At 39.4% G+C, this 72,089-nt stretch overlaps 1 protein-coding gene and 1 long non-coding RNA gene across 7 annotated transcripts; both read right to left on the reverse strand.

Moving 5' to 3' along the window:
- Nucleotides 1-3,300: 3,300 nt before the first annotated feature.
- On the reverse strand, nucleotides 3,301-31,060 carry LOC125502103. 6 transcript variants are annotated; one of them, XR_007279954.1, is made up of 6 exons: nucleotides 26,037-31,060; nucleotides 17,529-17,577; nucleotides 12,328-17,469; nucleotides 5,283-12,257; nucleotides 4,487-4,722; nucleotides 3,301-4,313 (listed from the first exon to the last, which is right to left on the reverse strand). It is a non-coding gene; the product is annotated as an uncharacterized LOC125502103 (long non-coding RNA). The 6 variants fall into 6 exon arrangements; XR_007279953.1 differs by having other exon boundaries at nucleotides 5,283-11,951; nucleotides 12,042-17,469; XR_007279952.1 differs by having other exon boundaries at nucleotides 5,283-17,469.
- A 38,838-nt stretch (nucleotides 31,061-69,898) lies between these two features.
- On the reverse strand, nucleotides 69,899-70,234 carry LOC125502146. The gene has a single exon (XM_048659910.1). The coding sequence runs from the start codon at nucleotides 70,232-70,234 to the stop codon at nucleotides 69,899-69,901; it is 336 nt and encodes a 111-aa protein (XP_048515867.1).
- Nucleotides 70,235-72,089: the final 1,855 nt, after the last annotated feature.

Genomic DNA, 72,089 nt, shown 5'->3' on the forward strand with positions numbered 1-72,089 from the left:
TGCTACATCTTGGTGCAGCAGTGTATTTTATTTTGATGATACATTGAGGTTTTCCTATGTTAAAGATGCGTTTGTGTGCGCGTGTTTTAGTTTATTAATGTGGACTACTTTTGTTTTGCGTGGTGTTAGATATATTTCTGCGTTTATGTCGTTAATTATCCGGTTAATGATGTATGGACCCTTATAGTGATCGTCTAGTTTCGTACGAGCTTCGTTTAATAGAAATACGTGTTGTCCTGCTTCGAAATGTTGTGTATTCAGATGTCTATCGTGCAAGAGCTTCGACTTCTGTTTGGCTTTGTTCAGATTCTGTGCGGCGAGGTTGCATGCAGTAGTGATATTTTCCATTAAATCGATGACGAATGTGTCGTATGTCAATGCAGTCGCTGGGGATGGTGTTAAACTGGTCGGTAATTGTGCTTCTTTTCCGAAAATCAAACGGTGCGGAGTAAAGTTTATGCCTTCGTGTTTGGCGGTGTTGTAACTGAATATCGCGAATCTGATATATTCGTCCACTTTGCCCCGGTCTCCCCATACTTTTTCTTTTCTACTCGTTCTTACATTACCTTCACTTTTTCGTGACCAAGCATGAGCGACCGTATCGGTGCCAAATGTTGTAGAGTTCAGCCTGCTGAAAAAAATATCGATGAAACTGTCATTGAAGAAACTTACCAAGAATCAACCGGACTAGAAGACACATATGGCCCATCACAAGACGCGTCATACGATGTAGATCAAGAATATCAAGTTCAACCAACTAATATCGAGTTTCCAGTAGTAGATCAACCCGGACCAGCGCAAAGTTCACCGACTGACAACGAATCAATCGACAATCTACACAAGCTAAAAGTTGACAATACTCCGAATGCGTATACCGTGGATGAGCATCGTTTGGAAGGTCGATGTATAACAGATCTCGCATATTTTTTCGATCAGCTACATCAAAAATTTGATAATCATTGTCTGGCGTTAGATTGCCCATTAAGAGAGGTAGTGAATTCTTGTAAACACGGCCTGAGAATGCAAATTTTCCTGCAGTGTAGGTTGTGTAATTACACAGACAGTATATGGACAGATAAGCAATCCGATGATCACGTGAATATAAACTGTGCTGCTCTGATGGGCTCCTTAGCAATCGGAACAGGCCACTATCAGATGGAAGAGTTTTTCACGTGTATGAATATTCATTGTATGACATCGGCGACTTATCGAAAATACAATATGGAAACAGTCGAATCGATGGAAAAAGCAGCGATACTAGAAATGCAAGAGGCTGCAGCATTATCAAGGAGAGTAGCGATCGACAAGGATGATTTTATTATTTGGAATGACACACAATTGCCTTTCATTACAGTTGTCGCAGACGCGAGTTTGATGAAAAGAACCTATAATACTGGAAAATACGATTCCTTATCGGGTGTTGGTGTTATCATTGATAATTGCACTGGAAAAGCGATTTATATTGGTGTGCGTAACAAATTCTGTGCTGTATGTGAATGGGCTTTACGGCATAATGTTTCTTGTAAGGAAAATAAATGTTTCAAGAACTGGGGAAAAAATCAAGCTTCCACGGCGATGGAAAGTGCGATCATGGTTGAAGGATTTAATAGCAGCGCTCAAATGCACGGTCTGATTTATAAAACTCTAATTGCTGACGGCGACAGCAGTGTTTTCAAATCACTTCGTGACAGCGACCCTCATAGGGAATATAATATAGTTGTTGAAAAGAAAGAATGTGTGAATCATTTATTTCGTAATTTGACTCGCAAACTGCGGGATGTTTCAAAAACTCCGGGACGACGGATCTCTCAACAAAAAAAACTGATCGGCAGAAGTGTGCTGAAAATCAGGAATGCGATCGAAAAGGCCGCAGTATTTCGACGGGATCAAGTTAATAATGATGCAATGGATGCAAAAGCAACCATCAAACTATTAGCACAAGATGTGTTGAATGTACCATTTTGTGTGTTTGGCGATCACAGAAAATGCAGCGTTTCAGGCAGTTGCCGTCAAGTACAAGCTCTTAATAATGAAGAGAATGTAATTGATGACATACAACGGGCTGGCTTATTTAAACCTGTCGAAGACGCCGTCATATATCTGAGTTTTCACGCTGATAGTTTGTTTCATAACGCGACTAACAACGCTGCCGAGTTGTTTAACTGCATAGTATGCAAATTGATTGGCGGAAAGCGAATTAATTTTGGCATGAGGGGGTCATATAGTGAAAGATGTGCTGGCGCAGTATTGCAACACAACACACAGCAAATGCTTAGCAAAGTTCACGCGAGCGAGAGTAAAATCATCCCAGACGCGGTATAAAAATTAGAGATCCGTCGAAAGAATAAAGTTCAAAACAACGCAGCAATTAAATTCAAGCAAAAATCGATGCGTGAAATACTGCCCAAGGATAGAACGATCAAACAACGACCGGATAAAAATTATGGACCCAACGCTGAAAAACCTGACGTACCTGAGTACATCTACAATGACCTTCTTAAAATCCACCAGAATAGATTGTTGGTCAATTAAAAAATCGCATTCAAATTGAAGCGGATACAAGAGATCAATCGGAAAGTTCCATGTGGCATTCGATTAGAAAATCTATGTTGACTGCGTCACATTTTGGCAAAGTCTGTAAAATGCTAAGTACTACATCATGTTCGTCAACTGTACAAGGTATCTTATATCCAACCGTAAGAAATCAGCCAGCTTTACTATGAGGTTCTACAAACGAAGCCATTGCCATCAAAGCATTACAGAAAAAATTAGCTCCAGATGGGATTCACGTTATCATAAAACCATATGGTTGGGCGAGACGTTTGGACTGAGGTCCGGACGTAACAATACTATCAAGAAAAAAAAATATTTTTTTTTTTTTTTTTTAAACACCCTAATCTATATCCTTCAATGCCGAATCTTTCAGCTCAAAATCAATAGCACATTACAACTTGTTGTACCAATATTAGCGAGGTGATGTCCATGGAGAAATTCAAAAACAAATAATGTATGTAAGGATGGATATCGAACGACTCTCTTGCGCAAAATTTATTGGTAAAAACTGTTGTTCAGTGCGAAAGCCGATTTAAAACTATCAGATAGAGAAAAACGTCTGCAAGTACAATCAATCAAACTTCTGTGGCAAAAGGAGTGAAGGTGAACACGAAGATAAGCTGGAAAAATATCATCGAGAGATGATAGCATAGAGCCAGAAATATCACAAGGTCTAGACAAAATGCAGGAGCGAAGCCCCGCCGGGGCAGGGAGGGGGGGGCCTCTCGACCAAAAAAAACAAACGAATTTTGAAGGTCTTTGGAGTATCTTCCAAATATGAATTTATTTCAGAAAAATCTTTTTTTTTTTCTTCCAAGAAGGTTTAAGTTTTGAAAATAATTGTTGCAGTAAAACATTTAGTCATATTTATGGTTATCGGAGTTTTGTGTACATTCATTGATGAGTCGAACATAGTTGCTTTTTCAATGACGTTGGATGTTGACGCTGCTGTGTTTATTTTTGTGATTATCTTGCTCCAATTTCTGACAATTAAAAGGTTGTTGGTATGATGAAGATTCGAATGACGTTGACGCCATTGTGATAGCATTTAAAATTTATTTTTCCATCTCTCTTTTATATCCAATGGTCTTCGATTTATACTTCGGCCACTGTAGTCGACTTCCATTCTACGAGTCTTTTCATTACTGTTATATCTGCACCCAAAAAATTAATAATTCAGTGGATTACGTAGATGAAGATTCTTCTCGATGACTCCAGTCGACTTCCAGTCTCTGAGTATTTTCATTGCTGTTATATTAGCACCCGAAAAAATAATAATTCAGAGGATGTCGTAGATAAAGATACTTTTTGATGACATACATTCCAATCTTATAGATCATATATTTTATCATATTTTAGTTTATTGTTTCAAGCTTCGTACCTTTGTTAGCGCAAAGGGCGGCTGGGGTACGTCGGAATGAGTGGCCTGTATATTGTTTCACATCGGGTAGATTAAGAAATATTGCAATTTTTTTTCGAATTGTTGACAGTTTATTTTTTCCAATTACCTGGTCTAAGCATATTCTTTCTCGACAACATTAGAAAAAGCGATTGGATGTTATTTTATGAAAACGCAAATCTTGATAAGTGCAAATTTTTTCCAAAAGTTCACCTTCAATTGTGGAATTTCTCTCCGTCTTATTCTTTGTATTTTTCAGTTTGACGAGTCCATTACTTCTTCATTGCTGGCATGTTTTGTGGATTCTTCGATACCAAATCGCCCAGCTACATCTCTCGGCACAGCCTTGTTTTTACTGTACCTGAAACATGAATAATAAAAATACCAATTGAACATGGTTATATCGAAGTGATTGTAACAATTTCTGTTCAACTAAAACAAAAAAAAACACAATTCGCATCTGCCGATAACACATTTTTCGGCGAACACAATTTCTCGAATAAATTGCAGATTTGTTTGATTGTTCTACTTTACCTCTTCATCATCGTATACGCTGACAACATCTGTATAAGATTCGGCTTGTGGTCTATCTATTCCCACACGAGAATTGAATATGTGCAAAATTTCGTCATCACTACTACTGTTTGTAGTCTCCATAGTTTTGAAGAAGGACATTAAAACATTCAAATTCCGCGCCATTTTCCAATATTCAGATATTCAAAACTCACAGTCAGTTGATGATAAACCTTGACTCAATAATCAGACTGGACCTGCAAAAATATTTCTACTGTGTAATAATATGTATTATCAGTTTTTCTTGAGTATATCATTCAATTTAATACAAGCACACGGTAATAAAAATTCTAACCATTGCCTGATTCTGTTTGTGTTACCAATATTTGAGTATTTTCAGGCACAACGATACTCCCTAATGTGGAAGGTAGATTAAGGTCTGTTAGCAGTAGAATGGGGAATGATTCCGAGGATTCGTCATGTTGGTTATTGTTCTATTTGTGAAAAAGCACAGTGTATTTTTCCTATTTATAGGGTTCTATGCGTAGCGGAAAACATTAACGTCGAGGTTCAACAATCCCACTTAGGAAAGACAAAGATTCTAAGTGGATCCAGGATTTGTTTTTGAGTGCTGCTTGACCACTCGTAGCCTCAGACTTCTTCAATTCTTTAAAATATCTGTCTCGAAGACTCATCCATCTTGTTTTCAAAAATAGCTCGGGACAAATTATGAGGTGTTGATGAAAATTTATTCATTGTTAAAACTCTAATAAAGATTATCTGTATACGTATATGAACTTATTGAACGTATATTCACCATCCATTTGTAATGCGTAGGCATCCTCAGCCCAAATTTCCTTCTTGTGGAGATTGTCGTGGTACAATTCATTTTTTATATTCCACAATACTTTGCGGAGTTTCGCCGCATTTATGACTTTTTCATCAACGGGAACTTCTCTTTTTGAGTTTCTACCAGGTCATTCGAGATCGAGCATTTTTCACTGATTGTAAATCTGCTACAAGTGTTGAAATTACCATTGTTGTTATACGCCGTTGGCGGGAACCAGCACCGCCAGTACTCGTGTCATCCCGCTTCACGGCTCAAGGAGCTACGAAACTGATCGAACACTCGGTTTGGGCCTGGACGCTGGTGCATCACGAAATACTTGACAAAGCGGAATTCACATAAAAATACGAAGTTGAAAAAAAATTGGGACAGGCGGCAACTCAGCTAGCGTAGATGTGGTACTGAACGGTTGAGGGGCTGGATTTTACAATACAATAAGTTCCTTCACTGGGCTGTGATCCTTATTATACAACTAACAATGTAAAACGTTCGGTATTATATGAAACCTCAATCAGTCAGGTTATTACAATACAAAAAACGATAATTACAATATCGGTTGTTAGGTCGAAATCGGCGGTCTAATCGGAGGATCCCTAGTTCCACGGATCTTTCTGCGCTACGGCTTCTCACCGGCCGACTTCCCAAGATATATTTCCTCAAGCGTTCCTTCAGGTAACGGTCATGAAATTAGGCAGTCAGCTGTAGCTGACGCTAATACCCTGAATGCTGTACCAGTATGGACCAGTCAAAAATGTGTCACTGCGGACAAGCGAAAATATTTCACTTGGACAGGCGTAAAGATCGGAAGGCAATTGCCCCGATAGACAATACGAAGGCGACAATTCTTACGCTGCGTAAGGCGCGTGCCGAACTCACTTCACCCGTTTTTAGCACTAATTCCATCTCATAATCACAAGTATAAATAATTGCGGTAAAGTTCCGGGAGGTAGTACTTTTCTCAAGGAAACTTCTTGTTCTTTAGGGATCCTTTTTCAGATTTTATATATTTGTAATAGTTTTTGAGATATTAGCAAATAACCAACCCTTTTTTTTTGCACTGAATCGTCAATAACTTTTGCAATTCGGCTGTCCGCCACTTCAAATTTTTTGGAAGTTTCTCTATCTATTTCGAATTTTGAATTGGAAAAACTGGAATTCACCAAAATAGTTCATATTGGCCAGACTCATATTCGGAAATGAGATTCTTGTTTTCGTAGTTATAAACTTTCAAGTTGAGAGGTCTGACAGTTAAATTCAAACGCCGACAGCAGTCGTCGCTGTTGGAGTCCGACGCCATCTTCCGCGGTCACGTTGAAAATTATAACGAAGTCTGGCGATCAATATCCGTGTGTGCAATTGCCTGTATTTCGAGTTTTTAGAATCGTTGGGGCATCTAATTGTGATTCTGGTACTACTTTGTGTAGCGATTGTGCAGCTTTACTGTGTGTGTCTTTATCCAAAAGTAAGTTTATACGTATCGTTTTTTTACTAGTTACTTATGTAGCGAGTTTTTTCATTTTCTTGAACTACGGGTCTTCCGAATATTACATCTGTAAAAGAGGGTCGTTTAAGAGCTGACCGAAGGATATTTGCGAGTTCAAGGACATCCACGTGAAGAATACTTTATTGCCTTTTCAGAGTGGAAGGTTTTCTCGAGTTTCAGAGAATTGAATTGTTCCTTGTTCTGGTTCGAAATCAACATATGGTTTTTGTAAAGGGTCGCTTGGGCTTGACTAGAAGTAATTCCGGCTTCTAAGTCAGTTATGGATACGTCCCTTTTATGGTCGCTGTTGTTTGCATGCGTTCCTTTTATGGTCGCTGTCTCTGGTATCGTCAGGGGTAGATTTTTGTGAATTTTCATTGATCTCAAAATATAGGTGGTCCTTACGGTGTTTCAGGAAGAACTTTTGTTTTTTTTTTTTTTTGGAAACAGGCTCAAAAGTTTTGTTTGGACTCAAAAAGATGCCAGTTGAAATTTCAGCTCTTAATATTAATATTTACGTATCTCTCATCACACTTTTTTATTTTTCATAACATTAACTCAGGAAAAATGATATTTCTTACGCTTCTGAATTTTATAACTCGCTAACAAGTCAATATACAGAGTTGACGAAGACATATTTTTGTAGAGAATTGAACGTTCTACAAAAAAAGTTTCTCATGATTTTTCATTAGATTCGCTGGTTTAGAGGTTCGTTTCATATAAATGGAACTTTGACTTCGAATTTGAACAAAAGTTTTTTCTAAAATACCCTAGTTGGGGTATCTTGGTCCATGTTATGAGGTTTTGAGTCATTATAGCTATCGTCGTCTGATTCATGATGCTCAAGAAAGCTTGGGTAGTCACCGTCGTCGTTGGTCGAGTCGTCGAAATTTTCAGAAGCTTTGTTTTCATTTGAATCAGTACAGTGATCCGGTTCACAAATTCGATCTTGATTATGCAGCGTAGGGTGTGGAGTTACATAAGGCTCTAAATCAGCTTAGCTGAGTGTCGTTGTTGACAAGGCGTCTGAATTATCGCTTTTACTCGGTGGAACGTGACCGCTAAGGTTTCTAGCTTGGTTTGTTACGGGTATACTGGTTGATATGTCAGTACCGTTTATTTTATAGTCGTATATCCAGATGTCAAGTGGCTCTCGAAATATAATTATTATTTCTTTCTTTATCAACATTCGGCCCGTTCAGTTTCTCAAGACCTTCATCTTTATTTTTTAAACAAAGGCGCAGAAATCATTTATTGAATTTACTGTACTGTAATATCAGTTCATTGAATAATTTGTCGCATAATTCTATTAATGTCTCAGTAGTTATTTAGCAGTGGGGTCCACGCTATTTTTGCCTATTGAAAATCGATAAAAATTCAGATATTTGGGATTTTTTTTAAATTGTTTATCTTAATGGCAGATCAATGGAAAAAATACTACAATCTGAAGAATTGGATATTTGAACGAGTTATTTCAATTTTTGAATCCCAAAAAACATATTTCTGGTCAAAATTTTTATTCAAAAGAGTGTAGGTATTTTTTATCTCTAAGTACATGAAAAATGAATCAATTTAAAAAAAAAAACTCAGAAATTAAAAATTTCCCAATTTTCGAATGCGGTCCACGCTATTTTTAGGCATAAAAAATCGAAAGAGTAACATTCCTAGATTTTTTCTCCAAATTGTCCATCTTCATGGCAAATTGATTACACAAATACTTGAATTTTGAAAATTGAACATTTGACTTGACCTGGGAGCGACCAAGGGTTAAATAGGTGGTCTCGCACGTAAGTGCGCCGAGCTATACTTATGACACCTATAGGTCTTTGCTACCTGACCACCACCTAATTGTTAATTTCACTCTTCCATTACTAATAAGGCACTCAGAAATGACCCTATATGCCGGATATATTTTTTAGAGAAAATTTTCATTAGATTTGGCATAATTACCGAACTTGAAGATGATTATTTTTTCATACTTTAAAATTACAAAAAATGATTGGAATATTAAGTCTTTGTTGACGCTTTCTTTACATCAATCCGCCGTGAAAGAATTATTTGAAAAAAAAATAAACTTGGAAAATGTTCAATTTTCGATTTTTCATGGCCAAAAATAGCGTGAACTCCACTTGTGAATATTTACAGAGGCTTCGTCTTATCATTTTTTCCATTGAAACAGTACTTCATTCTTTGATAAATTCAAGAGTGATTTATCTTTTTTCGAATAATCAGAAATAAATCTTTTGCAGTAGCCGTCCCAGCCAAGGAATTCTTTAATGTCTGGTCCATACGCGCACTTTGTGATCAATCCATTCACAGATTTCTTAAATTTACTCAATTTTAAAATGCGTGTGTACACCAGGTTTAATACCTTGAGCGTTCTTTGGTCTTCGAAATTCTTCCACTATCGGTAGTTTCTTGGAATTAGTCTTGTCAACAAGTGCCTTTCTGGTCAACTTCTCAAGCAGTCTCGGAAAAATATGAACAAGGTGTCATTCGATTCGGAACGGCACGTAGATGATTTTCATAAAAAATCGAGTTCCGCTCGCAAGAATTTTAAAAGTTATAAACAATTAAGTGTAAAGTAAGGGGCTTCGCTCTTTGCAAATATCTTGAAAACTGAATCAATTTTCATTAACAATTAACGTAATAAAAAAATTGATAACTGAAATTAATGAATCGAATGAATGAATTTTACCATATCAAGAAAATATTTTTGTCTAAATATTTTAATTTATTCGTTTTTTTATGATCGAAAACTTCATGAAAATGATGATCTTGAATTTTCATGTCCAATTGTTTGAAAAATTGTTATGAACAAATGTATTGTTGATAAGATGACAAAATTTTTGGTGGAAACCAAATCAGTGATGTAAATGATGATTAAAAAAAAAAAATCGTTCCTTAGAAAAACTTTTTCTTGCTTCAAAACGGATTTGTTGATCAGTATTCATTTTTTTTTACCACTTAGAATCAATATTAAGGAACTTTTCTTCTTTAAAAAACAACGCACAGTAGCATATGTCAAGTTTATTTGAATGATAAAATTATATACGTTTGTCCCGGTGGAATCAAATTGTTCGTCAAATAAACAATGAAAGATTGAATGAACCAAAAAATTTTCCTCGAATATTGAAGACCAAGGTAAATCATGATTTCAGTGGGAAACGGTTCCCTATTATCGAGTAGTAAAAAAAATGGTCATTGACAGATATGTTGTCAAGCAATAAAATTTTTTTTCCAAGGAACGATTTTTTCAGAAAACCATTTGCATCAAACATTCAGTTCTAAAAAAAAATTCCAATCATCTCATTTACAAAGCATTTGCTTATAAAAATTTTTCAAAATTATTTGCATGTTGTTTTTGATAGTAGAAAACGGATTAATCAAAATATCCGGAAAATTTTTTTTTTTACAGATGGTCAATTTGGGTCTCAAATTTTCTATTTACGTAAATTGTTCATAGAAAAATTGAAAATTGAAATCTCTACACATTTTAACGGGGATTTATTCTGAAGCTCCTCAAAAATAACCCCGATTGAAGAAAAAAATCGCAGGTGTATTGTTCAACAATTATTGCACTTGCAATGTTCATGTCCAGGCGTTGAAAAATTGTTAATCATATAATAGAAAACTAATTGAAAAATCGCGATTTGAATTTTTGGCCAGTGGATTATTGTTTGCTTATCTATTCGGTCAGTGCCTTGTAGGATTCTGTATACTATGTAATAAGATTAGTAAAAAAGAGAAAGAAAATCGGGAAGAAAGAGAAGAACGATGAGGTTAGAAGCAATTAAGAAGAATGGAAGGAGTCAGTCGGCACCTAACCTTGCTAGCAAAGTGGTGACTAGGGAGGCAGTGGTGTCATATGGGGCTAAATCAAGTGTACGTGGTCAGCATCATACATAGTAATATACGTAGACAAGACAGTGCAGCAATTGCATTAGGCTAGATCGATGTGCAAGCAAACGACACAGACCCACCGATTGTGAGACGAGACAAGAACAAGCACACCTCACGAGTGCTTGCCGTTTAAAAAACGAAATTCATCACGGACGCCGTATCGTTACGCAATTTGAATTAAACTGAAATACCTGAACAACGATATAACGACTACTACTCCTGCCGCCGACACCTTTATATCTTCTCACCGAAAGGACGCTCATCTACACCATCATTTAACAGAACAGACCTAATCCGAATATACGTGCACCTAATCAAACACCCACAAAATAGACCTCTTTCTCTTAGTAATTAAGTATGAAATGATTTTTTATTTTTATTTCCTAAATGTTATGTTTCGCAAGTTATTATATTGCTTTTTTTTCTATTGATATTTCCTTGTTAGCAATCTTGTTCATCTTTCATTTGTAAAAGAGAGAATAAATAACTTAATGAAGGAAAAAGAAAGTAGGAAAGATGTAATAAATAGATTCGCTTAATTTCTAACACATGAAATCGGACAAACACAGAACATTCACGCAGAATCGAATTAGGTATAATTTAAAATAAATTTATCGTCAAAAATTTAGCATGTCCATGAAATTTAAAAGTGGCAGTTATTTTACCATCGTATCTTCGTCACAAAATATATCTCTCAGTTCGAATCAGATTCTTTAAAATATATATATATAGACAAAGAAAATTTTAGTCCAAGTCAAAAAGAAAATATAACAAACATTACAGATGTATAAATAAATAAAGTGTATGAATAAAATCAATTTTCTATGACACAGACATTGAAAATAAATCGGACGTGATGAGAATAAATTATAGAAATTGATATACAGACGAATAAATAATATATAGAATTATAACAAACGTCGATGTTCGTGAAATGAGAAAGAGAAGGAATGTGCGCGACTTATCTTTTGTCTCTTATCGGTAATTTTTGATGTACCGGTTTGTCCTGAGTTCCAGTAATTGACTTGTCCTGAATATTTTTGCGGGTATCGGTCGACTCTATTGCCCCAAGATTTCAATTCCTCGGTCCCAGTACATCAAATGGTTCAAGTGCGTCCCGCTCTCACGATGTCCATGTTGGCCATGTTTGGCTCATGTGTCGATGAGCTGGTAATCCGTTTTTATGTCTTAATTCGTTTGTTTATTTTCTCTCTCTCTTCTCTTTTTCTCTCTTTTTCTCTCTTTATATATACCTATATATCGTTACAAGAAGAATATTTTAGTTTTAAGTTCATATACGTATATTGACCAGGGAACGAACGCAACAAAACCATAACTCTTACAGCCTGAATTCTTGTATTCCCTAATATTCATATTTAGTAACTTCGAAAATTTTATATTGTTGAAGTGTTCAGTGTGAGCACGACGTGCAGAAACCAGAATACCCGTTCTCGGCCGTATTTCCACCCCTGTGAGGAATTGAAAATAATTGTCACGATTCCGTCCAATCGGACTTGTCTTGGGAAATTCCCGTCTCTTTTCGAACCCTTTCTGAAATTCTAAAACTATCGATTAGTTTTTGCGATATTTAAAAAAATGCCCCTTACTTTATCCTCAATTGTTTATTACTTGATTGCTTTCGAGAATCATCATAATGCTGTTCCGAATCGAAAGACACTCGTTCATATTCTTCCGAGACTGCTGAAAAAGGTTAACTAAACAGGCACTTGTTGTCTAGACCATCTGGTTTGGATGCATCTTCACTGATTATCTAACGTAAATGCTGAAGGATAAATGTAAAGCTAATCTCCAATGTAAGTGTATTATAAGTGTATGTCGAGGATTGCTAATCCTGAACGGGTAATCTGATGGTCAGTTGACTGCTGAACGACGTGATATTCATACTTGTCCATGTTGGCAAATAGAATAACATAAATCTTGAGAACATCACCTAGACAAGCTAATTATTCAACAAAAGAAAAAACACGCCATAATACATGACTTGTTTTCTATAACTTTTTACTGCCCCGTTATAATTTTGCTTCTCTGAATCTTTTCATTATGTAATGATTTTTATAACATTTCCTTATTACGGCAACAACGATTCAATATAAATAAACGAGAATACAAAACATTCACACATCCCTCTCACATATGTACATAAATAACGTAAAATCGTTGCAAGTAAATATTACGCACTGTATATATATATATATGAATGAATTAAGAGTCGGTGTATAATTGTATAAATAAAATAGTTATAGTAAAATTGTCCTCTGGGGAGATTCACTGGACTTGAATGGTAGGAACAATTTTCCCTAATCGTTTCCTTGGTGAAATTCCACTTATCTTTATACTGATTTCTTCTTTGCAGGTGAGCCCAAAGTTAGCCGTGAAATGAGGAAAAACCACGTCCTCAGCAGGTACGATCGAGATATTTTGGAATTTCCATTTATTTGATTTGTCGGTTCTTTATTTGCAGGTACATCAAGTGATTTATGATGGAGGCCGTGGTGTCGATGCTCGTGCTCAGTACAGGCGGTGTGTCGAGTTCTCTTTTTAAAATTGTCGTAAGTCCTTGTTCAATTCACGAAATATTATCTGATTAATTACAGCTGATCGTCACTGATGATGGTTTTTAGATTTTTTTCTTTTATTTCAGCTGCTGTTTAATGAATGGCACTGGATTCACTGCCTCGTGTTGTATATTTCAGTAAAACTAGCAAACGAACGCACTTACGTCCTGACTTATCAATTGTTTTCCCCAGAGTCCCTTACACCTTCCGCCGCGGGGACATCCTCATACTCAAATTTTGAACATCGTTACTACCTCCCGACTCCCTGTCGTTAGGCGCGTATATTCGAACCTCACAACGTCTGTGAGGGTTTCCATTGAACTCTTTTCAGATAATCAGTTTATTATCATATATTGTATCCTTTTTAAATTGTCCATCCTCTAATTACTAATTGCTCTCATTTTATAATCGCAAATGTGTCGTCGTTACTAAATTTTATTTTCTTAATTCTAATCACATACACGTGCATATGTATAAACAGTCTTTCATCCAATATTATCTGTTATCCATCGTCTATTGTTTCCAGAATTGTCTACGTAATTAGAAATGTTGATTCTGTAAAAGTCGTCATTGGTCACATGCTTATAAAATTCAATTATTGATTAGTAGGCTGCTTGTACTTTCTTGGATGGTATCGGTTATAAATTTCTGTTTGTTTCTTTTTATTACCATTGCCACCAAGCCGATATGAATTGTTGCAGTATACTTCATCGATTACGAACGGGCGTAATAAATGTCGAACAATTTCTTTATGACCTTTTTCATCGCATTTGATTGGTGAGGTATACGAGCTAATACTACATTTGAAATAATCTTTGACACGCCTTTTTGTCGTTTCTGTTTTTGTGAAAAAGTCTTAGATAGCGTTTTTCGTGCTCTTTCAATCTTATAATCATGATTCAACTTCGTTCTCGGGAAATCTAATTAGTTTTACAATTTTATCTTCATGACTATGACCAAATTGTGGTTCATAAAGGCTGAACTCCGTTGATCTGTGGATAGTTGCATTTAAAATCTGCTTATCATATTTTATAAAGTTTGCCCATTTGATCTGCTTATCCGAACCAGTGCACGAAAAAAACGCCCCGATTCTAGCATTGTCCGTTCCGTAGGATTCCATTGAGGATCGTACGGATGCATAAATTACATTCAGCCCTAGATTTTCTAATGTCACTTTCCATTTGGCGGATGCAAATTGCGTTCCATTATCCGATAAAATCCGTTCGGGCTCTCCCACGGTGAAAAAAACTACAGCGCAAAGTCAAAAAAAAATAAGCCATATCACATTTTTTTTTTTTAATAAAAAAAAACAAATAGAATGGAAAGTCGGCACAAAATGAGAATAGCGGGGTTAAATACTGTCTCAATTGAATTCTTTCTTGAGACAAAAAACTTGAGAATCGAAGGGGTCAAAGTTCGAAAAAATGATGGTTTTATTGAAAAAACTGAAATTTTCATATATGGTGACTTCCGAAAAAATTTTTGTATTTTTTTCTGAAACCTATGTTACGTCTAACGCCTCCTCCTCTTCTTCTTCTTCACTTTCTCCTTCTCTTACAATCAAACTATACCACGATCAACCCGACCCTCTACATCCTCTTCTCCTATTTCTCCACCGCATCACTCTGCAGACTGTTGCTAGCTGCAACGGCATGCAAACTCAGCTAAAAACCCCACCTAATTTCGAGCCTTCCTTCTTCTCGCTATTCCTTCAAAACTTAGACTCTCCACTAACATCCGGCTGAGCAAAAATATCTCCAAAGTCTCTCCACTACCATCCGGCTGAGCAACATCAATCCTCTTCATCAAATAGGGCTTCTTACGTATTAATAAATAAGTAATCACGAGAACACCAATCGTCGAACCTTTATCATATCAAAACTTCCAGCAAGGGGCGAACCCTTTATAATTGTTGACGCGCCCAAAGTCGCACGTTACACCTACATTCAAAAACAGAAATTTAATAATCAAAAAGAGCCGAAAGTTCAATTTGTGGAAAAGTTATCGCAATTTAAGAAAAAAGGAGCGGTTTTTTCTCCAAAATTCGTAACTTTTTTTGGGTTGGGTAAGAAAATCTGAAAAAATTCAGAAAAATGTATTTGGTAGGATAGAAAATGTTCAAAAAGTTTCAAACGTGGATCTAGACAAAGGACCAAAGTAATCGACCATGATTAAATCGTCCGGTTTCAACGATTCTCCCCCTCAATACTCACCTTCCATTGCGTATGTTATGTTTATTATCCTTTGGCATAGATCACACGCCAGAACATTTTGTTTAATCTGAGTAATCTGAGTGTTCATGTGTTTCCAATAATAATAGTGACCTAAATATTTCATTGTTTAGTAATACCCTACATGCTCTAATTTACAATGTACCCTATTTGTTATTTTTTGTATCATTGTTTTTGTTATAACAATACGCCAATTCTCATCGCCACGCAATTCCTTGTGAAACAGTATCTTCTCAAATATCTTATACCTCGCCTCGTCTCTACCTTGTGTTGTCTCAATTATTTCATGGATATCGGGGTCTTGCTGTTGTAATTCTTCTAAGTTTTCGAATTGTTCACGTATCTCGCTGTCTAAGGTATTAATCTCCAACGGATTTTTTTTTTGTGAATTGATCTGTGGTTTTGTTTAATTTTGCAATTATGTATTTTCGTTTACTCGTTCATCACTAAGTTTGGATTGCGACTGAAGAAGTCAGCAACAACGTTCTGTGTTTCCTTTGGAAAACTGAATGTCAAATTCGTACTGCTGTATGAGTTAGCCCCACTGTACGATTCTGCCGTTACGAAATGGCGTTTTAGAGGGGAAAGTCATACTGTAATGATCGGTTAATAATCCGAATGTTTTTCCGTAGACATAGATTCGAAATTGTTCAAGCGCATAAACAATTACCACGAGTTCTCTTTCCATTGTTGTGTAATTCCTCTCACACCACAATAAACAACGGCTCACGACTAAAATCAAATTTTTATTTCATTGATCATCCTCTTGATATAATTGATCCCTTTGTCACTAGCGTCCGTCTGTATTGTGAATAGTTTGTTCGAAATCACATGGTATAATGTTGTTGTCTCTAAAAAGTTTTCTTTCAGGTTTTTAAATGCGATTGTGTATTTTTCTGTTTAATACCATTTTCCTTCGCTAGATAATAGGTCTCTGAATGCATCAATAGCATTTGAGTATCTGTAATTAAACTGGCGATAATAATTACAGACACCAATGAACCGCTGTAACTGTTTTTTGTTCGTTGGCTGTTTAAATTCCCAAATCGTTTGGACTCTTTTCGGGTGGGCACGGATACCTTTTGTACACAGCGCAAATCCTAGAAATAAAACGAATTCCCGAAAAAACAGCGACTTCTTCAGTTTCATTGTAAAATTGTGGCTTTGTGGGGTCCCAAATACTATATCTAATGCTTGAAATGGTCTTCGATTGACTTTGATGTGAAAAGCAGGTCATCTATATAATCGGTCAAAAGGGATATAAACTCCGGTCTCAAAACTCCTCTTGAAGCTCTTGATAAAGCGTATTAGTAGAATAGTACAGCTTTTCCGCGTCAAAACATACCCCCCTTTCCCCTCCCCCCTCCCTTGGGTCACTGGCGCCAAAACATACCCCCCTCTCTCCCTTCACCGGGTCATTGACCTTCGGGAGGGTACCTGGTCAGGTATGCTTGTCTCGGCCTTTGCCCCTGCCGGGGCCCAAGGTCATTGACTGTCGGGAGGGTAGCAGGGGTCAGGTGTATCAAGTCGGGGTCTCTCATTATCGGCAAGATCATTAACCTGTAGAAGGAAGGTTGTGAGGTTCGAATATACGCGCCTAACGACAAGGAGTCGGGAGGTGGTAACGACGTTCAAAATTTGAGTATGAGGATGTCCCCGCGGCGGAAGGTGTAAGGGACTCTGGGGAAGACAATTGATAAGTCAGGACGTAAGTGCGTTCGTTTGCTAGTTTTACTGAAATATACAACACGAGGCAGTGAATCCAGTGCCATTCATTAAACAGCAGCTGATAAAAGAAAAAAATCTAAAAACCATCATCAGTGACGATCAGCTGTAATTAATCAGATAATATTTCGTGAATTGAACAAGGACTTACGACAATTTTAAAAAGAGAACTCGACACACCGCCTGTACTGAGCACGAGCATCGACACCACGGCCTCCATCATAAATCACTTGATGTACCTGCAAATAAAGAACCGACAAATCAAATAAATGGAAATTCCAAAATATCTCGATCGTACCTGCTGAGGACGTGGTTTTTCCTCATTTCACGGCTAACTTTGGGTTCACCTGCAAAGAAGAAATCAGTATAAAGATAAGTGGAATTTCACCAAGGAAACGATTAGGGAAAATTGTTCCTACCATTCAAGTCCAGTGAATCTCCCCAGAGGACAATTTTACTATAACTATTTTATTTATACAATTATACACCGACTCTTAATTCATTCATATATATATATATACAGTGCGTAATACTTACTTGCAACGATTTTACGTTATTCATGTACATATGTGAGAGGGATGTGTGAATGTTTTGTATTCTCGTTTATTTATATTGAATCGTTGTTGCCGTAATGAAAAAATTTTATAAAGATCATCACAACGTATCCCATTAAAAGGGGGGTAATGTAGACTTGGGTATATTATAGAGTTGTATTAAAAAGAAAGAGAAAGATCAGAAAAAGAGGAGGATTAGAAAAAAAGAGAAAGAGAATTGGGAAGAAAGAAAAGAACGATAAGGTGCAAAGAAATCAGGAAGAATGGAAGAAGTCAGTCGGCGCCCAACCTGGCTAGCGAAGAAGTGACCAGGGAGGCAGTACTAAAGACAGAACTTTTATTTTTATGAACGCAACCAGCGCTATACACAGAGAATACACAAGACCGTGGGCATTGCATTGGGCTAGAAGGATGTGCGAGTAAACTTCCGACCATCAAAGCATTGGACAAACACATAACATTACACTGGATACCACATTACAACTGCCTGTTTAATTGATTTTAGAGAAGTTCTTGAGAGGTTCTAGTTTTAAGTTATATAATCTCCTGGTTCTAATTTTAAGTTCAAATCATTCGATATCATTGTGAACGAAAGTAATGAAATCCATAACTCTTACAATAATTATCAGTGTGACGATGAAATTGACAGGAAAAAAAAAGTTCAAGTTTTCAAAACCTAGGGATTGTCTCGTATCGCCTATCCAGAAACCTATCACCATCCCAAAGAATGTTTCAAAAATTTCGAGCGTGGCAAAGTTTCGGCAAATCATAATCTTCGAATGACCGTCACTTCTGAACTGATCGTCAAACCATCTTCGGTTCGCCGCAACATTTTTTTCCGTTTTTAAAATACTTCTGTGATTTTTCTGAAATCACTCAAGAGCGGTCTACATGTAGAAACACGGGTATTCAATGTTTCTTCGAGTGAAAAATGGTTTCAGAATGAGTAAGATATTCTGAAAAAAAAAAACTATTAAAAAGGTTTCTTCAATGTCAATAAATTTTGTTTTTCATTCTTTGACGATGAGACCGATAGTTTTTGAAATATTGTTGCAAACGGAAAAGTGAGAATTTCAAATTATTGTAAAAATATAATAATTGTTCGGGAGGCATCATTTTGATAAATAATAATTATAACAGCGGTTATGATTTAATGATGCAGAAAACGGCAATTTATTGCAATATATTTGAAAGCGACAATATTGAGTCAACTCTAAACATTCACGCCTCATTCACACATGTACATATATAACGTAAAATCGTTGCAGGTAAGTATAACACAAGTTATATATATATATATATATAAATAATCTAAAAATCGGTGTATAATTGTATAAATAAAATAGTTATAGTAAAATTGTTTTCTGGGTAGATTCACTGGACTAACATGGTAGGATCAATTTTAGTTAATCGTTTCTTTGGTAAAATTTTACTTATCTTATCAATGATTTTTTCTTTGCAGGTGAGACCAAAGTTAGCCGTGAAATGAGAAAAAACCACGTCTTCGGCAGGTACGATTGCGATATCTTGGAATTTCCATTTATTCGATTGGCTTATTCTTTAGTTGCAGGTACGTCAAGTGATCTATGATGGAGGCTGTGGCGTCGATGCTCGTTCTCAGTACAAGCGATGTGGTGAGTTTTCTTTTTAAAAATTGTTGTGAGTCCGTGTTTAATTTATAAAATATTACGTGATTAATTACAGCTGATCGTCACTGATGGTTATTTTCATATTGTTTTTTTATATTTCAGCTGCCGTTTAATGGATAACACTGAATTTACTGCCTCGTTGTATATTTCAATGAAATGGAGAACGAGCGCACTTACGTCCTTACTGATCAATGTCTTCCCCAGAGTGTCTTTATTTGTCCTTATCCGGTCAAGGATTACCTTGAACCGCCAGAGTCATATCTGAATCTATAGCTCACAGTTGACCAACGTGACAACGCGCGTCTTATTTAAATACATTTCATACTTTTGTTACATTATGTATTCTTAAAATTAAAAGCAGAATCGAGAAAGTACGAGATGCACGTGAGTTTTTTCTGGTCGTATAACACATAAAAAAATAACGAGTTGGATTAAAAAGGTCAAAGTTCACGGGACTGTCGGTTTTGCGTGGAATACCTCATATTGAATGTCAGCAGGTTTATTGTTAGTGTCAAAAAACTGTGCATGTCTGTAGTATGGCTGAAGAGTTTATATTCTCTTTATAAATAATCGAACGGAAAATGTGCACATCATAAGAATGACTTATCTCGTGAGAAAACTCTCAGTTCGCAGAAAAACATCAAATTTGAAGTAATACGCTCTGCACTATGAGAAAAATTGATTATTTCTCTTGGATTGGATTTTCAAAGTCTACTATTGCGTATGACCAAAAATGAATATTCTCATTGAAAAACTGAGAATTTTTTCAATGAAGAGCTATATTTTTTTAATGTTCATAGAAATAAACTTCATTTGGTGAAATGCTCCGTATCTTGATTATTCCCGCTACTTAGAATGAGGATGATATACAAAGAGTGCAGAAAAAAAGGATTATATCCATTTAACTGCAGACCTGCATTCAACCCCAGGTATTTCAACACCTTAATACTAATTGTTAAAGATTGACTTGATTGATTTACAATTAGACAGTATTTCCCTTTGTGTCGATTTGGTTGCACTTCACCTTTCATACCTACACATAAGGAACTTTGGTATACAGAGATATGTACCATGCTAGTCCTGTGGACCATCTGAGGAAAATAGTCCCTCACATTGAACGTGCAGCTCTGGATGCACCAAGAGAGTGACGAAGAGCAGTGTATATACCATCCGGTACTGCCAGAATAACTTCTCGGTGAGCACAACGGACGACTTTTTCGTTGCTGCCATTTCCCCCTATTGTCTCGTACCAACCTCGTAGATGCCCTGATGTCAGTAAACAGAGCAAGCAGCCTTCCGTCATCACGACTTCTCGGTCAGGCGCCGAATCACCCCGATACCACCCACCTTCCAGACATCGTGTTGGTTTCGAGGTTGTCCCAGAAAGGCCCCGGGCAACCCATTTACCCGGAGTAGCGGAATTTCAGAAGAGGGGTTCGAGTGACCCTCGTACGACGTCACTGGTGTATCCCAGCAGATATCCCGGGTGAAGATCGTTGTGATACAGCCAGAACCCTCCGGTTAGCGAGGTCACGCGTGGGCCCAGGGTCGAAGTGTTACTCCGAAGCGGCAGTGATTCCGTGAGTGACATCCGGCGAGAGTAAGGAGAAGTACTTGGCGTACGGAAGTTGTATCATTCACCCTGCGCAGTTAGCGCAGCGAGCGTTTCAGGAGGCCAATCAGCACTTTTCTGGCATCCCACCATAAATCCATATTCATAAAGAAGATCCAAGGATCTTCCTCTTCTACGCCTGACCGTTGCTTCGACCAGACATCGATCTCTGATTACCGTTCCCTTCCTTTTTTTTCCTTATTTTCCTCGGTATTTCTTTGATTTAACTTCTTTTCTTCTGAGTGGTGCTTCTTTGCTCGTTTTTGAACCGCTATAAATCGCTTTATTTCAAATCTTTCTGTGCTTCTCTAAGGTAAGCCTCACTTTCTCATGTAAAACTACAAATTAACTCTGCCATGCAAAATATCGTATTAGAACTGGCTATATCAGTATGTGTTGCCACGCAGTTGTTGTCCCAGAAAGCCCTACCGTCGTGCACTTTTGTTATTTGCGTATTGAGTTGATTTTGCATATGACCAGGTTGCCTTGATTTTGAGTAACCAATAATTCGTGACCAGTTGACGACTTTCGTTCATCTGCTCTGTAGAGCCTTATTCTGAGCTAATTGCTTGAGTAATAATTTGACATTCGGTATAATAGCTATATGGTATTTTGAACATTGAGATCTTGTGCGTTTAATATTTGATGTTTTGCATGGTTGATATATGATACTAAGCGACACATGATTTCGGTATCTGTCACGTTTCCGAAAGTATTGCGGGGGTAGAAGCAGCCGTGAAGAATTCATATAATTTCAGAGTACTAAAATTTGTATTGGGAATTTGCATTTATAGGATAATTAGTTTTTGATCTTTACGTAAAATTATAGTAGGCGTCACACGTTAAGTGCGCAGTAAAACTCCGCATGAGGTGTTGACCTCGCTGTGATTGTAATTGACCTCTCTTGTATTATCTGATTCTTTCTATTATATTCGCTATTTTTCACTATTATATTTTCTTCCCTCTGTATGTACTATACTTTCTTGTCCCCTTTTTCTACCGTATCGTACCTTTTCGTTTGAGTCGTACATCTGGCGAAATTGATCATGACCCCCCTGGTGGCCATGCGCTTTGGGCTGACTCAGAGAACGCTCGGAGCAGTTTCGGTAGTCGGGGACAAGCTGCCTTGGAGGTCCAACGGTTTTTTTGTTTGAGTTTGTCTACTGGAGATCTTTCCTATTTTTGGATTCAAATAGTACACGGTAAAGAGCGTTGTAAGGTAACGTCGTGAATCGTTTTTTTTTTTTTTTTTCAGTGAAGCAGACAGCGCGCTATAATACATGTCTGTAATTCGAAAGGATCGAAGAAAGCGTCTGTATAAACCCTGTCTAAATCGTGAAGCCTACCATTGGTGTTTTTTCTTTTTCCATGGAAATTATTCTTGTAATTTCCCAACCCAATTATTGTTAAGTACCTCCCAAAATAGAAATAAGTTGCATATTTTCTATTAAAGCACTATTGATGAGCTGTTCGTTTATAAAATATATTATATCATTACATTTGTATATATAGAATAACAATAAGCAATAGAAGCATAGCCACAAAAGTTGTTACATGTTGTCTGCGCATCAATCTGTTCTTTATACTATTTCACTAATTACCTTTCTTGAAACTATTAACGATGCGCAGATTCTCCGTAGCTGACCTTTATTTCTCTCAAATACCTGACCCCCGCACCATAGTTCTTCTTCTTACGTCAAACATTTATTGTATAGACGTTTATATCTAAATTCATCGTCTCATAGTTTTCGTTCTTCGATTCATTCATCTTGTAACCTCTCAACTAAAAGCAACTAAATCTATATCAAATAAAAAGTGAATATTCATAGATATAATCATTTAAAATCATTATCCTGGTTACTTCCAACAGTAATGTAAGCATAAAGACGAATAAGAACCCGATTTTAACGATAAGTTTGGAATAGTTCCGCCCACCGAAACCTCTTCAAAAACCATTCGTAACACAGATGTTATTTACATCCTTTGATCGAACTTACGAAAGCATCGGTATCATAGCCTAGCAAAAGACAATACCTTTCACTTCCGTCTGATTCAACAGGACTGTTACCAGGGATTTGGGACTAATGTATAGATGGACTAATGCGAGTGACATCGTTGTTGACGTACATAAATTATTTATTCAATTCCAGAAAGGAACCAACATCATGATGTCAAACAAATATAAATAAAACAATACATATTTTGTCTATAACACTACTTCACCACATCGCGATTTCCATTGACGCTATTGCTTAATAAGAGAATGTCAAAAAAGTACGTCTAAAGGCCTCAAGTATCATCTCGGAGGTAGATATCCATAGTTGACGATGTATGAATAAGCAGATCTACAGTTTAGTATATCCATTTGCTAAAATATGGCAATGCCTGATTTTTCTTCTATTTTTACTTCCACTTCTGATAACCTGATAAACCTCATCTGATCCCTTTGCGATGGTATACTCATCCGCAAAAACGGCAGCTAGAGGATGCGCTATGCAAAAGCTACCAATGCAATTACAAAAGTTCAATTGAATAAGACCAAAATTCTGACGTTGACCTTCACAGAACATCTCTGGGTAAGAGTAATGCTTATCTATGAAAGTCGATGTGAGATCGTACCTTCTATGATTTTGTACCAAATGTAAGAAAGCGAACATACACCTTGTTGCCTCTTCATATTTATCAGCAATCGTCTTCATCACGATTTCACGAAAATCATTCATTTGACGTAAAGCTTTTTCAATTGCCCTAGTTCGCAACGCAATATCCGATACTTCGAAATGCACTATGAACTTGTCATCCATCAATAGAATATTCGCTTGTTCATTGGAGAATTCAACGGCTAACGTTGTAGCGTATTCGCAGAGCCACTGGGCATCTTTTTTCTGTTTTCTTAATTTTTGAACCTCTTCCTCCAATTTCGGCGCCATTCTTTTGCGGGCCTTCAGCCATCTGTCATACTTTTGTCTCGGTAGTGTTGTATTCAAATTAATAGATTTGATCAACTGAGCTGCCAACAGTTTATCAGTCGAGCTCCTAACTTGTGACGTAAACTCCTGAAATCTTGCAGCTTCACTGGAAACTTCTCGTAGAGCTCGTGCATTCTTCCACTCGCAATCTTGACTACCCATGTAAGTACGAAGAATTCTGTCCTCGTCGGTTATTAGATAACTCTCGGCCTGTTCGTAAAGAACTCTTTCGAGGTCAGTTAATGAGTCAGGGTTTCTATTTTGAAATAAAAGTTCGACGAGTTCGATAAAACTGATGAACTCACGGAATGGAAGTGCTTTTTGGGAAGCGCGATCCAATATTTTTTCGAACTTCGATTGATTATCAATCTCGTAAACAACGTGATGATAGAATAATTCATTCAAACAGTCTATATCGGCTTGATTCATAAGAGGGACGATATCGGGCACGAGATCTCGGAAGCATTGTTCAAGCCTTCTTGCCGGTGAAAAATCTTTCATCAGCCACTCTTCTTCCAATGTGTTGTACCTCGGATACGAAGAGTCTTCAACCTCCCACCGAAGTTTGTTGATGATCCCAACATCTGATGTTGGTATTTTTTTCAAGTCTGACAACCATTTTTTCTTCAATATTCGATCAAATCTTTTCAAACATTTTATCTCTGAATTATACTTGTCTCCGATTGTCACATGATCCGCGAAATTTGATGCTTTTGAATCTATTAAAAAGTGCTCTGCTGCTAACACGACGCACACAAGTAATTCACTTAGAACAGTCAAGAGAACTGGCAAAAGCATTGATTTCATAGTTGAATTGCGTTGCGCTGATCCGGACACTCTAACAGTCACGCGGATTATATGCCTATGTCGAATCGTTTCTCCAATCCCATACATCAGCCTAGGAAAGTTATACTACCATACACGAGCGCATACAAGCGACCGAGAACCGGAATAGTTGACGCTTGGACGAAGGCTATCTCCGGACGATATTTTTCCTCGTAAAACCAGTTTAGCGTTGTGAACTGTGATCGAATGACCTTTCGGTAGAATTCACCAGGTTTGTTGAATAAGTTATTGATGTCCTTCGTTCTTTACCTTTTAGGTGAATGGTGACGGAATTGGTGTTGAAATTAGCGATTCGAATATTTGTTCGTTTTGGTTGAGTTCTGTTCACATATTTCTCAAATAGTGTTGTACCAATGTGTAACTGACTTGCTTAGAAGCAACTATTTTTTAGTTATGATGAACCAGTTCTCAGTTTTTCTTGGTAGTTGTTCATAAATGGTTGTATTTACTAAAATATTATTCAACCCGGTGCGTGTATACTAAATTTTCGAGTGCACGGTGTGTATACTGGGTATTCAATGGGGTTCACGAAGTTTTTTAGGCTTCCGAAAAATCTAAAAAAATTCCGGGTTACTTATCAAAGTGTCTACTACATGGCCCAGCAGCTATCAAACTCACAAATCCGAAGCCGTTGTTAATAAAAGTTAAACAATCGTCTAATTGGTGAAAAAAAGAGAATTTTGTTAACAAACAACTCTACAATAAACAAGTATAAAGAAAAACGGTTCTAGGCTTTTGTAGTTTAGACTATAACCTTTCAAAAAAATATGGTGTTTTTAGCGTGGATTTCAAAAAGTTGAATCATGTATGCGACTGATAGTGGGGAATATTTTATGGATTCATGCACGTCCCAAAATAAACGAAAAGGTAACTTCACGGGACAAAATTACTTCTTATTATTTGGAATACGAATGAAATTACATATAATTGTTGATTATTTAGAAAAAGTACATTATTTTGCGGAATTATTTTTACGACGGCCCTCGCAAACTGGCGTTTCGCACAAGATGCAACCGTATAGTGTTTTTTGTGATACTTCCAGCTACGAAAAAAGTTTGTTAATCGAAAGCAAAGTTCGTGAAAATTAGCCGCAACAGCATCAAATACATGCAACATTTACTTGAGTATAAAAAAACTGGAAAACCATAAAAAATAAATATAACACCATCCACTTACCTCCGAAAATATTAACGCGCTGTGTATACTGACCCTTTTAGGGACCGGAAGCGAGTTGCTCTCACTGGCGTCTGTAGGTAAACTGCCAGACCCGGCGGTCCTTTGGGCTTTTAGTCCCCCTACTACCTGGAGTTTTTAGGGGGGGTAGCCGAAGCCTACCCTCTACCCATAAGAGAGATTTTCAAGTTTTAAATTCTAACTGTTTCTTCAAAGACCCAGTATACATATGCCGGGTTTATATTTTATTACTCCTTATTTCTGTGGGTTTATTTTTACATTGATCGGCTCCAACAAGTCATGGGTCGAGATGTTTAAATCTGTGTTGATCTCTGAGGCGAATTATTAGTCAGCGCAGGTTATTTGGTTATTGTTTGGAATTGGAGTTCACCCTATTTTTGGTCATGAAGAATCGAGGAATCGATGTTGCTAATCATTTAGAAAAATTTAAAATACAATTATAATGTACAAGCCATCGTTAATTCAGCTCCATCACAATGCGCATGCACTAACGCACACACATATCGAGTGTATGTTTACACACTTCACCTACAATTGTGTAGGACATCTGATCATCTCTCTATCATTTGATTCTGAGGCTTACGGAGTCAGTACAAAATTGGGTATGTATGTGTGTATACTCACCCGTCTAATTGCTAAAGTACGAGATAATGAATTGATTCCGTTATTCTCTAAATGCACTCTCAATACTTCAATAATATCGCTTATCCAGCTTCCTCAACAACAATTACATTTTTTGATTTTTTTTTCATTCAATTTGTTTATGTCCACAGCGGATTCATGGGGGGAGAAGATCGGATTATATGGCCACGCGCTGCTTTGCATAGTACATACTTAGGATTTTATTGTCAGTGTAGTTGTGTACTCTCTTCCGCTGGCTCGTCCCTCCACCACCACTACTCAATTCCGTCTCGAGCGCGCTTTCAAGTGTTTGGAGCCACTTTTGGGGCCATTTTTGAGACATTTCGCACCTTCACGAAATCTGAGATAGACGGATTGACGATCCTAATCTCTACTTTTCGGAGCCGTTTGCAGAATTTCAATGTCATTTTCCCTATAGTTATGCATCCAACAAGATGAGCCCTCTTATTATTTACAACGCAATTGTGCAAAACGTATGTATCGGACAAAAACCATCTTACGCATGGGAGAGAAGTGGGACATTTACTCTCGGGTATAAAATAGAAAAACGGTTCATTTTCTAGTGCGATTTCTCGTTACCCAACATATAGGTTCTCATCTACGCACTTTACTTCAAAAGATAGTACAAGTCGTTGTCTGAATAATTCAAGTAGAAAAATCGCATCTTTTTTTACTTTATTGACTGGTCTATCACCTTGATCACTTCAAAGTCTTCTCTACAATTGCATTCAATTGCGTGATACGAGAAACAAACCTAAAAAATATCGCCGAGGTGGTCTCACTGGCCCAAGGTTCGATGGAACACAGCACTATAGGCACAAGATAATGTGGCACACGGATCAATGATGCACAGAAATGTGGCACACAAAATCAAATCGCGCACATCGGATTTGGCGGGCTTTTTAGTGAAGTTCTTTGCATCTGAGAAGCTTCATCGGGATTTCACTACTTTTTGAATGTTATCCACAGGAAAACTTATGGACACTCGGGGGGGGGGGGCCCTTTTTTATTCATCCAGCTGTTCGTCCATTTCGTACGGTAGAACGAGGGACGGCGGAGCGAGGGATCTCGGCCTGGCAGGATGACCGATTCACCCCGAAGGACCACTCGAAGGAGAAACTCCTGGTGTGCTCGCTCTACCCAAACAAGAAACTTCCGAAGATCCCTGGTTGTGGCTGGGAAACCGCTCAGGGATTCGCTTCGGCAAGAACACCTGATCTACTCCAGTCGCCAGCTTTGTCGGCATATAAGGCTGCACGGCCGACGTGCAGATCCTCCCGATAAATGACCGGGAAGAAGTGGCTTCCGACAACCTATTGGATGCTGTGGTGGCGGCGTACAGGGTAATGCGGTTTTAGCAGCACTACCTCCCACCCCACAACTCCCCAGCCTGGCGCTGGACTTGAACCGAAAAACTCCTGACACTGGAGGCAACTCTCGAGGTCGATGTGCCTTACTAAAGGAGAAGGCAACAGGGAGTGAGGCAAGCAGGTGAGCCCAGCCCTAATACCAGGCCTTCTCGTGGTTGAGGGGGACTACTGTGGAGGTTCTAGCCTTTAGTCCGGACTCTCAAGAGAAAAGACGACAATCCCGTGATACCTGATAGGCGACCTAATTGCGGAAGAGGCACCACCAATCTGCATGAGCAAGGCCGGACGAGGAAGAATAAGAGGCTCCGCTCGTTCTATTCTGTGCTGCACAGTTACCGTAGTTACATAAATATCTCCCGTCAACCGTTTGTTTTTGGCATCTTCTCCCGACAAATAGTCCAGTCTATTGTATTTTTGCGTAACTTCCGTAAGGCGGTCTTGTTACCCGGTTGTGAAGTGTTGTGTAGGAGTACTGGGCTGGAGAAACCCAGGTAAGGTCCAAACTTTACTTGTAGCGATCCCGGAGGTACCACGCCATTTTGAAATCGTAGTGTTAGTTGTAGGTCTTTGAGGCCCCGCGCGCAGTGGATCTAAATCCCAAATCGCTTGCCAAAAATGGAAGGTATTATTATATCTATGGTATTATCCAATCACTGTCAGATTCATTACTCGGGGGTTTTTGAGGTCGCTAAAAACGAATCTGAAGTCAAATTCCTAAAAAACAAAATACCGGGGGGTTTTGAATAAAAATAATTTATTTTTACGTACATGTGTAGAATAAAGTAGATTGGGAAAGTATGGAAATGTAAATATGAATTTGAATACAAATACTTATTTATTAAGAAATTACATTTTTTAGACAATTCGACCTCCAAGATTTTGTACACATCATTTGCATTATCATTCAAATGATTAGCGAATAAATTAAACAACTCCTTTCTGCTATCACGGAAGCCTGGAAAATAAATTCAAAAGTTAGACAATAATAGAAAATTTCTAAGAATCAGTGATGATTTGTTAATGAAAATGATAGTCGAATCCGGTACAATAATAATTATATTTATGAGAAACAAATCACTTGAATTCGCACCCTACTGTGGTGCACTTCGCTCATTGTCAGTATAGTATACATGCCGCGCCAGCACGCGTCGTGCCTGAATTCCCGCATCCATTTATTAAAAAATTCACCATTACCAGAGGGGCAACTTGGTGCACCTAATTTTTTGTTGAGGTATTACTCAAGAGTGTATACAATAACGTGGCACTTAACCAGTATGAGAATTATTTAAAATTATTAACTTTTACTCAATGTGAACATAACTTATTTCCGCATCGAGCGCGACAATTTACGGTAGATGTTCACAATTTTTGTCGCTCGCCGTTTGATTAATGTAAAAAATCGCAATGATATAATAAGTGTACTTACATCCAGGAACAGACTCCATTTTGTAGAATTAAAATATCTCAATTCTACTTGAAGATATATCACTTTGAACACAACGATATTTTTCTAGCATAGCGCACGACCGACTATGACTGCTCGAGCGCTTCGTTACGAATGAGATTCCAATAGCTAAATGCAACACCTGCGACCCACCGACCCTCGAAGATGTAAAGAATTATCTTTTTTCCTTTATATTTGCTACGATCTATCTCACCGTAATATATTAATTAGTACACAGAAACAGATCACATGGACATATATAAGTACATAAATGTTCCGGACGGATCACCATAAAAATAAAACGGACACGGATGAATGAATATTTAATGATAACAAACAATAAATAAAGTACCGCACTTGCATTATGTTTTAATTATAGAAGCAACGAGAGCGGTGCCATTACAATAAAGTCTGAATTTCTTGGGTCCTCTTGATGAACAGTGCTTGATTAAAAGTTGACACGCTCACAAATGAATAATTCCAGTTGCATGAATAAAGACAAACGATCACGAGCATATATAAAATGGTACAGCTACAATGGCAATAAAAAGAACAATATATAGATACGAGTATCGGTGACTACGCTATAGATTTGGTGCTTTCTCCTAAATTATTAGAATAATCACTCATCGTTTACAAATTAGTGTGGCCACTTATCTTAGTTTATGCAGGCGGTATGGTGCGTCTAGTCAGTCCAACGAATTCGGGAGGAGAGAGAGATTTTTCGGGATACTTCGAGTCGACAATTATCGGTATTACCCGACAATTGACGACTCTTCACACCTTATCCCCGCTCTTACATAACGGGTACCTACAAAAGGTTCCCTGAAAAACCCCTCTACCTGACCCCACAGGTAAAATTCTTCTAATATAAACTTCATTTTTCGGTTTTTGGTCAGGAATTCGGGATTTGGAACCACTGAGCGGCGGTCGTTCCCAGGTCGCTCCTTCGGTTGTTCTTGGTTGGGTATTCAGCATACCTAGCTCGGTTATTGTAGGGCGTTAGTGACTTCGTCGTCGATCAACAGGCCTTTTTGTGGAAATTGAATGATTTGAACTTGGTCTCCCGTAATGGGATTTGGCGTAGTGCAGTGTTGAGCACGAGGCACTAGGTCCCCAGCCTTTTCCGATCTGACTCCCGTTGCCGTAGTACTGTAGGTTAAAAATGGTGACCCTTAGGAGTACTCCCGGGATTGTGAATTTAGCTATGCAATATAGTAAAGGTTTTAGGGTTGTAATCACTGCTGTGTATGTTGGATCAAGAACTGGCCCTTCATGTATGGTGTTACGCTCATGCCCGATGTAACCGTCGGTGATTTTCTCCCGCTTGTGCTTTGCCGGTGTTGATATCTTTTCGGCCGATCGCCTACCTTTAAGCTTTACGAAGTTAAAGAATGAGTTAGTAATTTTTGTAGAATATAGAACCCCCGGGGTGAACTGAATAGGTCGTGTGGAATAACGTGCATTGTGTAAACAGAGGATGGCCGTGAGGGCGCGATCCGCGGGCTTAGTTCTCCCATCCTCCAGTTACTCCTGCTTCTCCCGTTTTTCCCGTTTTTCCCGTTACTGATTTCAAGGTTTTCGAGCAGAAATTCCAAGACAACGCAATATTGGGCCAACGCTTCAAGCCGCTTGAGAAAGCGCAGCCCGCGATTGCTGTATAATTTTGACCCGTAAAATTGATATTCTAGTTACTACCCATTAATAGATTAGTGTTATTTATTTGCCGGTATCATCGCCTCCCTCCTGCTCCTGTCGTATTGTGTGAGATTCGAATATACGCGCCTAACGACAAGGAGTCGGGAGGTGGTAACCACGTTCAAAATTTGAGTATGAGGATGTCCCCGCGGCGGAAGGTGTGAGGGACTCTGGGGAAGACAATTGATAAGTCAGGACGTAAGTGCGTTCGTTTGCTAGTTTTACTGAAATATACAACACGAGGCAGTGAATCCAGTGCCATTCATTAAACAGCAGCTGATAAAAGAAAAAAATCTAAAAACCATCATCAGTGACGATCAGCTGTAATTAATCAGATAATATTTCGTGAATTGAACAAGGACTTACGACAATTTTAAAAAGAGAACTCGATACACCGCCTGTACTGAGCACGAGCATCGACACCACGGCCTCCATCATAAATCACTTGATGTACCTGCAAATAAAGAACCGACAAATCAAATAAATGGAAATTCCAAAATATCTCGATCGTACCTGCTGAGGATGTGGTTTTTCCTCATTTCACGGCTAACTTTGGGTTCACCTGCAAAGAAGAAATCAGTATAAAGATAAGTGGAATTTCACCAAGGAAACGATTAGGGAAAATTGTTCCTACCATTCAAGTCCAGTGAATCTCCCCAGAGGACAATTTTACTATAACTATTTTATTTATACAATTATACACCGACTCTTAATTCATTCATATATATATATACAGCGCGTAATACTTACCTGCAACGATTTTACTTTATTCATGTACATGTGTGAAAGGGATGTGTGAATGTTTTATATTCTCTTCGATTTATATTGAATCGTTGTTGCCGTAATAAAGAAATATTATAAAAATCATCACAATTGTCATTCGCCAACCGCATCATTTCAGTTACACATGAATAAATACTAGGATTTGTTTCTACTACGAGGGGATTTGAACCCAGGAACCACCGCGTCGCCTCCGATAAACGTTGAGAGCCCAATATTGGGCCGAGATGATGAACTGCAGTTTTACCATTGCATTGGCAAATGACTTGAGCCAGATCTCGGGTCGAGATACTGAGTTGTGGTTTGACCGCTGCATCGACTACGCATAGTTTAAAATGTGGATAGTTAATGCAATAAATATCCGAGTATGAGCGTGTTTTTATAGGTGACTATTCAGATGTAAAAAAGGGAAAGAAAAAGCCCGTTTATTGTAATATGTTTGAATGCAAAAATATTGAGTCAATCCTAAACATTCACACCTCATTCATACATGTACATAAATAACGTAAAATCGTTGCAGGTAAGTATAAAACACGTTGTATATACAAAAATGAACTAAAAGTCAGTGTATAATTGTATAAATAAAATAGCTATAGTAAAATTGTTCTCTGGGGAGATTCACTGGACTAAAATGGTATGATTAATTTTCCTTAATCGTTTCTTTGGTGAAATTTCACTTATCTTATTAATGTTTTCTTCTTTTCCGGTGAGACCAGAGTTAGCCGTGAAATGAAGAAAAACCACGTCCTCAGCAGGTACGATTGTGATATTTTGGAATTTCGATTTATTTTACTTGTTTATCCTTTAGTTGCAGGTACGTCAAGTGATCTATGATGGAGGCTGTGGTGTCGATGCTCGTAATCAGAACAGGCGATGCGGTGAGTTTTCTTTTTAAAATTGTTATAAGTCTTTGTCTATTTTATAAAATATTATCTGATTACTTCAAGCTGATGGTCACAGGTGATTATTTTTGTATCACTTTCTTTCATTTCAGCTGCCGCCCAATGGATCGCACTGGATTTAATGCTCTGTGTTGTATAATATTTCAATAAACTAGAGAACGAGTGCACTTACGTCCTGACTCATCAATTGTCTTCTCTAGAGTGTCACATCCTTTCATTCCTTCCGACTTTTTGGAAGGTAAGGCATTGTTTTGACTCAGCAATTATCTGACTCAGGTGTCACTATACTTATAGCGGTAAATTCAAATCTTATATCGTTACAAAGTCAGTAACGAGGAATTAGTGCAGCATAAAAATTCGTGGTCAATACATAGTACGGACAATATCAAAGCACGTAACAACTCATTATTTTTTCCTGTTTGAGATATCCAATTGTAATACTCTGCTGTCTATAATTGTAACGATAACATATTTATTGGGACGAATTTCATGTCTTACCAGAAAGGATAAAGGTAACAATAAGGGAAAAATGTGAAAAAAAAGAAAGATGGAAAATAACAAGAAATAAAATAACGAAAGAAATAATAGCAATGACACGGAAAGACAGGTGTCAATGAGTATGACAGAGAAAGGGGTTTCTGTTGTCATTTGGGTGAAAATAATCTTGAAGGGACGGACATGCGTGAAGCATGCGTGGAGCATAGTTGAAAAGGTAGAGAGAAACAAGGGAAAATTAGCATACACATAACACATAAGGTCAGGTCAATAGTAAATTTGTTCTAGAGAGTCGAGAAGTAATAGTCAAATCAGACTACAAAAAGAATTATTACTATTATTTATGTTGAAACATAATTACGTGTACAATTTTTTCTTTTTTATCCTACTCATTCCGAAATCCACATAATAGAATAAATCTTCGAATATAATTATTAATTGATTGAATGTGATCAACCTTACGTATTGCGCCGCAGTACGATCACATCACAATCAAAAGTGCTTATAATCGACCCAGTAGTACCCAATAGAATTTCTTCGTTTTGGTAAAGTCATTTGAACAAAACTAACGCATTGGGCTGCAGTAGCGTTTTATTACGATCATTCTATTTTTCTACCGTAAGTAGCCCGAGAAAGAGAAAGTTTCATGAAATTGCAAAAACGCAACTCAAATAATTATATTTTACATTCAAGTTTTTTTACCAACAAAAAAAGATTTTTATGATTATCGGCGCCCAACGTGGGGCACAAACAAGGTTGAGGTTAATAACAAAAAAAAAAGAAATACAAGTATAAAATGAAAATTAAAAATGTACAGCCCAGACGAACAAACAGAGGTAATGGAAAAATTCAGAACTGAATGGCAGGCCGAATTAAACCGAAAATTTGTGGTTTTGAAAAATCAAATCAAGACAGAAATAACTGAACAATTTAAAGCTCAGACGACAGAGTTCAGTCAGAGAATTGAAAGAACGGAAATAGCAATTGTGGATCAGATAGAAAGTTTCAAAGTATTATTTAAACAAGAAATACAGAAAGTTAATGAGTCGGTAGTGATGCAGTTAGATTTAAATGTATACAAGCAAGAGGTCATAGACAGAATACAAGGTCAAACAGAGATTACTGATAAATCTTCGCGGAGTCAAGAGAGCATATGGAAAAAATAAAATCGTATGTGCGGGACCAAAGAAAAAGAACTGCTGAAGTAGAAAATAAAGTGACAACGATCAATGAATCAGTTATGAGAAGAATAGGACGACCAAACATAATAAATGCGTACAGTTTGGGTACAAATATTAAAATTTCAAGCTTAAGGGTTCAAGTAAAGAAAAGCCGATAAGTTTTCTCAACCAACTAGAGTATTATTGTAAAGCTGAGGAGTTAAATGAAAGCGAAGAAAAAATTGTAATCAGACAGAGTTTGGGGGGCACAGCACGTGAATGATGGGAAATTGTACAAGAACCAGAGGATACATTAGAAACTTTCAAACTCGAATTCCAGCGTAGATTTTGGAGCAAAGCAACGCAAAGAAAAATCAGGAAAATTTTAGAATTCGGATCATACCGAAGAAATATAACACGGGTAGAATATGCAATACAAAAATTCCACTCTGTGAAAGACTTGAAACCAAAGATGACGGTAGCCGAAATAATAGAATGTTTATCACGGCATTACGATGAAACAATTCATAACGCAATGATAACTCGCAGAACTAAAAACCTAGATGGATTGATAATCCCACTTGAAAAATTTGACAATATTCGGAGAATTAATCAGAAGCAGGATACAAATAGAACTTGACGTACGATTCAAGGCCGCGTCACCAAAACACTAAATATTAGGAACAACATAATACATATAATCGACAGTCAAATATACAGCAACCATATTACCAGGAACTCATGCGTCAAGGACATACATATAACGGGCCAAATACAAATGCTCATATTCACATTCTCAGCACTGGTAATGCACACAATATAACGGATACTAATAAACAGGGAAACTATATAAGTGTATGCGGTGTAATCGTGACAAAATAAATAAGAACAGTAATGATGAGTGTTAAGGTGCGTGGTTAGGGATGAGAAAAAAAAAGAGACTGCATTTACCTAAATCAAATCAGAAATGGCTTTATTGCTTAATAGTGAATTACAGACTAAATAAGCTCGCTGCTCATCGTGAGCGGCGTCAATCGCTTACATCGGTCGGAGGAGGAGAGAGCCTTTTTCTAACTCGTCATCGTTCTGTCTCCCTACAGAGCGCCACGCCTCCTTACATTCATACTGTACATACATTTTCTTAAATTAAAATACATTATTACAAGAGATTCAACAGTTTTCGAAATTTTTCAAACTTTTCTTTTCCTAAAGATTTTGTGAGGATATCGGCTATGTTATCATCAGAATTTACTTTTATTACATTTATGATTTTATCCTTTACATGATCATGAACGAAATGATATTGCAATCCAATATGCTTTGATTTTCTGGTATAATTTCCATATTTTGCTATACTAATAGCACCCGAATTATCCTCATACACATCGATTGGTTTTGTTATATCTATATCAAATGTCTCAAGTAAATCTCTTATAGCTACTACTTCACTTATAGCCTCCGATAATGCTACGTATTCTGCAAAGGTAGATGCTTTCGTTACTGATTTTTGCTTACGCGATTTCCAATATACTACATTTCCAAATAATCTGATAACAAAACCAGTCGTTGAATTTCTATCAACTATATCGCCTGCCCAATCGGCGTCAACATAACAATCAAGAATATTCGCATTTGCGTTTTTCTTATAACTTAAACTTAAATCTTTTGTTAAATATACATACTTCAAAATTCTCAATGCATATTTAAAATGTGTTTCATTATAAAAATTTTGAAATCTACTTAAATAATTTACACTAAAACTTATATCTGGCCTTGTGGCTGAACTTATATATAGTAATGCTCCAATAAGGTTTCTATATTTTATATCTCTTTCACAAGTATCAGATTTTTCGATTTTTAAATTTACTTCCATGGGTGTATTATACAACTTAGTATTTTTTAAATTATATTTTTCAATTACGGACTCGATATATTTACTTTGATTCAAATTCATTGTATTGTTACAGATATCATAATTTACACTAATACCAAGATACTCTGCGATTTTACCCATATCTTTCATTTTAAACCTTTTTGATAACAAATCTTTGATTCTTTTTATTTCATTTTCGTTTTTACCGCATATTAACAAATCATCGACATAAATTAGTACGTAAATTGTATCAATTTTATTTTTATAAGTATATAAACAATAATCAATTTTATTTTTATGAAAACCTATTGTTTCCAAAAATGCATCAAGGCATTCATACCAAATCCTTGGACTCTCTTTTAGTCCGTATAATGCTTTGATCAATTTGCACACTCGATTCGTGCCATCTTCAAAACCTATTGGTTGACGTACATATACTTCTGATGTAATTTTACCATTCAAAAAGGCTGTTTCTACGTCCATCTGTTCTATTTTTAGGCCCATTCTACAACAATATGATAACAAAACTTTCAGGGATTGCATTTCAGCTACAGGTGAGTATATGTCATCTATTTCATCAATTTGCTGAAAACCTCGCGCAACTATTCGAGCTTTAAAAATATTATTTATCTTTTTCGTAAAAACCCATTTTAAATCTATAACATCTTTATTTTCGCGATTTTCAACTAATTCCCACGTATTATTTTTATTCAAACTTTCGATTTCTTTATTCATAGCGATTTTCCAATTTTCACGATCAACCGAATTTATCGCCTCCTCAAATGTACAAGGGATATCTACACTACACAAATTTACAAAAGTATTAACATCTTATGTGCATCATATCTATTTGGACAACTTCGACTTCTAGTTGAACCTCTCAAAACTTTAAGATTATTATCGGTATTTTCTAAATTTACTTTATTACTGCCAGCGCTTTCAAAAGTTTCATTTAACGATTCATTTAACAATTCATTTATCGATTCATTATCATCATCTTCGACCTTTATTTCTAAATCAGGATTTTCATTTTTAATTTTTAAATCAGAATTTTTATCTGTAATGTCATCGTCATCAAAATCAATACATTTTACCCCTTCTTCTACAATATCAACATTTCTCGCGACTATTACTCTACCATTTAAAAGTACGCGATACCCAACGTTACTATAACCTATTGAAGTTCCCATTTCAGATTTCCGATCCCATTTTGTCTTTCTTATTTGATCTGGTATTCTAACGAAACATTTACTCCCATATAAGCGTAAATTTGAAACATCCGGTCTTTTTCTGAAGGATATTTCATAATGCGTTTTCTTTTCAAGAGTATTAGCTAGCAAACATCGCGACATATCCATAATTCTTCGATTAAATTGTTCTGCGACCCCATTTAATTCGTGCACATACGTTGGACAAGGATCGATTCTTATACCTTTTTCGCGAGTAAAATCAAATATTTTATTATTTAAATATTCCCTTCCATTATCGCATCTCAAAATTTTAATTTTCTTGCTGGTCAAATTTTCGACTTCGTTGCTATACACCTCAGAACAATCAAAGACCTCTGCTTTCGATTTTATTGTGTATACTCGAGCTATCTTACTGTAATCATCGATAAACGAAACGAAGTATTTTCCGCCTTTGAAACCTGTTGTTTTGAAAGGGCCACAAACATCAGTATTGTACCGGTTTGCTTACAATCGGCAGATTTAATGTGAATGTTGGGCGCCAAGTTGAAATTTAACTAATTTTTAGACTCTTCTTCTTCTCGGTCGATTGGACATACGTCCTTGGGCCGGATACAAAAAATAAATAGGACTGGACTATGATTGCGTCGTAGGAAGGAAGGATTTATAGTGAAACATAGGTTTTTATTCAGGACACACAATTATATAGGAGCGAGAGGAATTTACAAACACTTTTTCTTAAGGCTGATAGGATTTCTTTCCTTTTTTCACAAATTTTAACAGATATCCTTTTTTAGGGACTATCCTATCTATCTTTATAACTCTTTCACGTTTAAGGGTTCTACTATTTGCAGTACTAGGGTCTCTTTTATACTAGTGGAGAACAACCATATCCCGGATTTTAGATACAAGGAGGGAATTTAATGCAACCTCAATGCGTTGACTTTGAGTATTCAATTGAGTTTAGGGGGAAAGATTTTTGAGGTGGTTATAGCTCCGGACAGGCAAAGAAACCGAAGCGTCTCCACGATGCCGGCATGCGAACCAAAAAATAGGGGAAAATCAGAGATCTGGACAGGCAGCGAGACCGAAGCCACTCCGCGATGCCAGCAACTCAGACTGTGCAGGATTTTACGGGTGAAGATCTGGACAGGCAGAGAAACCGAAGCCACTCCGCGATGCCAGCAACTTTACCGGGCAAAAGAAGACTTTTTAAGAGACCTTTTGAAGATCTGGACAGGCAGAGGGACCGAAGCCACTCCGCGATGCCAGCAACTTCGCTAGGTGATCAGGTACAAGGGATATGGTGATCCTGTTTGAGCGAGGAATTCGGTGGATTATATATCCCCTTCATCCTTTTGTTCCCACGAGAGGCCACTATTCGTTCGTCTCCCTCTAGGAGTCACATATTCAACTTATCTTATTTGCTCGGGGCCTTCTGAGGTACTCCCGGCGATCGTGAAATTAAAACAATTGCTAGCTCGCTTCACGTATACTGACCTACACACTTCCGTGGATCGGTATTCGTGTCGCTTACTTCTACGTATCTTTTTCTTCCTATCTTTAGAGGATTGGGCGCACCACGTTACAGTATGTACGATTTCCAAAATACATTTTGCTCTTTGCCTAATATTTTTGAACGGAATATTATGCATTTTACTTTCGATACAAGTTTTACATTTCATAAATTCACCTTCAATGTCATCGGGAATACCATTTAATAATTTATTTTTGCTTAAAACATTCAAATATTTAAAATTTACATGTCCTAAAAGCCGATGCCATTTTTCTTTTGAACTCATATTCTTCAAATTTTTGTTCGCAATATTTACACTCAAATTCGCAAAATTCACACGACTTTTCATATGATATAAACCATTTCTTTTAATCGCTACAGCTGTTAAATTTCCAAAATTATCGATTATTTTTGCTATATTTTTGTTTGAAATAATAGTGTTATTATCTGTAATTTTACTAAAGCTTATGAATTTCGAATGCATATCTTTTGCATAAAATACATTTATCATATTAATTTTATTTTTCTCACCAAACGCATTAAAATAACTCAAAACATTACCGATTTTTGTTGCTTTTACTATGCGATTATCACCTAAATATATCTTTACTGGTTCTTCTAATACTTGATAATTTTCAAAATTCTTATCATTATTCACAATATGATCAGTACAACCGCTATCTAAAATCCATGATATTTCATTAAAGCATTTATCATTTACCTCACTATTATACGCTGTACAATGCTCAACCTTGGTTACCTATGCACTGCTTTCTTCTCGTTCTTTGCTACGATGCGCGCGCAGTCCTTGTTGCGTAGAACAGTAAGCGCCTTGCTCTCGTTTGTAGTTGCCACGCCCACGAACATAACCTCTTCCGGCTCCTCGTATGCCTCGTGAAGATACGCCTCTGAATGAAGAATTTCCGCCATTGTACGATGATTGACTTCTGCCGCCATTTTTGCAGTCTTTTGCAATATGTCCTATTTTCCCACAATTGAAACATGTGCGTTTATCTGCCATGAATGTACTGCTCCTTTTTCCAAAATTTTCCTCTTTTTTATTCTTCATTTCAGCCATTAATATTTTATTTTTGACATAATCTGCAGTTTGATCCTCCTTTTGTAATGTATCAATTAAATCTCCGATGTAACTGTACGATTCTGGTAGCGTGTTCAGGATATAATTGAACTTTTCTTTTTCTGATATATTTGCGCCCGCGCCTTTTAATTCATTCACGCATTTTTCAAAATCACAGAAAAATGCCGCTGAGTCTTCGTAATTCTTTAATCTCAATTTTTCCAATTCATTTCTATATACGATTTGTAACGCCGTTGATTCTCTCAAATATAAGCTATCAAATTTTTTCATAATGTCATAAGCTGTCTCTTTTTCGCACACAAATTCTAGTTGCTTGTCTGAAATAGCTGTGTGAATATAATTCATTGCTCTTAAATCATTTTTCATCCACTCCTCTCCATCAGTGCTTATTCTTGCTCTTTCTATTACACTTTGACAATTTTTCATTTTCAAAAATAAATTAACACGTTTTTTCCACATACTATAATTTTCACCGTCAAACACTGGTATTTTAAACTCACTATTATTACCAGACATTTTTGTATTCCTTGTGCTTCCCTACGTACACAAAAATTACTTTTTCACTTCACTTTTTATTTAACACTTGGCACACACACTTGAGCCTCCTCTACGTTTCACTAAGGAAGACGTAGAGTGGTTAAATAAAAGGTTAGATAATATCTTCTCGAACGTTCCTTCGTGAACGAGAAGTCTTCTTTTCTAACTAACCACGCTCTGCTACCATGTTAGGGTGCGTAGTTAGGGATGAGAAAAAAAAAGAGAGACTGCATTTACTTAAATCAAATCAGAAATGGCTTTATTGCCTAATAATGAATTACAGACTAAATGAGCTCGCTGCTCATCGTGAGCAGCGTCAATCGCTTACATCGGTCGGAGGAGGAGAGAGCCTTTTTCTAACTCGTCATCGTTCTGTCTCCCTACGGAGCGCGACTTACAATGTACCATATTAAACTATGTACTATATGAATGTACATTCTCAACACAAACACTTTCTCTACCGATGTGTACCCCAAATTACATACTCAGGGTGGAGTTTAAGCTTGACCATGTCTCGGTACATATTCTAAAAGCTGCGATAAACTGTGTCATAAAGATTCTAGACATGGCTGAATCCAGAATTCCAAAACAATGCTTCTATAAGCTCCATAGCCTTCTAGAGTCGGCATTTCAAACCCCAAACTTCTGAAAACCCACTTTCCCAAAGGAAACCTTCTGAATAATCTGTCCTCTGAGTACTGGAAAGCAAAAAGAAATATAGTAGTAGACAAATACCGCCTTCATAGACATTCAGCAGACATCACCAGATATTCCGCTTCCTCGGCCTGCTAATTTTACTTCACTCGGTCAATCCTGGATTCGGCACCCTGCATTTTCGAGGTCTTTCCAAAACACCTAGCAAAACTCATAGTACAGCTGAGGTTAGCCAATATCTACGCATGCAAAATATCTATAAATGCTGAGACTCTAAAACTGTCCCCTACCAAAACTTGTACATACTGTCATTTGGAGGAAAACGAGACAATAATCCATGTTATCGCCAACTGCCCGTATTATTCCAATCTCCGACTTAAACATTTCTGCCTGCTTTCAACTGATGATAACTTGGAGCAAGACATGTCCATGCTGCAGTGTCTCAACTCGCTCAACTTAAGCCAACTCAAGAAAATCTTCTACTTCTTAAAAGATGTAGCCAGGTCCAGAAAGCCCACAGAAGAATAATCCAACAAGTCATACCATGCTCTCATTCCTAAACAAAAAGTTACTATTTTTATGTAATCAACTGTTTATAAACTTATTTGTAAATTTTGTGAATTTTGTAAATTTTATTTTGTAAATTTTATTTTGTAACTTTTTTTAAATTGTATTGAGGTTTTGTTGCCTGGTTCAAACAATGGAATATTATATATACGTCCGACTGGAATTTAGGGCTTTCAGCACATATCTGTCATGATATAATCTCTCCATATATTGTAACGTAGCGTTTTCAGCCGCGTTACTACGGCACTCAAATCTCCCGGAATTTCCTCCCGTTTTTCGATGATAATATAGAAAACTGCAGCACACCGAAACGAATCACCGAAGCTCAATTGAAATGAGAGATATTCCGTATATTAAGCTGATTTTCGTTGTTGTTCCGAATATTCTCTTATGTGACCTGGGAAAATACCAACGAGTTGAGCCAAGGACGACCTACGACGACCTCCCGGGCCCTTTCCTCCAAGGGTACAACTCTGACATCATCCGTGCACTCATAATATCCAATCAAAATATCGATGTGCACTCTCCCGCGGTGGACCGGACCACCAGCTGATGACAGCATCGCCAACATCTCCCTTCTCCCGATCTACCGAATCGCTACCGGCGTATAGGACCGCAAGACGACCCGTCTACGATCTCCCGCTGGACGATAGGTGCGTAAGACGCTCTGCTACCGACGAATGGATGCTACGGAGACGGCGTATAGGGTGGCATGGATCGAGTAGTGTCACCTCCCGTACCGTAACTTACTGGCCAGGAGCCAGACCAAACTAACATCTACCGTTCCGGAACTGATCCCGTCACCGGGTAAAACTTGGTAACCTCCTGAGATGACGTTCTGCCTAAGAAGACATGTAGGAGCCGAGGCACAAGTGAGCCCAGGCCTACATTCCGACTCCCGAAACAACATATGATAGAGATGTTGCTCTTGAAGATGAGGACTCCAAGTGCCTGAGTCGACGCAGCCTTGGATGGTCTTCCGAACGCAGACAGCCAGCCGGTCAGTATTCAAAAGCGAGCGCGGCCAACGAGGAAGCATGGATGATGACGTCAGAGGAAAGGAGAGGCGCCGAATAGGCAAATTCGATTGTCACCCAAAGAATTGCGCCCTACACCAATGTGGCCTAATTAGGAGAGGAAATCGCCAATCCGGACGAGTTCCAAGAAAGAAGATCCTGGACACTGGCGCTCAACTCGTCCTACTCTACGAGATACTGTTGTCCCGACAGGACGTTTTTGGCTAGATCCTTCCGCACCAGTTGAGATCTTCCTTTTCCGCTTTCCTAAATCTACCGTTTCTCTACTGTTTTTCACCTCAGGTCTACTGCTATCGTTGAATTTAGATTCATTCCTATCCACCCTTTAGCTTCAAAAGTATATTTAAATCTAGAGTCATTAGTTAAACATTAGTAAGTAAGAATCAGTGGGTGCCGAACTCCTTTAATAAGGTAAGGTTTTCCACCTTCTGAGAGAGGCACGAAATAGCCACGTGTGGATTGAGAATTGCCTCAAAGTACTACGTATTTTTGTTTTATTGTTTCGTAAGTCGGTGGGTACTAGCCCCAACGCAGTTTATTTTGTGTAAGTCGGTGGGTACGAGCCCCACTGCATCCCGTCATTTTTGTGTAAGTCGGTGGATACGAGCCCCACTGCATCCCGTTATATTTGATAAGTCGGTGGGTACGAGCCCCACTGCAATTTGGTACGGTCCGGTCCGTTTACGTATTTCGGTTTTGGGCAATTCTGCAATTCCTCCCGGCGCACCTCGTGGCCGAATTAAATTATCGTACGTTTTGGAAATTATCTTTATTTGAGCTTCAGTTCGGTCTTCTACCGTTTCTCCCGTACATTTGCTGCACGTGGCATCAGTTAATACGTTCAGTAATCAAGTAAAATTTAAGTAATACGTTAGGAAGCCTTGGTGATATTTGGTGATGCTGTATGGTATTTCGCTATGATTTATGTAATATTTTCCCCTGTATGAATTTGTAATTTCTTTGGGTAATTTATTACTTATTATTGAATATTTCGTTCCGTTACGTTCCCGATTAATTTAGAAAATCTATTTGTCTGTTACCGTAGAGTAGCCACGGAAAAGCGCTCCGTGTAAAACCGCGCCTTTTCTCCCGTTCGTAATTATCGCACATTCAGATAATTCGTAAAAGAATCAGTAAACTCTTGTAGGCCTTCCGAATATCGAAATTATAATTTAGTACTCCCGTAAATGATTTCCCGCTACCATTAAACGAATTATATTTTGTCACTCTTGAACTTTTGTGAATCTACCGATTCTGTATTTTCTGCCGAATTTGTTAAAATACAGTCTCCCGAAATTATGAATTTGGTTTCGCGTTATCGTTATTTCAATTGTGCCCGAATTGTTGTTGTGCATCCACGCCACTCTACTATTCATTTCGCTGTTGAACAGCCTGTGCCTAGCCAGCCACTCCGCCGGATCTGCATTCGTTCATTCTGTAAGTTTTGTCATTTCGTTAAATGGCGCGACAACGCGTCTGGCGCTCAACAATCTTTTCGTTCTGTTTTCTGTTTCGTACAGATCGCGCCGAAGGCACGTGGGTGTGTCCCGGGTCAAACCCGCCTGGGGGAAAATTAAAACCTAACGTCGCAATATATAAAATAATTCTGTACCCGAGATTCAGATCATAATAACGATAGTATTTGTCGTCTTCTAAAATTTCATATTCTAATAACAATATGAATCCAAAATCATTCAATGCGCGTCAATCAGCTGATGAGCTGGTCTTCTTGGAATTTTGATGTTCAGGTCGTGTGCTCAATAGTTTTCGACGTCTAGGTCATCCGGTCCATAGTTTGTGTGACGTCCTCATATGGGGCTGCTAATTTTTCTCACATTTACAATCAGATATGCTCTTTCGCTCATGAATTAACCAGTAGATATTGCCATAATATTCATACTGCTAATTTCTGATACCTAATTTCATACAATCAATGATTTAACCGGGATATAAATATGAGTACACATACAGAAATACGTACGCTCGAAATCATTTTCATTCACAGTCACATTATGTTTTTCTGCAATGACATAAGATATCATAAGGAATTGTCAATCAATGAAGTAATGTGAAACCGATAACACACCTGAAAGCAAAACCTCGAGTGAGCGGTGATAAGAAATAAGTAAACGTAGTTGTCACACGGATATGCAGGCCAAGGGTTTCCCTTGCTCCACGATCACGGAAATAATACAATAAATACGAGGATGTAAATACATCCTCAAGTCAGTTAGCTGTCAAAACTTGCAACTAGAACAGTCGAACTTAGAAATTATTAATTTTCACTCTCAGGAGTAATCACAAAGTATAAACACTGTAACGGGATTTTTCTAATCAAGTCGGAATCTTCTAATCCGTTACTTTACGGCGTCCCCGCGGTCCTCCTCCGACGAACGGATTGTTGGGTGCCAGACGCGAATACGTCGTTTCTAAGGAATTGTCACTTACAGAAAAACTCGAGATATCGATTGAACTTTCTTCCAATCGTGACAAACAAAATCAACTAAATCGCAGATAACCGAATAACCTAGAGATAGGAGAACCGAGGGACGACGGACACAAACTCGGCTAGCTCAATTGAACCGAGGAAATGGTAGAGGGGCTGGGCTGTAGGGTGCTAAATTTCAAAGTTCTTATGCGGGCGAAAATGATCAACTCCAAATACAAGAAAACTCCTTTGATGAGATTTCTCCCGTGTATTACAAAAGCGGTAGATAAATTTTACAGCAGAAGCGACAACATTCAGAGATCAAGCAGCACAATCAGAAGCAAACATTACAGTCATGAATAGCGGTAAGCGGTAAGCGGTAACAAATTTTGCAATAACTAAAGCGGTAATGCAACGCAAGCGGTATTCTCAGCAGAGAGCTGAGATGCGTAACGAACTGCGATATTAGTCACCGAATTTACAGCGGTACTCAAAGATATTGCGAAATTTACAGCGGTAATCGAATATAGTGCGGAATCCACAGCGGTAATCAAAGATATTGTTATTCTAACTTGTTCTAATGCAACTGCGTTCAGCCAAAACAGTTTCAACCCCTGAGAGTTCAAATGTGACACTTTCTAAGATATGCTATTCTACCATGCACAGCAGTACAGTTAATGAATTCGTCTAAGAATCAGTGCATCATTCAATACGAAACTACTATAACATGCGGTAAAGGTCTGATCAACTCAGCGAAAAAGTACAAAATTAGCAAAGATAAGCAAAGATATTCGGATAATATTAGCGGAAATAGATCAGGAACCAAGATATTGTCAGAAAATCACGAAGTCGCTCCTCAGAATCAAAGATAAATGAACCAAATCACGGGCCTTTAATCGGCCCGCTACACAACAAAATACTCTTTCAGAGAGGCTTCGGATTTCATAGCACCAGAGTAGTAGACCGTACCTTGAATGCAGAGGTAGACGAGTAGAACAAAGAAAAAAGTACAAGAGAAAAGCAGATAGATCACAGATATGTAACTTAAGTGATAGCAGTAACTCAGCGGTAGAGGAAAAAACAACGTTCCACGTTAATAGTAGCTGAACACAGGAGAAGGAATCGATCTTGATCTTGATCCTCGCAGACGGTGGTTCTTCTCTTCCTTGTCCTCCGGTATGGTGAGGGAGAACAACAATTAGGCAATACCATTGGTCAATCATCACACGTGATTTTGGCGATAAGATTCGGGGCGACTCGTCAGTCGTCGGGAACTTAGGTGTTGGCGGAGAGTAGCGAGAAGTGTGCAGTATGTTGCTCACTCTCTTCCTCTTACATAGCAAATGTGGAACTCAGTACGGTAATCGTAATATTTGCAGGCGAGAACTTGCTGCGTATGTCATGCGGTGTAGGTGCGTGCTTTGGGCTTCTCCCTGCTGCGGCAGCCTCCTGACCTTCCGGCCCTAGCTGGAAGAACACCACAGGTGACAGGTTCACCAGAAACCAACGATCAGCTGTGGCACGGGGAGGCCTGAGAATGTTGCGCTCATCCTGTTCCTCCTCTAGACGTCGTGGGGTGCTATACTCACCTGTCGACACTAGGGTTACTTCTCTTTGGGCTGCGATACTATCATAGGCCTTTCTGAGGGCCAATATGACGTCGGAACCGAAGACGAGAACACTAGGTGGTGTAGCTGATTTTTACCTCGGGAAAACTTCGTTTCTTCCTTCGGGATTCGACCGCAGCGGGACCCTGTTGCTTACCATTACGTAGCGAGTAGCCCTATTTCATACGCTGCTTCGGGAATCGGTCAGCTTGCGAGATAGCGAAAACCAGTGGTAGTGAGTCGTATGCGGATCCTTTCACTCTATCTGGTTTCAATTCACAAATAATCAACAGCCCTCTCATATATGGGATGCTACCCTCGGATCCCTTTGCAACGTAGCAATCCGGAGCTGCACATCCGTGAGGTCCGCCATAGCAGTAGATATCAGTGGCATAGAACAAAGTAGAAAATCATGATGCAGTACTGAGAGTATCACGGGTGTGGTAGAAATGCCTTCATGGTGCGGTAGAGATGTCTTCGGGATGCGGTAGAGATGTCTTCGTTCAGTCGTAGTTACCGAGTTATGCAAACATAAATTACAAAGCGTATTAAAACTACGTTAACCTGCCTAATGAGTGTCACTTTGATTTCTCCCAGGGTTTTGTCGGTATATCGGACGTCTTTCTGCCGTAATTTCGCTATCTGCTTCAGTTAGGTGGCTACTGGGACGTTGACTCTCAAATGCAACGTCACAACTCCTCCCCCCCGGGAAAGGCTGGCAAGGCCGGTTGCTCTGTGCTTACCGGGGACAATTATAGCGAGAGACTTGGTGATTGCGCTGGGTGATGTTCGAACATAAACACGAGATTGACATGATGGCTGGTTGCTAGACGAATGGGGTGTTCACATTTCGTAGCTCAGTTGGATTATTACCATGGCATTGAGCGAGTGCAACAAAGATATCTCCTACTAGGCGGTACTGAATGTTTAATATTCGATAATCACATCTACTTTACAATTACGGGCGGCATTCAGCGAAGGGAACCGGATTGATGGCGATAGTCTTTTACGGAACGGCGGGAAACCTATTTTCCTTCAGGAAATCCGCGATCAGCTGTCAGGTACGGCGTTCTTTCCCTGTTTTATTCGGGTCCCTATGGTATCTTGGACGCACGGCGCGGTACGAGACGGGGGATTGCAGCGATACTTGGGGAATTCATGAAGAGACTGTGGCGGTACTATAGCGGAAATTAAGTCGCGGAAACGTGATAGCGGTATGGGCACGAGCGGTAAGCGAAGGGACAGATCAGCTGTGCAACTGTCTGTTGTCAATAAGAGCACGAGCGGTAATGTTCGCATACATTAGGGGATTAGCAGCGGTAAGAGATGCGATATATAACAGGTGGCGAGAAAATTACAAACAGCTGTAAGTTGATGACAGACGTCATAAGAAAGCGGTAAGCGTAATTAACAGTGCTAAGAAACATTCAGAAGCACCGGCGATATTTCGAGCGATATGATTCGGTAATGGACAGCGGCAAGCGAAAATAAAATTATTTTAAGGAACAGCGGTAATGTTTGAGGCGTCCGAATGGTGCATAGTGGTGAGACCTCGCGGTAAGCGTAACAAAAGAATTAAAGCAGAATGTAAACTGAAGGCGGAACGATCGAGCGAGCTGGATCATGTGTGCGGGAATTTCAAAGGGCGATACTGTTTTCGAGTGACAGCGGTAAGCGACAATAAGATTCGGAACAAGCGAAGCGATAAAGTGCGGCGGAAAAAAAAATTAGTACGAACTGAGTAAGATTTGCGGGAGGAACAGTGATGAACGATACCTGAAAGAGATAACCGGGAACGAAAGCGGTGATACGCACTGCGTGAATATTTTTCTCTTTTTTATTGAGGCGGTAAGGTACGGGGAAAATCTTAAAGCGGTACTGATAACACGGTAAAGCGGTAACGGTAAAAAAAGTCAAAGCGGTAATAGTAAAATGTTACTGCGGTAATAGTAACGGTAGGGGCCTAGACGCAGTTTTTTTATTCGCAAAAGTCGCGGGGGCGGTGTGTATAGGCCCATTCGTCGTGGCCTACGTTGGCGTAATAGGTCGGGTGCGGTCCCGGTGTGGAGTGCTCCGCGTCAAATGATCTTCGTTGCTCGTTCTCCCATGCCCATGGTTGCGATTTCTTTAATAAGCGCGTGAGGGCCCAGCGATAGTTGCGCAATTTGGAATGAACCTGCGGTACCATGATGCCATGCCTGGGAAGCGATAGATTTGTTTCACGTTGGCGGGTTCGTGATAATTAACGACGGGCTCGATTTCCTCGAGGTCAACTTGTAACCCCGTTTCGTTGACGACGAAGCCCAGATATTTAACCTCGGCGCGACAGAATTTACTCTTTTCGGGGTTTATCGTTAAACCGGCGGTATGGATGGTGTCTAGTACTTCCTTTAACCATAGTAAATGTTCCTCGAACGTTTTTGTCGCTACGATTATATCGTCTAGGTATGCAAAGGCGTGTGGGTCCATCTCCGGACCGATCAGCTGATCTAGCAAGCGTTGGAAGGTCGCGGGCGCGCCGGTGAGGCCAAATGGCATACGAGTGTAATGGAAAAGACCTTTTCCCGACACAACAAAAGCGGTAATTTCTCGGCTATCGGGTGTCAGCGGTATCTGGAAGTAAGCCTGACTCAGATTTATAGTTGAAAATATAGCGGGCGGAACGCAGTTTATCCAGAATACTATCCATACGGGGTAGAGAGAAAGCGTCGCGTTTCGATACGTTGTTAACCTGGCGGAAATCGATGCACATGCGGTGTTTGCCATTGGGTTTCTTTACCATGACTATGGGACTAGCCCACTCGCTGTTCGAAGGCTCAATGATACCGTCTTTCAACATTTTCTCCACCTCGTCATCGATAGCTTCTTGAATTTTTGGCGATACGCGGTAACTTCGTTGGCGAATTGCGGGATGGTTACCGACGTCGATCCGGTGAGACGTTAACGTAGTTGCCCCTAAATGTTCGGGCAAGGGCGGTATTTCGGCCTGCAAGAATTTATCTAGCGTCTCGAGCTGTGCGTCGGTCAGCGTTACGATGCCGCTACAAATCACCGTGGTAGGATTAGCATTATTAGATTGAAAGCGGAACTTTTCGGCGGGATTGTCCTTAAAATGCCAAGTCGAGGTGGCAAAATCAACTACCATACCAAATTCACGGATGAAGTCTAATTCAATAATGCAGGGAAAACACAAACTAGGTAGCGTGCGGGCGGTGATTTCTCGATGGACGTTCTGTAGTTCGATTGGCACGTGCACCTCGCTCATCAGCTCGGTAGCTTGGCCCGTGGCTAATAAAATCGTACGCGTTTTGGTGTTAAACGTAGGGATACCTAAGAACTCGATCAGTCTGACGCTACTGGCTTTTAAAAAGGTACACGAGGAACCGGAGTCAAACAACGCTTCGATGGAGTTTCCCTGAATTTTTATGGCGAGATAAAGCATAGCGGTATTCGTAGTAGCGGTAAGAGATTGCAGCGATAAGACGTCATCGGCAGATACGTCTAAGCGGGCATTAGGTTGGACGCAAGAATCGGAGTTACAGCGAGAAGAATGGTTACAGCGAGAAATATTATCAGCGGTATCGCGAGAGGAAGGGTTACGGCGAGAAGTATCACCAGCGGGCAGGAAGCTGCATTCCGTAGTTGCCCGATTCAACGGCTCCCGGTCGAGTTTTCCGCGCATCCTCGTGGGCACGCATCTTTTGTGACATTCGGGTAGCCGCAGCGGTAGCAAAAGATTCGGCGGGGTTCGGAACATGTCGAAAAGCCATGTCCGGGTTGATGACAGTTATAGCAGCGCAAGGTTCGTGGTGGTCTCGAGCCGCGATTGTCTGGGGTGACAGCAGGTCCGGACGCCGCTGCATCAGCGTTATCAATTTCGGGAATGCCGATTTCGAACGCGGTAGGAGTTCGAGCGGTAACGGGGGTTCTTGTCGAAGGTTGGGGACTCGTGGTGTTGCGGTAATTTCTCGGGGCCGGTTTCCCGGGTAGTGCGGCATTCATTGACTCGACGGGGTCCTCCGGAAAATCAACGGCGTTAAGGGCGACACGCGATCGACTCTGTACGCTCTTCGGGGCATGATAAGCCAATTCGGGAAGCAGGGAGTTCTCCGGTTTTGGTGGGACTTGGTAACGGCCGGCGTGACGATAACTGATTTCTAGTCGACGCACGATATCTTCGAGGTGCGATAGGTTAAGTAATTCTTCCCTTCGAATGGTAATCTGATAACGCGGTAATAAGTTGTAATAAGCGTAGTCGAGCTGTTCGTCTTTGGGCCATGCGGGCCGTAGACGATCGAATAGAGCACGCATGCACGTTAGATAATCGGCGACTGGCTCATGTTCGCCTTGGGTTCGTCGACGAATTTCTTCCTTTAACAGCAAGCGTAAATCTGTGTTAGCGAACCGGTCGCGGAAAGCTACCTCAAAGTCTTCGAACGATTCTCATTCCGGACGCTTACTGCGGTACCAATAAAGAGCGATACCAGACAGAAAGAAGGGCATGCACTTTAATAGATCTTGGTCCCGAATGTTAATTAAAACTCTCCCTTCTTGAATCCGCGTTAAAAATGCTTCCGCATCGGCGGTGCGAGCGCCGGAAAAATGGAGATTCCACTTTCGAAACGCTTCAAGGGCGGCTAACGGAGTTGGTGCCCTTGGTTCTGGTGCGGTCGGGTAGCGTGACTGGGGATTGCGGTATTGCGGTACGTAGCGATCGAATTCACCAGGAGCTGAGGGCCCTGGGTGGTCCTCATATTCCGTTCGCGTCGAAGGGAACGGAGGGCCATACTGATCGCGATAGCGGTAATTTTCCTGTTGCGGTATTTGGGAGAGAACATGGTCACGTGGCGATATGTGGGGAGCGTGTTTCCGTTGCGACAGTCCGCTTGGTATTCATTCGTACTGCGGTAGTGGTTGCGATAGTCGTGGCGGTATTTGCCCGTCATGCGGTAAGGGTTGCGATAGTCATAGCGGGATTTGTCCGTCATGCGGTAAGGGTTGTGATAGTCATAGCGGGATTTGTCCGTCATGCGGTAGGGCAGGGGCGCCCTGCGGTACGTCTTGCGATACGGAATGCGATACTGGCGGCAAAAACTGTTCGTTACTCGGTCTTTGTCGCGGTATGAACGGGGGTCGAGTCGGATCTTGTCCTGTCCTCGGCGAATCGTGCTCAGGAGGTAGAACCTGACTACGGACGTCCTGCGTTTCACCTGCAGGGATCGCACTAGGGCTCTGAACCGACATGGACGGCGAAGCCGTTAACGTGGCGGATCCGGGACGCTCGGTACGGCGGGAATGTGGTACCTGAATGGAACTTTCATTCAGCTCTACTGGTTCCGACGGAGAACCGTCCTCGGGTCTATCTTTTGCCGACATAGGGGCACGTGCTTGTCGAAACGACTGGATTACTCTTTCGCGGAGTTCAGGGATAGTCCCTTCGTTCGATAAAAAACGTTGGCGGACGACGGATCGTAACGCAAGTTCGGACAATGAATAAACCCACTCGTAGTTTCTATGTGGCATAAGCCGTGAATAAACGGTCGGTTAGTACTGCTTCGGACTAGAAATTTGCGACGTTAATCCTCAACTGCGAAAATATCAAAAAAACGGCAGGTTTCGCGGCGTAACAACAACACCGAGTGACCGATCAACGGACTCGAGAATCAACAAAGGATGCGGTATCAACAACAGTTTTTCACTCAAGCCAAGCTCTTCATGCGGTTATCCTAAATAGTTACTATTTTGGGTTTTTCTGGCTTCGAACGAACTTCAGCAACCAAACGGTTGGGCAAATTTTTAATTTTACCGTGCGATAATCAAAATCTTGAAATTGCGAGCTCGTACTTGAACAGCCGAAACTTTATAGCGGTAACCCGACAAGACAACTAAGGTTTATTGCGGTAAATGAACGGGAAAGTTAAGCGGAAAAGTTAGCGGAATAGAACCGGTGGATTCCGACATTCAGCACCCTCGTGGCCCCACGTTGGGCGCCATTTTGTAACGGGATTTTTATATTAAGTGGCGCGAAACCAACGTGGTGCGGTAAAGATGTCTTCAGGATGCGGTAAAGATGTCTTCGTTCAGTCGTAGTTACCGAGTCATGCAAACATAAATTACAAAGCGTATTAAAACTACGTTAACCTGCCTAATGAGTGTCACTTTGATTTCTCCCAGGGTTTTGTCGGTATATCGGACGTCTTTCTGCCGTAATTTCGTTATCTGCTTCAGTTAGGTGGCTACTGGGACGTTGACTCTCAAATGCAACGTCACAACACATATTACGGTCTATAATATCTATATAGGTATATCAAACTACATATAATAGAACTAGTAAAGAGTGTTTGAATGTATGCTAATTATCAAGGATATCAAATATCAAATCAATGCTGAATAACCTTCATCAAAGAAAGCTTTTACAAACTATAACAACGTGAGTTGTAATATTGAATTCGTTTTTAACTTTTTTTCCAAGTATTCAAAGACCCGATACCTTAAACCCATGACAAGCTAATAACCCGCTACGCTCGTACCACTGAATGTATAATTTCATTCATTACATTCAATGAACGTAGATATTTACTCACTCGATTGCGAACCTACCACATCAGATCACTGACATTCCAGCACATAGTGTAAAGCCACTTTTAAGTCTACTCAGGGATGGGAATGTTATGAATACGTGAATCCACATTGATTAATTTCGTCGTTTTTCTCGCACGATTACATACCCGGGACGTGACATAAAATTTTTTTGGTGACAGCGGTGGGAGATAAGGAATAGGTTTCACGGTGAGGATCAAAGGAAAAAAAAGAGACCCTCAGTTACGCGCAGCGCAGTATTTACGGCAAAGCAATTGGAAACATTACAGGCGCAAATTATAGAAAGACAAAAGGAAATAGAATGACGAGAGCAAGAAACAAATGAGAAGGAGAGGAGGCTAGAGAAAGAAAGGAAGAAAAAATTAGAATTAGAACAAGAGAATGAAAAATTACGACAAGAGTTAGCTAGAAATCAATCGCATCAGAGGAAAAGAGAAGAAGGACCTTTTTCTCCCTCCACGCGACCAAAACATATGTCAACAGCTGACGTAAGCTCTGCAGAAGCATCGCAAAGGAAACGATATAACCTGCTGGATGATATTCAATTAGCAAAATAGGTAGAAGCATCGCAACGTCAGGTAGATACTCTCAAGAATCACACTTTATATCAAACGGATACATATGGGGCATTCCACGCCAAATCGGACGGTTTGAAAAATTTCAAAGTCGTTTTCTGAAAATCATGCATATTTTGATTTTCCTGAAAATTTGTGACAACAAACAACTATTCATTCTACAACTTTTCAAGTAATTCTGGTCGTAGGACCTCCATGGCTACTATTTTTTTTTGATTTTTGAAAGTTGAATAAATTTTAACTTAATTCTACTTTAACACCTCAATATCTAGAAAATTTTGCGGGAAACGAAAAAATATTTCTTATGAAAATTGTGGGGTTTGAAGAAGGAAAAGACTTGGTGTTTTTTTAAATTTTCCGAAACGACCTTGTGAGGTTCAAATCAAGGTCAACATGGTTTTGTCAAATAGAATACTATATTTTTGTTCCGCGAATCAGATAATGTAAAAAATTTCGCGTAAAACATACATGAACCTTCTTTTTATTGGATCAAAACCTGCGGAGATAATGGCTGATTAAGGTGGAAATGTCAGCGCGTCCACGACTATCACTTTGGTGCATGCATGACTTCCCAATTTGCACCCTGTCAGCTACACGTGCACTCCCACTCCACCTACCCCCTCTGTCAATAAATCGAGTTTACCTTATTCCTAATCTTTATATCAAAATCACTTCTGAACTTAGAACCAAACAGTACAGTCTTCCAGGACATAGTTCCTTAGTCACACACCGAAATCTTGGATCGGTCACTCTACAAATATTCATCAAACACACCCCCCAAGCCTCACCGAGCTTGGCAAATAAATATATTCCGCATCATAATCATCTACAAACTCTCAATCACCTTCAACACTTCGAATCCTTTCCTGCAGGTGCATTTAGTTGCATAAAACGAGAACGAACCTGAATAATAACGCCGGTGAACTTTTTACCCACGTAACAAATTGGTGGCAGCGTTTACCAACGTAACAAGGAGCATGGAATATTTTTGAAATGCTGAGAATGTCTCGTTGGAAGGATTTTCGGGTAGGGGAAAAATTGAGAAAAAAAAAAAATCAAAATCAAAATATAAAGACGCCGAGGAAAGAAGAATTAATTAGGAATTGATTAGGGATTAATGATTTCTAAGTGAGAAAAAAAACTTGTCACAAGTTTTTCAAAGAAATTAGATTGTTCAATTTATTCTCACCAGAACCTGATTGTATAATTAACGTGTTGTCATTTTTTTTGTTTCATTTTCTCGTTTTTTCTGGATTGGGATTTCTCAGAACTTATTGAATTCAATTCTAGGAGAAAAGTTTTTCAAGAGCTATGAGAATCAACTATTTTACAAAAACTTGATCTTCACTTGGAACGAAAAATTTACAGATTCTTTCATGAATAATTAGCTTACTCAAAGATTCATCTTCAGAAATGAGTATCTTCCCATTTATTATAATTTTGTTCGAGCATAGTACCAGCGGGAGTGGTTCGTTTGGACAGAAATCGTTCGAACAGAATTCGTTTTCACAGAGAAAATTTGCCCAGGGTTCGTTTGGACAGAGGAAATTTCGACTTATTGTTAGGCACGTTTGGACAGAACTAGAGCCGGCGGGATCGTTCGGACAGAATATGATTTTTTTGTACAAATGCAGCAAAAACGAATTCTGTCCTAACGAGCCGACTTGGGTTAGGTTTATTTTTTACCGACCGACTGAGGGTCGTTTAAACAGAATCCATCTTCGCTGCATTTGTATCCAAACGAACCTCAGTTTAAATTCCTTATGTCCGAACGAACCCTGAGCAAACTTTCTCTGTAGGAACAAATTTTGTCCAAACGATATCTGTCCAAACTAAACTTACTTGCACCAGCAACCAGGCTTCAGCTTGCCGCACATCAAAGCGACGACACTCGCTTTCGAGCAAATCATCACTTCTGCACCTCGCTCTTTTCCCTTCCTTCCAGTCCTATCGTTCAGTCGACAAGTGCTTTCCGGTCAAATTTGAGTAAGCCTTCGCCAAATTCAATGTTTAGTTGGTTTTTGGATTTAAAATGAGCTCGAGAAACTTTAGTCATCGCATGAAAACCCGGTTGAAAAAATTACGAAAGTAATAAACAATTCGATGAAGAAAAAGAGAAGGGTTCAGTTTTTTGCGGATATCTCGAAGACTATTGTGGCTATCCGAAATTTGAAAACAAGATCTAAAAAAAGCAGAAAACATACTGAAAAAAGTCCAACCTCCCGGAATTGCACCACGGATATTTATGATACAAATTGAGCTATGGAAAAATGACCGATAAAGCTGATTCGGCTTCCGCGTGCGATGCTCTTACGGAGACATGAGCAAAAAAAAATGAATCATCAGTTTATATATGAACATTGGAGATGAAAAATTCAGGTATTTGCTGGACACTGTTGTTACTTCTAACGCCTCCTCTTCTTTTTCTCTTCTCACTACTAAACTATCTCATGATCAAGCCGATCCTCCACATCCTCTTCTTCTATTCTCCACCGCATTACTTTGCAGACTGTTGCTAGTTGCAACAGCATGCAAATTTAGCTAAAAACCCCACCTCATTTTGAGCCCTCCTTCCTCTCGCTATTTCTTCGAAACTGACTCTCGACTCCCAACCGGCGAAGCAGCAAAAATCCTTTCCATCAAAAAAGGGTATCTTATGTATTAATAAAATAAGTCAACACGAGAACACCAATCGTCGAACCTTCATCACTTCAATCCTTTTCAGCAAGGGGTGAACCCTTTAAAATTGTTGACGCGCCTAAAGTCGCACGTTAAAACTGGTGACAGCGGTACTTTTGCTAGGGAGTGTTATTTAATAGTAAGTTTTGAAGGTAAAAAAATAACTCTGCACGAACTTTTACTGGTCGCAATACTTGCCAACCGTCATAGATAGCACCTCGTACATACGAACAGCTAGTTTCGAGATAACGGAATACCCATTAGTGGAAGTGTCGTGCAGAGTTAAAGTGACGAATAAGTGTGACAAAAATCATCAAAAACCAAAAAAAAATCTACGAAATCATCCTGCAACAAATCTACAAAATAGTCCTACAACAAGTCTACGACTTATTTACGAAGTATCGAGCAACCAATCCACGAAACCCGAAAAATTTCTGAGAAAGAATTTCCAACAATCGACAAACAAATCTGCTTTTCTTGGGACAAACGCCAAGAAAGAACCAAATACCGAAGACACATCAACAATTCTCAAAGGCACCTTGCCCCACAAAGACTCGGCTGAGTCCAATGATCAGCTCCCCTGCTGCTACGAGGCCCTTATTTGCCAGTCGAGACACCTCTACTTCTCTACACAAACCACCGAATCAACTCACAATCAGCTAGAACTTCAACGGATCTATTCGGAGGAATGCGGCTCATCTCAGCGATAATTGTAACTTTCACCACACAGTAAGTCTTAGGATATCATATTGTACACGAACCTCATAAGCGGCGCATGTAAACATTACGCGATTTGATTTAGGTTGGCGCAAAATATCACTAGTGGAATTTACAGCAGCGCCACAGCAGAGGTGAGGGGATCCGGCGCGCAGTGAGACCAAATCCCCTGTTACGTCCCACGGGACTCCTAAATTCAAAATTTTCAATATCCCCTAGGTTTTAACTAAACAAAGGTCCCAGAGATGACCATTCGAACCTGAGATCTTGCAGATGTGGAATCTGGAGAGTCGGTCGTAAAACCCTAGAATAGTCTAAACAAATCCCTGGTCCGCACGCACATTTTCAGGCCAAGACCCTTTTCTTCATATTGTAAACCACTCCGAGTTCGAAATATTCCATTAGCTTCATATATTGCTTCAATTATTAAGAACCAATTTCTAACATTTACTAATGAACAATTTTAAACCGTCTCCGCGTTAGTAAAACATTATCAGACACTCATTACCCTTGTTAAATTGAAAGAATTCAGTCAAATTTCAATCTTATAATATAAAATCCGTAAAAAACATGATAGAACGTTCGTTCAAAAACACAAATAAATGATTCAAATTTACTAAGAATTTTCCATTCCGGAGTTGGTAAAAATCCAGTTTGTTCATTAAATAATAGTAAACTTTCAAAAACCGAACAATTTCCCGAGGATAGTAATAAAACTCAAGTGTTTGTACCCCAGAAAACTACCCCAGCATAACCAGGCCCAAGTGGGAGAAAAACTCAACCAATGGGATATTTTACACATTTCGAACAAAATAGATAAACACACACGATTGGAAGAACCCCCAAAAGAAAATTCCAACCAATTGTAGGAATTTACAAAACACCGCCCTCAAAATCTTGGTATAAAAACTGGAACTCAACTAAAAAATCACAGAATAAGATAGTTCACACTAGAGTTCATAGTTCACAGTACCAGTCTCAGTTCCAGTCTCAGTAATACAGTTGCAGTCACAGACTAAAAAGTATCAGACAAAACTCACTCACTTAACTCATCCACCAAAAACTTAACTTCAGTCCAGTTTTCTAAAAGTTGAATCGGAAGTCCACCAGTGCAGTTCGCACCATCTTCTCCAATTCCAAACCAATTCGAGCAAGGTGTTATTCTCATACATTCTCCACTCTTTCCAAAATTCTTACTTCCCCAATTCATTCCACTCCCGATTCTAACTTGAGTTTTTTCCTTTGATCAACTGTTAGTTAGTATTTTTATGTTATAAATTTTGTATTTTATATTTTATTCTGGAAATATAACCACGTATTCATTCAAAATTCACCCTTGTTTCCAATCACTAATTCTTCAATTTTACCAATTTCAAATTTATTCAAAAGGAAAAGTCTGTGTCAAAACGGACTCGCTTTAACCGGCTGATGTTCGTTTTCCTCTAGATTTTCCTTATGAATCAGGCGGCTATTGAGAAACTCGCTTAACCCGGCTGTAGTTATCTCAAGAACCAAGTGATTCTTACGAGTAAATTCGATTTTTATATAAAATTCCATGAGAAGGAAAGCTGGACGCAGGGTCCAGTTACGTCGCCTTCAGAACCAACTTTCACAATCTATTGCAGTTCCCCAAAACGAAATTCCTCAGTTTATTTTGGATAGTTATTTTAATACGGAAAACTTACCTTCAACCTCTGATACCCCCGAAATCCCCAGCCCTTCTACCTCTGCATCAGCCAATAATTCTTATCCCCGACAAATTCCAGTAGAGTTTAAACCTAACTTTCCCGATTATAAGCAAATCAATAAATCAGATCCGAGGAGACAAGCTTATAAAACCAAATCCCTCTTCGAGTAAAACATCATCCTCAAATTTCCCGTGTTATTATTAACCACCGCTATTTCCAACTTTGCACTGGTCTCGAGTCCCAGGTGAAAAGTGCTAGCACTTGGACCCAAAAAATCGAGACACACACTCTCCTGTTCACGTAAGATCCATCCCAAACTAAACCGATCGGACGTAACACCCCAAAACGTGGCCTAAACCCCAAAAAATTTTTTTTTCGATTTTCAGAATTTTAACAGGTAGGTTGGGTAGAGGAAGGATTAGTGCATTTAGTTTCGAAAGGGCAAGTCTCTACCTCGAATACTTTTCGGGTTATTTCATTTCAAAGTTGACCTTTCTTGAGAACGCACGCATAACTCGTGATTGTCAGTGAATTTACACTATATTCCAAAGTGAATAACTTCACAGTGAAGTGATTAATTTCAATTTAAAAAAATGGAAACGATTACTACAGGTATGTAGAAAATATTCATTCAATAATAAACCCCAAAATATAATTGTTTACCTGTTTAAATTATGCCTTTTTCGATGCATGCACAAAAACAGCAAAATTTCTGAACTTGCATTTTCAACCAGAGCAAAAGTAGCATATACTACTATATGACGCCAGAATTCGACTTCCAGATTATAGATTGATCAATTATCTAATGATATCGACAAGAATTAGATGCCCAAATTTGCCTATTCTCTTGTATAACCAATTTTTGTCCGAGCTCGTGCATCCGAAACAGCGTATAACAATATAGCAGCGGCCGGCGCGTGGCGCGGCGCAGCATTCAGAATTTTGTTACTCGTGCCAGACGCTCACGTTATTTGATCATTCTTTCACAACTTTTTTTTTTTTTATTATTATAAATAATGTTTGCACGTAAGATACAACCATATATATATATATATATATATATATATATTCTAGGCTTCTATGAATAAAATATATTTTTCATGCTGAAATAATATTTCTTATACAGGGTCTCATGACGAAGTCGTGAAATTTAATCGGAAGGAGATATTCGTAATCGTGAAAGACCGTTTGAAGGCCAAATTAGCTGAAATAATTCCTTACCTAGAAGGCCAACTTTCTGAGAAAAGTGGATGACCGTTGCAGGTACGGGAGGACATGAAGGCACCTCTTTCATCATTGTTCGCTAGAATGCGAACAAAGTGGCAAAAGGCTAACAGGACAGAGGATCCCTTTTTCAATCAAAACGAGAAATGGCTCAATTTACCCGTATTCTTTCCGGCACCTATTACCTATACAAATTGTCATCAAGTTGACTGTGATTCCATATCATCGAATATTAATTGCGGTGGCCGTCCTTCTGGAGATTTTGAGTCATTAAGCGAGAGATCAAAGCGCAGAAGAACCCAAGAAGTTCGTGAAACTTTGACGCCAACAGAGTTGGCTTATGCCACTCAAATGAGCCTGCGATCTGCAGGTCAATTGGAAGCTTTTAAGGTTGTTTATGAGACAACAATGACAAGTCCAGCAAGAGCTTTTAAGTATCGGAAGGCGAATCGAAACCTGAAAAAACCTTGTCTGGCGAAGCCGCACTTTCATTGTACGTAGAAAATAAATATTCAAAAAGTCAATATCTGGGATTGAGAACGTTAAGTAAGGAGAATGGCTGTAAACTGTATCCTTCTTACAAGATATTGGCAGAAGCTAAAAAACGTTGCTATCCACCCAATACTGCTATCACCATCACAGAAAGTACTGCTGAAGTTCAGCTACAAGCTTTATTGGATCACAGAACAGACCGTATTTTATTGTTTGAAGAGGATGTTATTCGCCGCTTGGCTCCAGCGAACACTCACATGCAATTTATTTTTTAATGGGGTTGTGATGGAAGTTCTGGACAGAGTGAACATGAACAAACATTTGAGAATGATAGCACATCAGATGCAAATGACATGATCAGATGAAAATGTTTTTTACTTCTGTAGTGCCTTTACAACTCATTTATACGAATCCAGAATCAAAGATAGAAATCGTTGTTTGGAAGAACCCCAGACCTTCGTCCCCCTGATTTTGTAGATCAATGAGACTACAGTTTTTGCATGAAAGCACAGAATCTACGGTCAATGAAGTAAAACACATTGAAAAACAGAAAAAGTCACTCATTCCTTTTGAAAATATGATGCATGGGAAAGAAATATCGGTTACGTACAACCTGGCTTTCACAATGATCGATGGCAAAGTATGCAACGCAGTCACATCCACAAAATCTACGCAACGATGCTATTTATGCGGTAGTTCAAGCAAAGATTTCAATAATATCGATGCTTTGTTACGAAAAGAAGTCAACGAAGACAATCTAAAGTTTGGATTATCAACATCACACGCTTGGATACGTTGTTTCGAGTGCTGTTTGCACTTATCTTACAAACTTGACATTAAAAAATAGCAAGCACGAAGTGCTGAAGAAAAAGAGAATGTAGAATCGCGCAAGAAGATCATTCAAGAAGGATTCAGTTCAAAATTGGGACTTACTGTTGATCGTCCGAAGCCTGGATACGGAAGCACAAACGATGGAAATACAGCTCGACGCTTTTTTGAAAATTCAAAGACATCTGCTCTCATAACATCAGTGAACGTGAATTTAATTGAACGTTTTTACGTTATTTTACAAATTATTTCGAGTAGACATGAAATCAATAATGAGAAGTTCCACAGTTATACGCTAGAAACTGCGAGAAAATTCGTTGAACTATATCCATGGTATTATATGCCCACTTCGGTGCACAAACTATTGATTCGTAGTCCACAAATAATAGATCATGCGTTGCTACAAATCGGTCAATTATCCGAAGAAGCACAAGAAGCACAAAACAAAGATATGAAACGGTATCGTGAAAGCTTTTCTCAAAAAAGTTCACGAGTGAAGACAATGGAGGATGTTTTTCATCGGCTTCTGGTAACTTCTGATCCATACATTTTGAGTATCAGAAAACTTTCAGCGAAAAAACTAAAGAGTTTTTCGAAAGGAGCAATAGAGCTTTTACTCCTGCCTCAAATTCCAATGACCTCTAGTAACAACATGGTAGTCAATTCGGATATCAGTTCTGAATCTGAAGATCCCGAAAACGATGATTCCGATGATTATTAGCTATAGGATCAATACAAATACTTTTCATTTCATTTATCAATATTTTCGATCCATTATTCTTTCAATTATATGAGTGTGAATTTGATCGTATTAAAATCATACGAAGAATAAATTTCTTTAATAAAAGGATCTTTGTTATCATTGTAATTATAATTGTTATTTTTATTATTATATGGTATAATATAAAATCATGTTCTAAGAGGGTTAGTGTTGTAAACATTTGTGTTTAAATCCTTTAAATACTGTGTTTTATCAAATTAGGCCAGATTTTTATGTGTCTCATCGCCATATTGCATCCGCCATTTTGTGAGGGTAATTTTTGACTTCAAATTCGTAATCAGCGATCTCGAAAATCCCCGAGTAAAGATTTTAGTCAAATTTAACGTCATTTTGAGGTTTTGGCCACGATTTGGGGATTCGGTCCCACTGTGCGGCGCCGCTTGACCCGCATCGACCGGCTACGATCTGTCATGATCCACGACGTGTTAGCCTCACAAAACTGACACAGCCATTCAACGATGATTTAACGAAAAACGAGACGCGTTAGCAGTCTGAAGCAGTTAGCAATTAGAAGTTAGCATGCAATTATCCTTAATGCGTCACATTTATTGTCCGTTTCTTACTACACTCATTTCGAATGCATCAATGGCAAGTGTTGACTCTGTCATCGACGGAGATCATCCTATCCTATTTAATTCACCATATCACTTCTATCATATCTGACAAAAATAACATCAGTCGTGTTTTCTGCGATATTATCGACAGATAATCCTAATATTTTCGGTTAACACGCCGTGGATCATGACAGATCGTGGCCGGTTGATGCGAGTCGAGCGGCGCCGGATCCCCTCACCTCTGCTGTGGTGCTGCTGTAAATTCCACTAGAGATATTTTACGCCAACCGAAATCAAATCGCGTAGTGTTTACATGCGCCACTCATGAATGAGGTACGCTTACAAACTCAGAATTGGAACCGACAAAATGCAAGGTGAAGACGAAATTGCCACGGTAGTCAACCCCCATCCGTATCTGCCACTGCAAGCAGCAATGAATTCAATACCAACTTTTAACGGCACCAATCTGCCAGTAAACTCATTCATTCGAAAAATAGAGAACATAAAAGATTCTGTTCATCCACGCGAATTGCCACTTTTCATAAACCTTGTATCAGTAAAAATCGAAGGTGACGCAAAGAAATATGTACAACAAAGTAATTCTAACACATTAGAAAGCATATCAGGGGATTGAAGACGTGCGTACAAGCCCAAAGAGCTTTTACCAGACATACAAGCCCAAATCACGCGAGCAGTGCAGAACCAGGATGAAGGTGTTTACAAATACGATTTGAGAATAGAAAAACTCGTCAAAATGGCATCTGAAACTACGGACGATCTGACCAATTTGGAACAAAAAATAATAAAGAATAGATTTATGAAAGATTTAGCTGGCCGATCATTTATAAGAGGTCTAAGGGATGAAATTGAAATTAGAGTATCCACTGAGAAACCGAGAACCTTACGCGATGCAATAGATCTAGCGATTAAAGTCGAGAAATTCTTGAACGGAAGCAAGATTTTGAGGTCACGTACAGCGAGTGCCACACGCGAAATTTTCAGAACCAGCGGGATCATCGACGCTATCCTTCCAATCGTAACTCCCGAGATACTCAATATTATCAACGCGACTGGTGACGCGATCAACCTAACCGCGCATCTGATGTCGCACGATCAAATGACCACCCGAGAGTCAGTGGTCAATCAAATCAACCCGCTGGTAGAACCGATAATCAAATCTACAACTGGTCAAATTTCAGACATAACACACCGAATCGTCAGCAGTACAATAGTAACCTCCAAAATCAGTCGGGCCACAGCCAATCAAATCACCAACACGGTAGATACGCGCACGTGAGCACCGCACTATATAGCGAAATGGAACAGAATTGCTATCCCGAAGATTTGAACGAATCACGGGATCGTCGCGTGGATGCGCCGACGGCCCGAATTGAAGAGGAGCGTCCGAACTCGACAGGAGAATATTTTTCGGTTCACTAATAATTACAATAGAGTCCGAATAAGTTCGTGTAAATTCCGCGAAATTACTTATAGATACGGGCGCAAATACAAATGTGATTGAAGTCGGAGTAATCACCCAAGATACACGTTTTACACCACAGATACATGCCTCATCAAAGGAATAAGTGAAGGTTCCGTAGAAACACTAGGAAGCATAAACTTAGAATTTGCGGGAACTAGACACGAATTTCACCTAGTACATAATTAATTCCCAATTACGGAAGACGGAATCTTAGGCGCGGATTTCTTACGCTCCGAGGATGCAACTGTCTGTTTTCGAAAAAACGAAATCTTCTCACTAAACACGGGCACAATCCCACTCACCTACCGATGTCAAAATGCCAAAGTAGTAGAGGCAAGGTATAGCGAGTCACAAATGATGTCACTGGCGCCAGTCGACGGTCCCCCCTACCCCCTCAGGCCGCGGCGGCCGATTTCGAAATCTGATTTGGTTACTGGTTTTGAAACTCTGCGTAGCGTCTTTTCGGAAATTTTCGAAACAAGATGGCATCTTCGAAATTTGAATCGCATCACAGCTGCTCAGTTACGGGCATCCTGGCGGTGACGTACGTACCTATCCGAAAGACTGTTTCGGATCTTACCGACAATAGCCGAAGATCTCCGAAGCCCACCCTTCAAAATAATTTGATTATATTTTATTTTATATTTTATATATTCAAATCGGCATCGTTCTCATAAATAGGAATAATAATAGTACTAGTAATTTTATGACAAAAGGATGCCCATTTATTACGATAAATTCAAATTCGAAAATATTAAATCGATCAAAAAAAAAAACATTCACACCACATTCATACAAGTATTGTGACTCCGGGCGGATAACCGAAGTAGGAATAAATGGGTCAGGGAAATGGATTTGCAAGAAGTCTGTTTTATTCAGAAAAGGTGCGTGCGCTCTCTTTGCTAGTTCTGAACAGACTGTTATTCACAATAATAACAGCCAACTAGGCAACATCAGATTGACAGACGTCAAAGACATCTGACGAAGAGTCTGGAGGTAGCGCCAAGAGAAGGCGGCTGACTGCCCGCTGTCGAACATCATGACATTGGTCACACCGTCATGACAGCGCGACAGCAGCCCTACTCGACTGGCACTAACCTAACTATCGGACCATGCGATGCGTATACGCTGAGATCCCGTGAAGAGATTTCCCCCAGCGTAACAGTATATAAATAAAATGAAATTGCTACAGGTAAGTATAAAGACGATGTAAATAAAATACAAAGAATCAATGTAAAGCGTGCATAAATAAAATAGTGGTGATAAAAATCGGTCTCTGGGGATGTGAACGTAAGTAAAATGATAAGATTAACTTTTTCTTTATATGCTTTAGTTCCAATTGTTCACTTATCTTTGTCACATTTCTTATTTGCAGGTGCTGATCAAGTTGGACGTCGATGGAGGTGATTACGTTTCAATTACGATTATTGTGTCCTTTTATTTCCATTTCTTCAATTTGTAAATTGGTCCTTTGCAGGTACGTCGATAATTTAAAATGGATGCTCCAGTGGTATCGATGCTCGTATTCAGAACAGGCAATGTGTTAAGTTTTGTTTTAAAATTATTTGTAAATCTTTGTTTACTTTGTAAAATATTGTCTTATTAATTAAAGCTGAGAGTCACTGATGATTATTTTGATATTGGTTTCTTTTCTTTCAGCTACAGTTTAATGGATTGCACTGGACTTACTGCCTTGTGTTTCGTGATATTTTAATAAAATCGAGAACAAGCACAATTACATCCTGTCTTGTCGCTTATTTTCCCCAGAGTGTCTAATTACTCCTTGACCGGATTTGGTCAAGGTTCACTTTACCACTAGAGTCAACAGATTCAAATGATGAGATCTATGACTCTTCTATTTTGACGGCACGACTATTTAAAATTAGCATATTTCCGTCCTCATACCTCATCTGAAATATGAGTATTCAAATGTGCACGAAAGTGTAAACTCTGCAAATATTTTCAAAACATACCGACTCAAAATTTTCATTTCTAAAACTAAGGTGATATAAAGCGTTTTTAACTGTAGATAATAGAAAATAGAAGTTTCCTTCTTAGCTTAAACTACGAGGCTCATCTTTTTTCAACCTATTTTTGAATATATTTCATACAGGGTGCGCAGGAGTTGTCGAGATTTTTATATCGTTTGATGAGACATTCGCAAAACGAGTTGGCGATCAGATCATTGTTCATGTAGTCTTTCCAAAATAACGATAAAAACTGATCGAGAGTGTAACCATCGTGCATATAATACAAAAACGTAACACAAAACTGACCACACACGTCTGCAAAGGTGCTCGGAAGCTGGTGCGCGTTTCGTCGGTATCGAGGACAGTTTTTCTGTAGGCGGCGAGAATGGTATTTGACGAGAGGCGAAAGTTCGTAGCTGTCGAAGTACACCCCGTGTCCTGAAGCGTCGGTGTAGAAGGCGACCCAGTGGGAACCCGACTACGTGTGGTCATCGGTATTGACAACGATCGCGGCCGGGTGGGCCTACCGTAGAGGAATCTCATCAGCGGGGTAAACACCCAGAGTTCTAGTCGCTATCGGTTGTATCAGCGTCAGTATCTCTCGGCTGTTCATCAGTGATATTCAATCGATTCAATCTCTGTACGATACGGGTCTCTTCGCCGGCTCGTTTCCAGAGCACAAACTGCCTCAGTTGATCTGCACGGTTCAGAGCGCACGCCAATTTTTCGTGATTTTTGTAGCAGGCGTGAAACGTGCAATACACATTTGACGGCGGCAACTTCCTGAATGCCGAGGCCTCGTCATTGTCCTCGAGGTTTATAAGTTCTTGTCCTATAATCCGCTGCAACAGCTCTTTCTTCACCGCTCCGCGCACATAGATCGAACTCGCTACACGAGCCGCACTCTGCAGTTTTTCCCTCAGCTGTCTCTTCAAAATTTCCCCGTCAAACTATTTGATAACGTGCACCTTACTCGTCGTGTAATTATTCGAACAGCGTGTTCTTGCAGAGAGTTGATGGAATCCGCAAGGCGACAATACCAGCCAGTGCCCCACATGTCCTCCGTTTACAGACAGCACGGTTGCCTCTTTCACGATGAACTTATCGGAACTATGGTAGAGCCCTTGAACGTCAATCACGTACTCCATATTGTCACTCGTTAAATGTCACTCGCTTCGACTAAAACTTTGGGGGGCATTGAGCCGGTCCTCTTGATCCCTCGTACCTCAACCCAACCACTAGGAATACGAGATATGACATCGATGGGTTGTAATTCATGTGTACTACGTGGGGATATTGGAGTAAGATAAATGTACACGATGACAATTGGAGTAGATCATACTTTTATTATAATTTCAGAGAAAAGCTGTCTACATGCATATATTCGAGCATAAATTCAAGCATAAATTATAGAAAATCGCCAATATGGATTAGGTTGCTTCTGGTAATTTACAAATTTTTTGCATCGCAAACAATGTTCAATTTTGGAGGAAGGTCCATCTTTTTTGTTGGTGTCTCGTTCCGTCGACTTGCAATGTTTCGAGCATTTGCGATGATTGGCGATTTCTTCATCATTTCTCATCGAATCGGGAAGTTTGTCCCACACGCAATCGATGAAGTTTGAGACGTGCGTGAGAAAAACACCCTTCGGTACGAGCGCAAAATCCTCCGTGCCCAGCTCATTCAAGTTCCCGGTCCAAACAATCTGTTCCAACAATTTTTCAACGATACTAGTCTCGTTCATCAAAAACCAAATCTTCAGCAGAAGAACATTTTCAAAAGCGCAGTGGTAATCGGAAACGGTGCTATGATAATCGTAATACCAACAGTTAGTAGGGTGCGGGTTGCGCAAATTAGGATAGCCCAGATCTTCCAAGTCGAAGACCCGATTTGAACTACCGCTTACAGATTCAATCCAACGCTTTTTTTCCAATCCCTTGACGTACAGGAATCGTGCATTTTTCACAATTGTCTTCAACGCTTTTTCCATATTCTTGTAAGGCACGTCTCCAGCATCCCAAGGTATCCCATGAAAATTGCGAATTTGCCAGGTGTTAGTAGCTTTATATTCTACCGGCAGAGCATCCCAAGAGCAAGGGGGTCTAAACAGGATACACGCGAGGCCCAATATACTTTGTACATCGCGTTTTACGTTAATCGCGGAGAGTTCTTTTGGCACGAATTCGTTGTCAGGTTGCACAAAACCTTGAACGTCCAAAATCATATTCATCTCGGTTATGGTTGAAGTTCGCGATAGGTCTGCGCGAGTTTTATCTTTTACCACGAATCTCTCGGTAGGCTGCGCGAAACCTTGGACATCTGAAATCATATCCATCCTAAGTTTAACTGAAGAGCGCAGTCGAACGGTATGAGTCTTATACCAATTTTTTTCACCCCACCACTTATTGGATTATATTCTATTACACTATCGTGTAGAATTGAACAATAGGCTGATGTTCCGGTAGAGAAGTGATCCTTAGCCTCAAATTCCGGACGAATATCGACTGGACCATAATTCAGAGATTCGGTTTGTTTCGAACAGTTAATGATGATTATGGGTGCGAATTGTAAGAATTCACCCTTTTTCAACAATGGTTCGGGGTCCTTACCGTAGTAAACGGCTTGAAAATTTGCGTACATATCGTACAGCAGAGCGTACTGATTATGATTCATGTCAAGATTTATATTGCCGTGGAGATAGCTTTGGGGATTCAAAAACAGTTTGACGTCGGTAATGTCACAGTGATCGAAACGACTGGCATTTCTTCTTGCGTTATTTTTTCGATTTGTTTGGAAAGCCAATAATATGTATCGCGGTTTCTCTAACTGCGTCGATGTCTTCACGGTCTATACATGTTTCGATGTTGTAGGCAGCATCGGATATTCGTACGATTCCCAAATCCGGAAACTTATAGAAATAGGTATATCTCTTTCAATGAAACTCAGGAGCCCTAATTTTCGTTCGCAGACAGTTGCACGTACGGTATTAACCATTCCACTTTGTCGATCCGAATCTTGTAATCTTCGTCCGCTGGTTGAAGTACCGCGTTTGCATCCGTTCTAGACCTCGTCAAGATTAACTCTTGTTTAGCGTTAACGACGATCTTGCAGTAATCTTCAGCAAACCCCAAAATCGTACTCAACGGTACAGACACATCAAAATATCCGTTAGAATCGGTCAGTTCTTGATTCTGTTCCTCAACATCTAACCAACGCGCATTTTCCATTATCCAAGCTTGACCGGGATTCAGAGAAGCTTAGCCTTTCATCAGACTCGTGAGATCTACATTTTTGCTTCTATCAGTTTCTATAGCATTCAATCCGTAGCGCACTTCTTCGAATAAATGACAGATTGCATTGTTTACGAGAGTTGTAGCTACCGCTACAGTTCCATCCGTTTTCATAAGTCTACCGTAAACGTGCAGCGAGCTCTTGCTCGGTACTAGGGCGAGATCTTGATGTTGTACGGCTATCCTTTTCTCACCGCTGTTATTGAAACTTGGAAAGGCATACGGTTTGTGTGAGTGAGCCTCGTAGTGGGCGACAGACTCATCAAACATAACCGGTGTTTGAATGTTCAAGATTTCTTCCATGGTTCACAGAAGAGGATACAGATGCAAATGAACCTACGCTTGAATCTATTAAAACTTCTTTTTCAACCTTGAGACCTAGACTTTTCAGGAACAACACGTTTTGACGTGTCAGCGCGGTGGGAACAGGTGCACGACTGACTCCTCGGGTGCATGGTAACTGATTATAACCACCTCCAATTTTTTTGTTATACACGATTCCCATTACTGTGATTTGATGTGCAATTTCACAGTTATAACTTCTCCGCGGAAATTAACCAAATCTCCATCCTGATCAACGATTCGCAGCTGAATGTGATCTATGGTCTTGACGGTGACCGGAAGGTAAATGACGTGCGAAGGTACTTCGATGATCTCATATCCTGGTGGGACAGTTGGAAAGAACTCGTGAATCGTGTGCACCTGACGTTCGTCGGCGTAAGCACCCGTTTTAATATTACATTCCACCCGCAGCGAGTTTACTTTCAGAATAGCTACGGGGAGATCCGATTGATGAACAACGTCAGGCTGTAAGATGCGTGGAGCAAACCCTAACAAGCGACCAATAGAGTCGCTGGGCTGGAAATTTATCGTACGATTACACTTGATTTCGCTACGCAACGTATTGTTGTTTGGTTTTATGGTGATATTTTTATCCACTAGCGCGTTCTGAACGTAGCTCTCAATGTCTTCTATTTCGTAACTACCTGTAGGTATAGTAATAACCTCATCCCCCACGTAAATTTTATTCTGACCGAAATCCACGTTGGGAATTGAATTGAAGGTCAACAGTTCAACCAATCCCATGACATAATTCTCCTGGAGGGAAAGTTCGATTGGCGGAAAGTATTGCGTTTCAAGGATCGTGGATGTCCCCGAAATGGTTAGCGTCAACGAATCACCCATGACCGCAAATTCTAAACTGATCGCGGCACGTAAGCTTTAAGTTTATATACATTCTTTCGAATCAATTGATTATAAAGGAATTTCAAACAAAAATCACCGCATGTGATTGTATCGTATTCCTGATATCTTTCATGATTATATTTAACGCTACCAACACCAAAGTAGCTGATGAGATCTGAAGGTGGTCGAAGATTACCGAAACTGTCGAAGTAAACAACGTCGTCACCGATCTTTTTGTACGCCACCCAATGCGTGCCTGGTCCATCTTTGTCGTCGAGATTAACAATTGCTGATTCGATTCTACGAGGACTGCGATCCGGTAATCCGGTGCGCATAAAGACCCCGCGAAAATGGGGAACGTTAAGAATGTTTGCATACTTTAACAGATCCACATCAGTTGACGCTCGCTGCAGTAGCTTCGCTATTAGTTTTTTGAACGGATACGATTGTTTGGATTAAGGTGGAGTCCCAGTCCCTTCCTGTAAGGTTTGAGGTGGAGTCCCTTGCCCAACGCGATAGCCTCCATTGTTTCGTTGTGCCTCCGACTTTCTTCGAGATCTCGTTTAGCGGCACTCGCGTCGTTCACCGCCTTCGTTATACCTGCCGCCCCTCCGGCTAACGCACCCGTGGCCCTCAGGCCCGCAAGGAGGGGCACCAGGAAGGGTAAGAAGCCTCCAACTTTTGTTGGCACCGGTAGGATGCGTGGTGCGCGTACGTTGCGTTGACCCCCCGCTCTCTTCACCGCGTTCCGAGCCTCCTTGAGTGCCGTCATAACGGCTACACGAGCATTTTTACTCGGAACCATAGATTTTTTCGCTGCTCCTACGATCTCCCGTAGTGCCGTAGGCTTCGGCTTCTCGATACCCATACCCAATTTCGTTTTAGCTTTCATAATGTTGGTAACCGTCCAGGCGGCTGCTTTTCCACCAAGTTTTGCGTCTGGCGTTAGAACCCGCCTCCAGGCTTTTTCTAC

This window comes from Athalia rosae, chromosome 8 (assembly GCF_917208135.1).
Source record: "Athalia rosae chromosome 8, iyAthRosa1.1, whole genome shotgun sequence".
Lineage (NCBI taxonomy): Eukaryota > Metazoa > Arthropoda > Insecta > Hymenoptera > Athaliidae > Athalia > Athalia rosae.

Coding starts and splice junctions, on each gene's coding strand:
- LOC125502146 (XM_048659910.1), bottom strand. CDS start 70,234: ATGGAAGAAATCTTGAACATTCAAACACCGGTTATGTTTGATGAGTCT.